The sequence below is a fragment of the Oryza sativa genome, chromosome 7, assembly GCF_034140825.1.
Source record: "Oryza sativa Japonica Group chromosome 7, ASM3414082v1".
Lineage (NCBI taxonomy): Eukaryota > Viridiplantae > Streptophyta > Magnoliopsida > Poales > Poaceae > Oryza > Oryza sativa.
The window spans coordinates 16,145,091-16,216,345 of NC_089041.1; the positions used below are offsets into that span (position 1 = coordinate 16,145,091).

A 71,255-nucleotide genomic window follows, 5' to 3' on the forward strand; every position below is an offset into this window, starting at 1 on the left:
TGATTGGCAAGATTAATTTTGTTCGACGGTTTATTTCTAATTTATCTGGAAGGTTAGAGCCTTTTACGCCGTTGTTAAGATTGAAGGCCGATCAGCAGTTTACCTGGGGGGCAGAGCAACAGAAGGCTTTGGATAACATTAAGAATTATCTTAGTTCTCCTCCAGTGTTGATTCCTCCACGAAAGGGGATACCTTTTCGGTTATATCTGTCGGCCGGTGAGAAGTCAATCGGCTCGGTTTTGATTCAAGAGCTCGAAGGGAAAGAAAGAGTTGTGTTTTATCTAAGCCATCGGCTTTTGGATGCAGAGACTAGGTATTCTCCTGTGGAAAAGTTATGCTTGTGTTTATATTTTTCATGCACAAGGTTAAGGCATTGTTTATTATCCAATAAATGCACCGTTATATGCAAGGCCGATGTTATCAAGTATATGTTGTCGGCTCCTATTTTGAAAGGACGGGTTGGAAAGTTGATATTTTCCTTAACTGAGTTTGATCTTCGGTACGAGTCACCGAAGGTGATTAAAGGCCAAGCTGTCGCCGATTTTATTGTTGATCATCGTGATGATTCAATCGGCTCGGTCGAGATTGTGCCGTGCACATGCTCTAAGTCTGTTTGCGTAGTTATGGTCAGCCACACAAAAGAAACATGAATCTCTTCTCAAATATATTTGGAGCGTGTCTTGTGAGCTGCAGGAAAGTCTACCGTCCCAGCCCGAAGTAGATGAATTCCCAACAACTCCTATTCCTAGCACCACAAATGAAATGAAATCAACAACATTTCTGCTACCTCATGCGGGGAGTGTGTCCATAACCTAACAAACAATATGAGCCTAGCCTTATATATATAGTGTGTCAGGCTGTCAGCTCATATTAGCTATGTTCCCAAACTTGGGCAACTTTGGGCTGAATCATTGTGCGCTTGCCTTTGTTCCCTTTAAATTAATGCAAAAATTAACTATTGCCTATCATATGACAGATATAAGGATGTCATTTTGCTGAAATATATTGCAGAATCAACAACTTCTCCAATTAATACTTGCAGCGAAAAGGCATGTAATATAGTGGTTGAAGTGACCTGAGTAGCAATCCAAGGTTCTGAGTTTAAATATCCATACAATCGAATTTCATATTGGGTTATTTGAGGAGCTAAGTTTTCGATTTAAAAGGCTGCATATATCCTATTAAATATAGAGGCCGGGTAAAAAAATACATTTCTCTTTGGATAATGCCATTTATAAATTTTCAGGAGCTAATGGTCCATTAAAAATTCATTACTCCATCAGTCTCAAATTATGGGGTGCCCTCTTTTCGAGGAAAATTAAATTCGGTAGCTTTTAACTAATAATCATACTAATTATATAAGTATATACTAAATATTATGCATGTTATATCACTAGATTCATATTTTGAAATACTTTCATGTGATGCTAATTTCATATTTGTTGGGATCATAAAATAAATACTAGGCAAAGTATATTATTGAAGACCGTGTAAAAAAATATAGCCTTATAATTTACGCGAGAGAGAGAGAGTAGGGCCTGTTTGGGGGAGCTTCTAGCAGCTGCAGCTTCTCTTAGAATCTCCAGTTGTCAGAAGCTCCCTAAACAGTCCAGCTTTTTACCTAGATTCTGAGAATCTGTAGTTGTAGAATCTGTAAAATGAACTAGGGCCTGTTTGGGGGAGTTTTAGATTCTGAGAAACAGCTGGTTGGTAGCCAGCCTCCAAGAATCTGGAAAAGCTGGGTTTTCCAGCTTCTGGCTTCTAGTTCATTTTCTGGATTTTACAACTGCAGCTTCTCAGAATCTGGACCAAAAGGCTGGACTGTTTGGGGGAGCTTCTGATTCTAGGAGAAGCTACAGCAGCTAGAAGCTCCCCCAAACAGGCCCCTAGAAGCCTCCAGATTCTTAGCGGCTAGCTTCTCAGCAGTTGCTTCTCAGAAGCTTAAACTCCCCAAACAGGCCCTGTATTTCCCGATTTACTACTCAAATAAAAAAAATCTATGAATGGACTTGTAGGTTTGGGATGGATTGGGCTTAGGCCCGCCCTACTAATTTCAAGTGGGCCCAACACGTCCAGATGAAGGGGCCCACCCACCCAAAGTTGACCGCGATGTTACGATGGGCCTCCTCTCGACGGCGGCGGACGCGGCGGTGGTGCTCTTCTCCCTCGCCGTCGCCGCCGCGGCGCCCCTGATCGACGCGCAGGCCGTCCTCCCGCGCCGCCTCTTCCCGGCGCCCCTCGTTGGGCTCCACCGGTGGTACGCCACGGAGTTCGGCGACTACCTGGCGGCCGAGCCGCCGGGCTTCTTCCGCGGCCTCGTCTGGCTGGAGCTCCTCCTCCACTGGCCGCTCTCCGTCGCCACCCTCTACGGGGTGCTCGCCCGCCGCCCGTGGGCCGGCGCCACCGCCCTCGCCGCCGGGGTCTCCGTCGTCACCGCCATGGTGAGTAGAGTCGTCGCGACCAATTCTCTCAGATTCAAGTCCATGTTCGTCAGTGCCTTTGGTTTAGGGGGTATACGTATTTATATTTGGTATTGCAAGAAGCTGAGGTCAAATACTCAAATTCATGCTTTTAGCATTTGCTAATTATCTGAGGATTTAGGCCAACATGGGGAATTTGAAGAGGAAGAAGGGTACAAATATGAACTGGGTGATTGGTGAATTCGTTTTGTTAACTCGGTTTATCTTCGTCATTGCGACGTTGGGGTTTACGTAATGGAAGTTCCATTGTCAGGACTCGCAAGGTTATGCTTGATTTGCTTGTCACTAGACTTAGCTCAATTTTTATCTATAATTACTTAACATACGAGTTCATTTTTTTTCTTTGGGAAATATCCTGATAAGTTCTAATGTTCTACACACTGATGGGATGGGCGTCTTTTTAACAGTTGATGGTTGCCTGTCATGATGTGCCCCAGCGATCTGATAGTAATGTTGACATTCATCGATGCTATTGATGTCGTCCAGTGCTCTTTTAATACGCACAAATAGATTGAAATAGTTTGAGCAGTAATTTGTCTCGAAGTTAAAGTAACATTTTTCCTATTCTAACTTAATAGGAACTTTCCAAATTTTTTGTTCGATTTTGTCTTCATTTAGAAGTAGAACTTCAATATGTGAAGAACTCTCCATAATCCTAGATATCTTTCAAAACTATAAGTTAGCTTGCTTCAGAAATCTAATAAAATAGCAATGGGAGAATTTGATTGACAAAAGGGTATAAGAAGAACAGTTACTACTTACTATAACATTACCTTTTCTAAGTTAGAATCATGCATTCGCACGTTGATTGATTTGTCTTTTTTTAACGATCTGTTTTGAATCTTACCTTGTCATTAATCTTGACTTTAATCGTTTCAGTCTGCAGTACTCGGTGAGTTTTTGGTCTCAGGGCGAGCAACACATAAGCTGCTTCAGATGTATGTCCCTTTTGCTGTTCTTGCAGTCATTGCAGCTCTGCGCGGACTGGTCGTGTGGTCTTCGCAGGGTACTGGTTTAGCACCTGCACCTTCTTCTCAGAAGAAGAGGCCCTAAGGATTAATTTTATTTCTTGATCTTGCGGTAAATTTGTTTTTTGGTTATAGTCAATCATGTATTTCTTGCTCGCGTGTATTATTTACAGCAACGTAAAGATCCTCGTGAATGTTTTTGAACAATCAGTGTCGTCTCCAAAAAGGCAATGTTCCTACTTATCTTAGTTCTTTGAGAATTTACACCTTTTCAGCAAGCGGATCCAGCATACCTGTTAGGTTGAGAACATTTCTGTGATTATAGGCTTATATATAAGACTCTTCCTTTTATTTTATCCACTTTTTAAGCTCTATCGTTTCACTTATTCTTATGTCTATAAGCTAAAATTTAAATTTTGCAACTTAATTTTGGAGTTGATTTTGGTGTTTTTCATCATAGTTTATTTTACACAATTTGTTTTGGTATCACTAAGAACACAAATAAAAAAAGTATTACCCATTAATTATTTTTTGATTGCTAATAAGTTATGCGGATAAGCGTAAACATAAGCAAAGCGATGAGGTTGTTTGTGAGAATCTACAACTCGTACCTCTTTGCGTAGTTTCATTTAATAAAAGAGCTTCAGGACTTTGAGTACAATATTTACTCTTACTATATTAATTTTTATGAGAAAAGGTTAATCTGGTTTACATAGTAATTCTCTCTTTTAATAAGAGCAATGAGGGATAAAAACGGTGCAGAAACGGATGGAAACCACGTTATCGTTTTCGTTTTCATATTTTTTTTGGAATTGGAATCGGAATCGGAAACCCCGGATACGAAAACGGAATTAAATATTATTGAAACCGAAAACGGAGTGAAAATGAACCAGCGCGGATACGATAACGAAAATTTATCGAAATACAAAAAACCTTCAAAGCGAGCTTCAAACTTCGATGGACAAAAACTTCAAATAGACGGCAGGGGACGAGACGACATGAGATCTAGATGTGTCGCTTCGCCGCCCGGCTCTAGAATCTTCGATGTCGAAGCCGCCCGGCTCTAGAATCTTCGATGTCTTTCTCAGTCCCTCACTCTCTACTCTCTAAGTCTCTAGGTTACGTGAGGTATTATAGACTATGGGAGGTATCATACTGAATAGGCTGGCCTGGGGAGGTATTATGGATTATTTGTATTTTATGCGCCTGTAACTTTGAAAATTCCGAAAAAGTTTTTGGAAAGTTTTCGACCGATTCTGAGTTCCAACGGAAACTGCTTTTATCATATTCGATTCCGTTTCTGATAAAATATTTCTGAATTCGTTTCTGTTTCCGAAAAATTCGGACCGGTTGATTTCGTTTTCAAAAACAAGCTTGGAAGCCGGAAATATTCCATACCGTTTTCATCCCCGGTGGTGCCATGATTACTAGCGGCTTATGTAGTTATTTCTGAGGTTAATCAGACTTGTTCTTGAAATTAGCTTTCCTTTTTCTGAGCAAAGATAGAATGCCTGTTTATCTTAGCAAACTGGGGTATACCATAATAGAATCTCTTTTTTATCTCATCTGATAAATTATCTAATTTCATACGGTGCCATTCTATTGCAAATCAGCTGTGAAATCCTACCTAGCATATGCATAATTGAGTCTGGTCGAAATTTATCTATTTCGTTTTTAACTAATTGACTGTGTAATCAGAGCAGTTTGCAATGGTTTGACAGCCCCACGGTCAATGGATACAGTTGGCATCTCAACTAATGAATTTAAATGCAATAGTTTGACAGCCCTACGGTCAATGATACAGTTGGCATCTCAACTAACGAATTTAAGAAACGTTGAATGAAACTATTAAAAAAAATCAAGAAACATAAGCTGTGCACATCTACCTATCAAACCATACAGGGAAGCACCATTCGTGTCGTTAGAGTTGTGAGTGTACGACTCCATTATTACGGTTTAAATCCTAATTAATGTTCAGAGACTATGGTTGTGCATACCATTAGTTGGTGTAGAAATTGCAAGTTATACTTTGTAAAAAAAAAACATCAAACCATATGCACAGCTTCCGAGTCTTAACTCCTTTGCCTCAACCTCAAAGCAATAGCAGATTTGATTCTAGTGCATTCTATTTTTTTTTCTTGGAGAGGTAGTGTAGTGCATTTGTTTATTGTTTTGTACATCAAAACATGTCCTTTTTGAAACAAGAGTTAAACTTTTAAAACTTGAACATTAGTATCTTCTGAAACATTTAAGATTAGACTAGATACGCGCTGCAAATCTCCTAATCCTGCTCCATATCCGCTAATCACGCTCCAAATCCCCAATCTCGCTTTCCAAAAACCACGCTTTCTTTCTCCTCTGAAATGTATCTCTATATATACACGAATCGAGTTGGTGTGCAACTGTACATACTCGAGCAGGCAGAGCAACCAGGCCATCAGATATCTCCACGGTATGCAAGATTATTCAGACATGTTATCTCAGTCTTGCTTTATCTTTCTCATTAGTATTTGGAATATAGTGTTATCCAGTTTTTGTGATATATATATATATATATATATATATATATATATATATATATATATATATATATATATATATATATATATATATATATATTGTGTCCAGATCATTGGCATATTGGATTGTGCGGCTGTCTCGGTTGGATGACTATGCTCTCTTTCTAAAATAAGAGTTGAAACTTATCGGATGCGTGTTTATATTCTTGATGAGGGAATGAACAGGGGTGATAACATTTAGGTCTTAATCAAACTATTCAGTAAAATATTTATTAAAATTATGGCAGTCATTGTTCTTGCTACTTCTGAAATTGTCTTCGCATAGAAATGGCCCCAACGAATCTAAACCGAAAGAGAACGTATGCACAGTTTGGGCGCCGTGCAAGACCTGTTGCGCATGCAAGACCTGTTGTGCATATGTAAGTTAGTTGATGAATTGGTTAGACTTAGTAAGGAATTTATATTGTTGTGTTATTGACTGCTTGTTTGTTTCAGAAGGTTCAAGTACTTCGACGATGTTGAGTTTGATGATTGCAGGGTAAACTGAACATTTAGTGTTATTGTCATGGTAGAATGGTAGATGCCTAGTTCCTTGCCGAGGTTGATGGTGACAGACAACCCTTCATATTGATGGATGCTACTGTAAGTTTCATTATTTCAATATGAAAAAATATAAACAAAATTAAATTAAATATGATTGGTACAATTGTAGGGCTTGAAATATGCAATATGATCGGTACAATTGTAGGGCTCGAAAATGGAAGCAATTATAAGTAAAGAATATGCTACAAGGTTTAAAAATATTTTGATCGAAGGATAGAAATATACCATACATGGTGTTTACTTCCAACCTAATTCATGGGAACTCAATTTTCTGGGAATTAAAAGGGATTATGATTGTTTTTTTCTCCAAACATACTATAGTTGAGTCATATAATCTACCGCTGCAGTTTTCTCTCTATCCCAAACAATGTAATGATATGCCAGTACATTGTAACAGTGTAATTTGGGATGAATTTTCACGAAATTCAATGACTTGCCAAATAAGACGTTTGTGGGTACGTTTTTAGGAATTGTAGCTTATATTGCTGAAAAAAATGTTGAATTGTGTTATTGGTAATATACCGGCTTACAATATTTTACACGATGACACCATCAATGTCAATAAAAAAAATTGTCAGCCAGCATATCAACATTTTCAGCATTATAAGCTCTATTCCTAAAAACTTACCACAAATATCTTATTGATGTTATGACAAGTCACTGAATTTTGTGACTTAAATATCGTGTACCACCCACACGATATTAAGATCAGCTGTGGCCTGTGGATGGTACTCAACCACCACATATATGTTCCTGTATGGACACCATCTGCACAAGTAAAATTCAGACCAAACGGTCGAGATTTATTATTGGACTTGTTTCCTCGTGGCTATGGGGTATTCTTTTGTTAGGAGCATAGATGGTTGCAATTAGTTCTTCAAAAGGAAATTGAACAGGAGAAAACACACCGACCCATAGAGTCTGGCGGGCAGCCGGGCAGAATTATCCTCCATCTCCATTCTCCACGGAGACCCGCTTAACTAGCATTGGGGGTCCAAATTTGATGTACATTTGCGTGTTTGAAGTCTAGCTGGGCTATGATTACTAGATGAATGACAATCTTTTGTTCCTATCATGTGAATTAGTGATTATATGCCGATATATTGATATGTGTTATATTACATTTATGATATGAGATGTACATGCATTTTTAAGCGGGTACGAGGAGTGATAAATAATTCCCCCAGAGGGCAGGGATGGGAATCATGTTTCCTCAGTTTGGGGATGGGGAATTTTCCAACCAATAGGGGTGGGCTGGGATGGGGATGTATCCCCCGGCTGGCAATTCTGCATGAAACTGTCTCATTGTTCCTTGTTGTGGAACTCATGAGTCATGAAGTCTAATGTAGTAGCATATACGTGTGAGATTCTATATAACAATATCATCGTATGTAGTGGGTGACATAGCTTGTAACATAAGAATATTGTACTCGTTGTTACGCTCATGAAACACCTAACAAAGTAACATATACATATGAGATATTATATAACTAACACTAAAAGGAGTTCTCGGGATTTATTTATGTTTAAGAAATAATTGAACCTTAAATGCATGTTTGTCTATCTGGTCATCTCCAATATAAATAGGGAGAAACTTAAATGACTTTAGAAGATATTTCGTTGCTTTTCCATTGTCCCAATTGATTATGAGTCAAGCTCTAAATCTTAGTACAAAAGCGATGAGAAACATGTTTGGAAATGAATTAGAAGTTATAACTTAAATAGTACAAATTAAGTCTTCATGCCAACTTTCTATGAGTCACTACAAGACAAAAAAATATTTTAATATACCATAACTACTCCTTCAACCAACTTCCAAACTTAAATTGTTGCAATTAACAGAAGCATTATTTGCGGTAATGATTAGATTGTTATCCTCAAATGTTTCTCCCTCGAGTTTTCCAATAGTCTTGTCTACAAACTTTAAAGTCTATTTTGTAGTAAAGACTTTCATATTATGCATTCATATCAAATTACACATGTTGTTGTTTGTATATATTAAAATTTTGAACCTTACCTAGCTACTCATAGGCGCAAACTCGTTCTTTGGCCAGAGGAGATTGGATTTTCACTCTATAAATGGAAATTTAAAAAGTTGATGATATCAAAAGTCAAGCATAAAGTAACATTATAGTACAAACTTAATAGCAATATTATTTCGTGCTACATGTTCAACAAAAATATTATTTCATGCTACTACCATAGAAAATTATGATAAAAAACTAGTGGACTTTGCTAATGATTATTTCACCTTTTTACAAGCCCGTTAAGAGGGGACTTGTGCCCCCATGTTAAGTAAAAGGGGCATGTACCCTTTTTTTCTAGCTAATTACATTTTTTTTAATATCAACTTAATTAACTAATAAATATATTCAGATTACCTCTCGTACCTTCAGTCTTTCAACATCAAATAACCACCAATGAATAAAGTAAAGTCCCGATAACTACATCATATCATTGATTTCCTCCCACTCATAGACCCAACAAAAATTAGTGTAGAACTGGTATCCTTAAAGCATAACTAACATAATGTTACATTGTTGAACTGCAATAAATATTAATTTCGTATTTAACAATAGGATGCTTAGAGAGTTCAGATCATTCTACTTTCAAGTTCAATCCAATTCATCCTGCAATGCTTGCTTTGCTAAGTAGTTCCAACAATATGTAAATTACTCATTCAGAAAATAACCCAAGATATCTATATTGAATTGTAATGCATAATTGCGACAACGTGTGATAACAAGATATTTGGATCTTGCATTTGTCCAAGGATATATTGACAACAGATCGGCATACCTCGCAACCGTGCTCTGAAGGGTATTAGTGTGATGGCTAGAAGAGCTCCTGGTTATTAGCATAGTTGTGCTAGGACTTCTTAGCTGATGCTATAGTTTGTGCTTTTGAGTGGTTGTTGCTTAGACTAAGAGTCGATGACTTTGTGGTTTGTCATGTCATGTACATATTATGTTGCTTTGATTATTGAATTTTCAATGACTATGATTCTGGACTTTAATGTATTGCTTCAATGTTTGTAGGAATTGGCTTAGATTTTCTGGAACTTTGATGTTTAACACGTAATGTTACTGATCAAGCTTTTTCAAATTCACTGGGACCTTGTAGATGACTAATCATTGCACCATTCTCCATTTATAGCATTCAAGTAGCTAATAATGTGGTTCTGTCATTTGTAGTTTTGTACAATGAAGATTGAAGCTTGTGGAGCAGCTGAAATTTAATTTATCAAACAATGCTTCTGTCCAAGCTTGTGACGACCAAGGTGCTATTATAGTTATCTGCACAGTGAGGACTGAATCGGATTTTATTAACCATTCTTGTGCTTGCATTGCTTCACCATAACTCACCTTCTTTTGCATGATCATAATGTTACTCATGTCTCTGTATGCCGTGAGTTAATTTTGTGTTTAACTAAGTCAAATATTGGTATTAGCATTAGAGCGGTATTATTTTATTTTTTACTATGATGTTCTATTCAATTATTTTGTTTGTTCTTGTTATTTAATAAGGAGCACTATAAAGATGTGATGTAATTATTGTGTATTAAGGTTTTCGATACAACAAACAAACACTCGATGCCTATTTAAAATCATTTTCCTTAGTGTTTTTGAATTCATAAATATATTTTTTTCTCTCGTTGTAGGACACCCAATTAGTAGAGGAAGAAAAAAAGGGTAATCTAGTCCAAAAAATAATTTCAGCGTATTAAAGTGGTAAGTAGTGACACGTTTCAAATACCTATCAAATTATAATGGCATGATGATTTTAAATACCTATCAAATTATAATGGCATGATGATTTCAAATGGGTGAATTATAAAAACCATCAAATTAAATTTATAATGGGATGATCCAATTAATCCTTTCCCTTATTAAATTTGCTCGAATTTTGGACATCTGTAAGTTAGTACCTCCTCCTTTGACGGACGCGTCGACCATTTCTCCTCGTCGAGATCTCTCTATCTCTCTCTCTGCTCTGCTCCACCGGGCGTCGCGGCAATGGGGGTGGTCTCGGCGGCGGCGGACGCGGCGGTGGTGCTCTTCTCGCTCACGGTGGCGGTGGCGGCGCCGCTGATCGACGCGCAGTCCGTGCTCCCGCGCCACCTCTTCCCGGCGCCGCTCGTCTCCCTCAAGCGGTGGTACGCCCGCGAGTTCGGCGACTACCTCGTGGCCCGCCCCCCGGGCTTCCTCCGGGGGCTCGTCTGGCTCGAGCTCGCCTTCCTCTGGCCGCTCGCCCTCGCCACCCTCTACGGCATCCTCGCCCGCCGCCGCTGGGCCGCCACCACCTCCCTCATCGCCGGCGTCTCCACCCTCACCTCCATGGTAACTCACGCCCCCCTTCGCTCCCTCCCCCGCTGTCTCTCTGCTTCAGCGTTCGAGTTCATGTTGGTTGGGAGTAAATGGGTTGCTTCTGCATCGGATCTGCAACGCGCAGAGGGTTGATTTTATTTTTCATTTTTATGGGAACACACAGACCTAATCTCAGATTGATAATTTTATTTTAGAACAAAGTAATTGTCGTCCTCATGGATTGCCTAAGCTCACTTGTTTAGAGGGTTCGATGAAATTGCTCTATATTGTTTGTTGATCTGGGTGGACCAATGAAATTTCTTAAGTCCAACTCAATGCCGCGCGAATTGCTTTTTGATCCCATTTTAGTTGGTACTATTGTTTGTGTTTGTAAATGCTCATAGTGCGCTCCAAACAAGAATGTAGATATTCTTCTGTTTTATTAATGCCCTGCTCTGAAGCATTGAGTCATTCAGAGTGGAAATGATTAAAAGCTCGACTGATTTGAGCCTTAATCTTTCCATCCAAGGATACAATTTCTTTGTTTGTTCTTTTGGGAGTTGGGCATGGTTCTAATATAGTAGTCATGACACCTTGTTATTGGGCATAGTTTTGACTTTTGACAAAGCAATATCCAAATCCCCATCATAAAATCTTAACTGCAGTCGGCACTTGCTGAATCCCTACAGTGATGAGCCATAATGTTGGAAGAAATAATTAAGAGAACTACAACGTTCATTTATTGCATTGTTACATATATTTTGATAACGCTGGAAAACAGACGATTTGTCATTGTTTTTATAATTTAAATGTTCCTTTTGCTTGTAAGGTAATATTTTGATTAGATTTAGCGCATCTCTAATGTAAGAAAACATATAAAAGGTGTTTGAGTTTTTCTTTTTAAAAAAATTCTGATGATAAAAGAACTTACCATGCCAATGTGGGGCACGCAATCTATCTAGAAGCATGCCATGGCATGGTAGCTTAAGCAGAACACAAAGTTCTCTCTTGTTTTTATCCCATCCCAAGATACCGGAGAGTCTGGCCTATAAAATAGAGAAGCATGTAGCCCAGCACTTATCACCATCCACCTAGCAGCTCTGCCCAGATCCACTTTGTGTTAAGCCAGTTTATTACCATCCCAACTATCCACTCAATATATTTCATGTACTATGGATGTATTATCTGAAACATAATTACTTTTTTCTGTTGCGTTAATTAATTGTTTTATTTACTGGCTTCCATGGTGTGTTCACTTTACATGTCAATTTCACTTTCTGCACTCATAGTTGAGGATTTACAGTCTGTTTGATTAAATACCCAACAGGCCAACACATTTTCTTTGGTCAGTTTTTCCCTTTCAAATATACATACAATTTGTGACTTCTTATTACAAATTTGTCTTAGTTTCAAGTTTACATAACTGGTCATAGATTCACAGTGCAGAAGGAAAGAAGATTAGGAACAGAACAGTTAATGCTTGCCCGAACATTTATGTACAATCAATTCACTTTACATTTTTTAGCCCACCGAGCTTCTATATCCTTGTTTATCGTTAAGGAGCAAACTGTAGAAACGCCAGAAGACATTTGTTACATGAACGTTCAATCGCCATGCATGCTAAGTAACCTCAGTCAATGTCATTCCAGAATTCAGTCTGAGTGCCCTGAATGCTCATTGATGCCTCTTCTTCAATGCAAACTGCAAATGGATACAAAAAACAGGACAATATTGGTTACATAGGTCATGCAGTAATCAAGCATATCCTATAAAAAATTATTAGAAAATCAATTCTGTTTTGGAAGAAACAAAAAGATATTTTAATGAATAGGCATTCTTCTAATTTTCAGCTTTCATTATCTAAAAAATTTCTCCACATGTAGAATGAATTATATAATTTATATTTGATTCTTTTTAACATGGTTCTTTGTTCTGTAAATTTTATTTTTTATTTTTTATTCTTTATTATGGGTTTTTTTTTCATTACTATTTATGTCCTATTTTGAATTGGGTGCATGTGAGTGCATCCTAGTGGGAAGCATCAGATATTTTTCTAGCTCGTAATGAATGATGTAATGTCATCTACTTGTACTAGATCATTGTTTTGACATGTTTCATAATGTTTGTTTATAATCATTTCAGTCAGCAATACTTGGAGAGATTGTGGGCTCGAAGAAAGCGACACTAAAATTGCTTCAGATGTATGTTCCTTTTGCCGTTTTCGCTGTCATCGCAATTTTGCGTGGACTTTGCTCGTCTGCTCCGCGTGGTACTGCTGGTTCATCACTCGGACCTTCTGCTCGGAAGAAGAGAGCCTAAGATGCTGTTCCTGTTTACCTTACGTCAACAAGTGCCTTGAGAACCACTCATTTTTTTCATCTGATCATCTCACCGAATGCTTACTTTTTATGAAGAAGGTATCGCTGATGATGTTGGTCGTCTCACAATTTTCCCCTCGGAGCTAAAGCTTGTAACATCTTGTGCAGATGGCTTCGAATTACTAGTTTGTTTTTTTTTTCTTTATAAAGGATTGCTGTACTGTGGGCGTGTCACCAATGTAAGACTACGCGATGTTATGTATTCCGTCCATAGATGTAAACTTCCCGGGAGAAGTTACTATTTGGGAATGAAAATTTAGGAGAGTGGTATTTGAGCACTAGTAGTATTTTGGTAGAGTGGCAAATACTAGTAAATTCTCCCTCATACGGCATGCATGTATCCATCTATTTTGTACCAAAGGTAGTAACTTTCCTTCATCTATTTTTTACCAACGGTGGTAACTGACTAACCGCACGGCCTGATAATTATTACTGAGAATAAAAGAATTGTTCTGTAGCAAACTAGCATTCCAAGCTTGGATATTTTTTTTAACCATAATCCATCCACAAATAATCTGTTCAGCAGAGAATCATGTTGGAGGAAGTAGAGGCGTGCTGCTTAGTTTGTGAAAGAAAACTTTGGATCCTTATATGCTTATCCAAATTCGTAGCCAGAGATAGCAAAGAATATTTTATTATTTTGGAATAGAGGAGTAGATATCATGTTAGTCTAGATCAAGGTTTTCTTTGAAACCTATCATCTCTCTTTTTTTGAAGTACTAGATAAAATGCCCGTGCATGGCAACGGGTGAAGTTTATTTTAATCTTATTATTGTTATATGGTTTAGTTAATGTGAAATTCACTGTGGGAGTTCGCTTAGATATATGTTTTTCTAGAAAATCATAAGCTGGAGTGAGGAGTCCGATCGTCTCAAGTTAGCATGCGAGTTTTTTGAAGTTTATTTTAATCTTATTATTGTTATATGGTTTAGTTAATATGAAATTCACTGTGGGAGTTCGCTTAGATATATATTTTTTAGAAAATCATAAGCTAGAGTTAGGAGTCCGATCGTCTCAAGTTAGCATGCGAGTTTTTTTAACAGATTTCTTATATGATTCCTTATGTATTACCAAAAGTGAACGATCTTAAAAACCGACTCAAATACGAATATTTATTTCTAAAAACAAACGAATTTAAAAACTGACTCATACACAGATGACGTACCAAAATACCAGCAAAAACATCTTCAATTTTTATAATAGTAGAGATATGACATGGTTGATTTTTTAATAGTTTGTTTGACTATCATAGAAAATCATCGTAGACATACTTAAAAGATTTTTTTATGACAGATCTAGTGATTTCTTTTATTTTACTTAACTAAGTAATTGAATAAATAGTATTGGTCAAATTTTTTGAAGAAAAAAGAATAAAATATCAACTGCGAACTGTAAAATTCTTCTTTCCAAATAAAATTAGGTTCTTTGTTCAAGGGGTGAAAATGGTCATGAAAATTCCTGACCAAGCGAGCGTCATTTTCGTATAAGGGATTGGCAATGTATAAATTTTGTTTTTCTATTTCTTTCTGTATCGTATTAATATCGACACTGAGTAGTTTAAATGATAATTATCGATCGATCGAGCGTCGTTTCCGAAGAGATGCTACCGATTCCGACCATTTTCACCCCTAGGGCTGCAACTATATAGCCACAAAAAAAACTTTTTTCTTGAATTTATTTTTGAAATTTGTTCTTTCTCCACTCTCTTTCTCTCTGTTCGTTTATTATTTATTGTAAACCAGACTCTCAATAAACTTGGACATTTAACTATTTGCTACTCATATGTAACATATGATTTCATGGTTTCTCATTTTCTATTACATGTGGGTTCATATAGTTAACTGTCAAATCTAATAGTGGCAATCAGGTAAATATCTCCAATAAACCAGCCGAGAGCCCTGAAAACTCATCTACTCGCATCGGCCCCGCGCCGCCACCGGAGCGACAGCTTCCGTCGTCGCTTCGCCTTCGATTATCCCCATCCCATGCAAAGGCTGTAGCAGCGCTCAAAGTTGCCCATCTCAAATTTTAGAAGTTTTACAATATGATATTTCGGAATTTTTGACCAAAATTTAGAAGTTTTCGTCCAGGGGTATTTTGGTCACTAGGACAAATTTGTAGACGGAGGCTAACTGGACGGAGATGGTATATTATAGAAGTTAAGCAAAATGCGATGGCATATTAGAACTTGACAAATCCAGTGACATGTTATAAAATAGGGACAAAATCAGTGGCACAATGGATTCTCTCTTTTACGGTTGTTCACTTAACTACTTATCTACTATGGTGCAACATTTTTTTTAAAAAAAAATCAAATCTTATACTATAAATCCATATCTTACACATCAAATTACATACGCTTATAATACAAATTTCAAATTATACAATGCACTATTCGCATTTTATAGGAGAAATATGGAAAAACAAATTTATTACTTAATTATGAGAAAAAAAATTAGTCCAAATTAACATATATTTAAAAAATAAAAAAAAATGAAAGAATTAGGAAAATAGCAATATAGTTATATACATACTGATCATCATATATCATGCAGTGAGAAAAGGAGACCATGATCGAATGCTTTATTATTGAGCAAAATTGATGGTATTATTTTTATCTTTTTTTAGCCAGATCTATCTAACCATAATTAAGCAATCCGTGTTAGTAGAATTTTGTATCGTCCTGTATCAATATATCATGAGATTATTAGTAATAGCTAAGTACACCGACCCAACCATACTGTGCAGAGACGATAAATGGGATTGGCATATCACGAGACTATTGGGTAATGGACAACTTATCATTAATTGTGCTGTAGAAAAAAGTAAATTACATTTTGTACTATGTATTCTTAAAAGTTTTCAAATTATATCATCCTTTAATAATTCTTCTCATTTACACAAAATCTAACTTTACATTTCAATTTAGACCACCGCATTCTATCCATCTCCAAGTCCGGTTACTCTGTAACCATATCGCATACTAACTCTCTCTCCTTTTTTTTCCCCTTCGACAGTTGGGAAATCGTCAGATCTAGCAAGGAGGAGACCGGATCTAGCGTCTATGCTCTTCATCGGGTCAGCTCCTACCTTCCCGGGTCCTTGCAAGCCCAACACCTCCGACCTCAACGGCGACCATAAAAATAGCGTGCATGAAAACAGGGGAGGAGAAAAGACATGTCGGTGACTAGAGGATGCGGCTGCACATGCAAAGGCGGAGAGGAGGATGTGAGGAAAGATGGTGGCTCATGGAGAAAGAGCGGTGGTGGCGGTGCGTGGAGCGGCAACTAGTGGTTACCGGAGGTCTGAGGAGTTTGCTGTCGACAAAATTCTCAACCGAGTTTGTTGCATTTTTTTCTCTAAGTATTGCTGATGTGTGGGCCGCAGTCATCGTAAAGAAATAGCTAGTTTAAAAATAATAAAAAAATTGAGATAAAGGTGGAGTACTCGAGTAGGGACGAAACGGTTCGAAAACGGATGAAAACCACTTTTATCATTTCCGTTTCCTTATTTCTTTTGAAATCAGAACCGGAAACAACGGATACGAAAACAGAATCGAATATTATCGAATACGAAAATGGAGCAAATATGGTAACGGGTATTTATCGGACTATAAAAACTTAAGCTGAACTTCTCAAATCAATGCAGATGAGCTTCTCAAATCAATGAAGAGATATAGTTCAATATCTTTTCTAAAACAATAAATCAATATTTCTATTTTTTATCAATTAATAATAATACAACTAGTTGTACACTTTATTTTCTTGGAAAAATAAATTATATTCATCCATAACTGCAGTTATAAGTACTATGGCACATAGTATAAATCTAATTATTTAGAGTTGAAAAGTCTAAAGCTAAACAGCTGCATATGAGAAATACTTCGTTTCCAATTTTGAGAAGAAAAAAACTGAATGTGTTTCCGAAAAGTTTCCTACTTCGTTTCCGACAGATAGTAGCATTATCATATTCATTTTTGTTTCTGAAAAAAAAATATGTATTCTTTTCTGTTTACTAACAGTTTCATCCATGTAACTCAGGACATTTAGGCGGTGTTCGTTCCTGTGGGTTCCCAACCTATCTCACCTTGTTACGTGGCCCAGGTCTTGGTCGTTGTAGAGGCGACGGATGCTCTATCTGGCCACTACCCACCAAGAAGTAGAGATAATCTCCATCACATTGGAACCCGATGGTGTCCCCCATCCGGTTCTCCAGTTCGCAGGAGAATGTGGTGTGGTTCGCCTCTGGCTCCGGCTCAGAGGCAGAGCACGGAAATCCAAGGGAACACACCGGCGGCAAATCGAACTCTGGTTTTTATTTTCTTCTGACTCCACGCAACAGGGACTGGTGGTGGTCGACGTCCTGGTCCTGTTGGAGGAAGGCATGCAGAAAATCGGGCGGCGACCGCCTAAGGATACTCACCGAGTATGGTAGAGGCAATCATGGTAACTACCAATTTTCCGCGTATACGCTTTTCAAACTACTAAAGATACACGTTTTGTAAAAAGTTTATATAGGAAAGTTGCTATAAAAAATCATATTAATCTATTTTTAAGCTTTTTATAGTTAATACTTAATTAATCATATGATAATATATCGCTCCGTTTTCCGTGTGAAGGGTTGGGGTTCCCGGCCCTGGAAAGAACACAGCCTAATTACTTCCTCCGTTTCACAATGTAAGTCATTCTATCATTTCCCACATTCATATTGATGTTAATGAATCTAGATAGATATATGTCTAGATTCATATATATGTCTAGATTTATTAACATTAGTATGAATGTGGGAAACACTAGAATGACTTACATTGTGAAACGGAGGGAGTATTTGCTAAACCCTCGTGTGTTAATACGTTGGTAGCGTAAAAGAAAGAAAATCTGCCGTCTCGTCTGCTCCGCTCATCTCGCTGCTGAACAGGGGAGGGGAGGGGAGGGGAGGGGCGCTGATCTCCATCTCATCTGGCGAGGGGAGAGGAGGTGATCCTGGTGAGCATCCACATCCTCTTTCTGATTCATCTCTCTCTCCCCCACCGGGACTACTTTAATTTTGCTTGCGTTCGTTCGTTCGTTAACCCTAGCTTCTCTTCCAGATCTGGAAGAAGCTCTTCTCTTAATTTCAGAGAGAGCCTTAACCTTAGTAACAGTTTGTTTGTTCCCCGAAAAGTTCCCAAGTTGGATCCGCCCATGAATAATCAATAAAGCGAGATGGACGAACCATCATCATCATCATCATCATCATATCCATCTTCCTCTGGTGGGAAAAAGAAGCGACCACGCTCTCCTGGTCACAGCGATGAGCGTCCAGTGCACACAACCCAAATATACACAAGCAGCCTTGGTTCGTTACTCTCCTCGTCCAAATTTAATCGAACAATTGAATTGTTTTATGTTCGGTGATGATTATTGCTTTATATTTCAGTTACCATAAAGATTTATTATCTGTTTGATGATGCAGAGGACACCCTTACGTTCAGTGATACCATGATTGCTCTTCAACTGATGCGCACACAATTCCCAAAGCTAGAGAAGGTTTGCACGCACTTTGAAGGTTAAATTTCATATTCAGTTCTTGTCAAAACTTGATTAATCTGTCCAGTTTAAACTATTTGGTTCAATATGTTTTGATTGCCTAGATAGTTGTTTTCTGTAATTCACCCGAATTGCATCCAGTATCCACATAACTGCTGTATGATTTGTCATTTTTCACCAAGTGAATATCATCTCTTGTTTCATATGTTCTGAACTTGATATCTAATTGAGGTACTGGTAAGCAACTAAACACAGTTTATTTATACCTCTCAATGCACATATATGAATGATAGATTTGAGAAACAACCAAGTTAAGTTGGCTCAAGTGAGTCACTTGAGAGTTGAGACTCTAGATCCCTCAGTTGTGCCAATATGCTGTAGGTCAGGTGTAAAAAAGCACCTTCCCAAGAGATATCAGGCGCAAAAGAAACAAAAGTTGTTATGAGCTATATACAAGATTTAATGGAACCAAAATGAAAGTTGGGTTGTTATACTCTTTGTTACTACAAATAACTAAGACAGTCAGAGATTACAGATTTTTGCATTTTCTTTCAATTTTTATTATTAATATCTCTCTCTAGCTTTGTATTGCTAGGATAATCAGTGTCCAATTGGGCTTTATATTGAGCTTTTATCTCTCTCTGGACTAACATTTTTTTCTTAAGAGTCATTGATTGCCATTTGTGTGTAAACATTACATCCTGTTTTATATTCACTTGCAGGTTGTGACAGAACCATTCATTTTGCAGTCACAGTTGTATAGTAGTGTGAAGGACAGGACACAAGTTGATAGAGACCTTGAGGTTTGTCTTGAATTAATGTTATCATACCTTTAGTGTAGCATTCTAGCATGCCTATTGTAGATGCAGTGGAATCTGTCTTGCCTTTCTATTGTTTTCTAGCAGTTCTTATTTGAAATTTTGAATGTCTTTCATCTTAAATTCAGCATAAATAATAGATGATCAGTCATCCTCATACTGCACAAGAGGTTCATTGAGAATTTAAACCTTTTTTTGGCTGTAGTCCTTGAAGAAAGACAAAGTATTGCGTGTATTCAAACTCAATACTGGGCAGGATGATCATGCAATCATGTTCATGGATGATTATCTGAAACAGGTATCTCTTAGTACTGGTTTGGCATTAAACATGTATCTAACATTCTGTTTTATGCTCACCACCTGCTGCTATTACTGTAAAGGCGGAGTAGTCCTCCTTCCGTCCCTCCTCCCAGTGCACGCACAGAGCACACGCTAGAGATAAAAAAAACAAAAAGGCCGGCACATTCCCAGTGTTATTGGCCTGTTGCAATGCACGGATTTGTTACTAGCGCACACTAACACCAATCTAGTTTGGTGAAACACCATGCATCGAAATCGACATCATGGTGTTACATGGCATCATCCCACCATTTGCTATGGTAAAACGGTACTCAGGAACGTGTTTTTTAGCCAACCAAGATATTGTGCCTGTGTGCCAAACTTTCACATTCAAGAGTGCACTTCTAGAGTAGGTTAATGTCATCCCATTTTGTCTCCCTTGTAGAAAATTTCAACTCCTGCATAAACACTAAGAATCTTTATATCTAAGACAAACTAACGATATTCTGGTGAGCAACTGCACACATAAACAGTGATGGCTGTTGCAATACAGTATAAGTAGAACTGATATCGAACAGTAGTTACACACAAAATTTCTGTACGCTTCTGAATCTTGAAAAATTTTACTTGGTGTTGTGGCCATGTCCTTGGGAATTTAGCTTAGATTTTTAGTTGCATCATTTGTTAAGAAAATTGCTTGTTAATATGTTATAGCTTTATTCACTCATAATAAAATTTCAGTTTTATCTGTTCAATTCTAACTATCCAGGAGGAAACAGATAATTTACCACATTAACTTCATACATAATTTATCACATTAACTTCATACATTTTTACTTAATTTTTTGGTTAATTTGTTTCTCTGTACACTAAACATATGCAGATGGCGTTGGCAGTCAAGAGGTCAAGGGGTAAGGACCAAGATGGTACTGAAGTTTTTGGGTGGTTTGAGAGATATGTTATTCATTTGAAGCTTGAAGTTAGCATTGATCAGCGCGATCTGGTAAATTTCTGCCATCACACAAGGAGAATTGCTAGTTACTTCATATAGACAAATTTTGTGTTAACCTTTTGTTTCTTTCTGGCCATCAACATTACTGTTTATAGTGTCAAACCTAAATCCAAGTTTTAATATATATAGAACTTCGCTATAATCTGCCACAGAATATTTGGATTTTTTTTTCTATTCTTGACCTGACATTTTGACTTAGCCTATTGTTTTGTCATGTGCTAGGATTATTTGGGATGAAACAGGGTGAAAGGAAATAAATTGGATTATAATAGAGGAAAGAACAGAGAATGGCCCTGGACCTAAACGGCGCGATGCTCTCCGTCGAACCGAGAAGGCAGGGCCGATGGGCACTAAGATAAATCTTAATCTAATGCCTCACTGACCTGAGATAGGATCCCTCCTTATATAGATGGAGGACTCCTTAACCTAATCCTAACAGACCCCGACTCTATCCAACTGAGATACGTACTTATTGTGAGGTTGGGATATCGTTCCCATTGGGCCTAGGACTCCCGGCCCAAAGCCCATGACATGTTTCTCAAGTAAAGGAACACGATTAACACTTTTCACATCAAAAGATATCTTACACTAAAAATCTGTTAAAGATATCTAACATCTTTGGTTTTGTGTTGCAGTTTTCTCTGTTATCACTTGGAGGTGATGTAACTGACAAACATATCACATTACTGATGAATGCTGGTCTCTTAGTAAGTATTGTCATTGATGATGTTATGTCAGAATAGAAACGACAATAAGGAAATGATATTGAAAACTCTATACATGAGAAGAATACATGTGATGTCTTCACTAGGATAATTATTTTCATGTTTGTTAGTCAAATATTAACTACACATAAATTTAAACATAATTAATTTTCTTGATCAAGCATGCTTACTGTTTATACTATCTATTTTCAGACTCGCCAATTAATTGATCCAAACATGTACTGGTTTTCTATACCAAGTATTGGTCCCGTCTTGAAAGGCCTAACCCAGGTTTGTGTTTTCTTTTTCTTTGTTCAATGGTGTTTGTTGATCTTAATGCTTGCTAGCGTAGCTTGTGGCATGCATTCATTCATGCATGTGTATCGGTGAGGTAGCACTTAATTACATCTTTCTAGATTAGCTTGGTGCAGACCAATTTATAGGACCATGTATCATATATGCTGATCATATTAATTGTTAAACCTTTTGCACTAAGCAAGGAAAAATACACACAAGTTGTTCCATATGTTTCTGTTTTCTGTCCTATGGAAAAATGGGGTTAGGCTTGAGCCATTTTCGACATCCTGGGTTTTGCATATCGAATATCAGGATCAGGCATTGACCTTTGTAATATATACCTACTAAGGCATCACGTTATTTGCAATTCCATTGGGCAATATTGACCTTTGTTACATCTACCAAGTAATATACAGGCGCATTTGCATTCAACGTAGCTTTGATACACATGATTATGATCCAAAGTTAATTCAAATACTTTATTCATAACTACACAAGTTGAAGTCGATGGATCCCTTCAGTATGCAGTCCAGCTCTTTTTTGTGTGTTTCTAGATGTCAATAAATAAATGTTCATAATTTTTATTTATTTCTAAATCTCTGTTTGCAAACACGGATATCTTTCCCAAACTGTGGTAACTGAACTCTTGAGAAATTCCTGTGTTCTATATAGGACCTCAACAGAATTGTCAAAGTTGCTTGTAGTAATAAAAATAATTAGAAATTTTGACTATTTGAGTTTCTCATGGAGAGCAGGGAAGGAAGGAAATTCTTTCATTATTGAACCGCAAGAAGTACAAGGAGATGCTACTCTCTTCACTGGAGAAGACAAGATTACGGTTTTCACCTCTTGATGTGCGCTTTCACATTCGCGACTTAATTGGATCTGGGCACATAAAAACAGTTCAAACACCCACTGGTTTACTTGTTCGCATATCAAAAGATTGATAAATTCGAGTTTTTATTATTTGTTTGGTTATCTGCTTCCGGCCCTTACCTTGTGATACCTGCTTTAGTTTTCTGCTTTTATTTGCCAACATGAAAAACTTCTGGTACATCTAATAGAATTCTTGGATGCCCCTGATTGTTAGACCAAAAGCCTGAAATTGTCAAATCTGTGACTTAGCTTAGTAATTTCACTAGCTCAGTGTTTTAAAGTTCCTCGTAGAATCATAGGACTGAACTTCTGGATGAATAGCCAAAAAAAAAATGTTCGATATTTTTAGGACTGAACTTCTGGATGACTAGCTCAATATGAAGTAGGGCTGTCAACGAGCCGAGCTCAAGCGAGCTGGCCTCTCTAGGCTCGAGTTCGGTACAGACTCGAGCCGAGCCTCCTTAGCCTTCGAGTTTAGAGTTGAGCTCGGGCTCAGCTCGTTCTGAGCTTCGAGCCTCTTGTCGAGCTTGTCAAAAGAAGTTTAAAAAATCAACAGCCGGCATGCATACTGCTCTGTTACAGCACACATGCTACATGCATACTAGTAGTAGGAATAGCTTTTATGGGGACTTGGGTTTGAGAAAAGTAGAGCAGGTACTACTCATTTATTGGCCCTGTTTGGATCCAAGGGTTAGAGTTTGAGGTTAGAGTTAGTTTCTAGCTCTCAACTAACCCTGAACTAACTCTAGCCCTAGAGGTGTTTGGATGAAAGGGCTAGATTGACAATAAATATACTTTTCCAATCATTTGGCTCCTTTCCAACCGGATTTGATGTGGCAGACTCATGTGTGGCCTCCTCCCTCTCACAAATGACACAAACAAATCATATTTCAAACCAAGCATCCGAAACACGATAAATTTTATTTGTCTGTACAAATGAGATATCACACTCAACATACACGATAGGTAGTTTAGTCCATACAAATTAAGCTAGACAAGAAAAAATTACACTCCATAAAATAAAGCTTGAGCATTGGGTTATAATTTTTATCCTCATCACAGGCATCAAATTCCCTATCCGCAATTCTGCTCTCTCGAATGAAATTATGAAGAGCCATACAAGCAACAATAATTCTAGTTTGCTTTGCTTCTGGAAAACTTGGCATGTTCAACAAGATCCTAAATTTCATCTTCAACACTCCAAAAGATCGCTCTATGACATTCCTAACTTTGGCATGTGCATGGTTGAAGGTTTCTTTCATACCTTGTGGCGGCGGTCCATCGTTCCATTGCGCGACATGGTACCTTGTACGTGTGTATGGTGAAAGGTAGCCCGGCCGGTTTGGGTACCCCGCATCAACCACATAATACTTCCCAACATATTGTGAAAGTGAGGCACACAATGAGACTTAGATGAACAAGTGCAATTAAAGATTGTTGCAAGATAGTTCAAGTAGCAAACCTTTGAAAACTCTCATGTCATGTGCCGAACCAGGCCATCCCAACAATACAAAGGTAAATCTCATGTCGAAATCACAAACAACAAGCACATTCTGACTGGTTTCATTATGCCTGTTCAAGTACGGAACCCTCTTACTCTTAGGCACCACAACATTCACATGTGTCCCATCTATAGCTCCTATGCAGTCGTTGAAGTGTGGCCAAAATGCTGGATTTTCCAAGTTTGGGTGCACCTCTGAAAAAGTTGGGTCCTTGGGTACAATTATGTCATGAGCTAACCTAAGGAGGCATGTCAAAACTCTATTAAATGTCCTGCTTATTGTCTCCAAAGACCTCCTTAAACGGTTCTCAGCCTGTCTAACTGACTGTGGTGAACCAACAATCCATAAAAACATAGCAAGAGCCTCTATAGATGTCATTTTTGTAGTGGACTTCAACCCATATGACTGGACCAAAGTATTATGTAGCCTGTTAAATAAAGGTCTCTCTACCCTAAACATGTTGTAGCATTGGGTATCTCGGGCTAGTGTATCCATGACCCAATCCATACCAAAATCTCCATTGACCCTCTTAGGTAGTTTCACAAAATAGTTATCAGAGTACATACCCAAGATAGGAACCAATTGCACGATCGAATTCTCTGCATGCACCAGATTGTTGCGGCACATCGATATAATCTCATCCTCACTTGTGCTGCCTCCATCATCTTTTGCTTCCTCAACCATAGGGCCATGATCTTCTTCCTGCTTCAACACATGTAAAAAATTGTCAACACTCGAAAATAATATACAGATAATAGGTTCAACACACACCGATAATAGTTTCAATACACAGATAATAGTCTCAACACACAGATAAATAGTTCAACAACTGACACACAGATGATAGGTTCAACACACAAATAAATAGTTCAACAGACATATGAAAGCAAGACATCAACTACTCCAAATTGTTGTCCCTGCACCATTTCTTGAAGTAACCCAACCTAAGCTCAGGAGTTAATTGGCCACAGAAGAACTCTCTTTGATACTCTGTTTCGAACATCTTGGACATAGCATAGACAGATTCAATGGTTTGCTCTACGCCACACTCAAATGCCAGCTCCTGACACCTCTTGACTGAAAATGCAGCCTTGTCACTTGCACGTTTCTGCATTTGCTTAGTGTTGACTATGACAGCTTCTTTGAAGGTACTGGCTATGTCTTTCACAATCTTCACCATTGGGCTCTTGCTCTTCTTCATTGGACTGGACAAAGTGCTTGTAGTGCTACTTAATGGCCTCTTGCCCTTTTGGCTCTTGCTCCTCTGGCTGCTTGTACTACTAGGTGTTGGTTGAAACTCCTCGTCCTCTTCCTCTTCCTCTTGCCCCTGGTCCTGACCATAATCATCTCCAGGCACAAGGGTTGTGCTTCCATCCACAGTGTACCCTCTGAATAGTTGATCAAGCAACTCCTCGTTTTCTGGAGGACCCCATTGCAGCCTCTTTAGTTATGGTTTCTTCTGCAGCGATAAATAAAATGGATGAGCACATATGTACTATACTAGTGCACAGATAACTGAATTACATGCTCATATAACCTAAATTACAGAGTACTGTACTATCATAAAGGAAGAGTATAGTTTATACAGCGCACTGTACTATCACACAAATAACTATCACAATTCGTGTTGTGTTTACTAAGCAAATGTTTTTATAATAAGGTTCCTCGTCAAATTTTTGCCTACTTAATAGCAGAAAGTTAGTAACTACAACAGTAAGTCAGTCCTATGAGAGATCAGTTCATTGGACAATTTTTCGCCCACTGGAGCTAGCAACACTGAAATTGGGCAAGCACTGTACACAATTTGAAACAATTTGTAACTAGGAAACTGAAAAATAGAATACACAGATTGGCTGCTTATACCTCTGTATGTGTTTTCCAGAACAAAGACTCAGCATCAATGGTTCCATCTGGTAACCTCCCCAACCCTGTGTGCGCTTGCAAGTATCGCCAGAAAGAGTGGGTGGTTTTCAGTACGAGTATTTGGTTCTTCACCTGGCAACGGGTATACACCAACCCCCTTCTATACCCCCTTCTATCAAGTAAGCCGTCGACGATGGCTTGGTATCCTTCACCACTCATTTGTGCACCATTATACGTTCCTACTCTACGCTGCTCAATGCACAATTCTAACAAGCAAGCATTATTAACTTCATTCCATTAGGCTCGACTAGCTTGGCTCACCGGGGGTCCGCCGGAGCTCGCAAACTCCTCCACGTCATCCTCCAATTCTTCATCTTCATTGTTGAAGGGAGCGTCGGAGCTGGATGCTTGCCCACGGACGGCACTCCTCGGTGCCCGGGGACGCGGTAGGCGCTGGCCGCTGCCACCGGCACGTACCGCCGTGTTGCTGTGCTGGCTCCGGCGGCCAAGTGCCGTGGCGGCCGAACTCGAGTGCTGCCAAACGCCTCTCCCCGAAGACAACCCGCCTGGGAAAGCTCCACCATTTCCTCCTCCGCGACCAGCTCCTGCCGAGGAGGAGTTGCCAAAGTTCAGTTGCCGAGTCAGATTTGGAGTCGCCCTTCCGTCTCCGACTCCGGCACGCGGTGGGCGATAGGGAGGGAGGCTGGAGCCCCTACCGCGGCCAGTGAGGAGCTCGTCGTCGTCGCCCTGGAGGAAGGCTCCGTACATCCCAAGCCCCGGGAACCCCTCCGCCGCCGGCGCTTGCGAGTTGAGGTCGAAGCCGGCGCCGACAGAGGAAGCAGTGGTAGGGCCGCTCGCCGACGGCTGCGAAGCCCACGCGCTGAGGTTGTCGAAGCCATCTCTGTCCATGCGTGGTCGGCAGCACAGATTGGTGGAGGCGGCGACGCGGATGGTCGGAGGCAGCGCGGCTCGGGGTGTGGCGGTGGCGCTGAGATTGGCCGGCAGCGCGGAATAGTGGAGGCGGCGGCGCGGTTGGACGGAGGCGGCGCGGCTCGGGGCTGGCGGCGGCACTGAGGTTGGCCGGCGGCGCAATTGGACGGAGGCCGCGGTGCGGGTAATGGGGGAGGCCGCGCCACGCGGATCGGGGACGGAGGCGCGGATTAGTGGTGGTGGCGGTGTGGATCAGGGAGGCGGCGGCGTCCAGCGAGAGGATCCCGTGCGAGATGGGGATCCGGTGCGGGCAGCGAGAGAGAGAAAAGTGGCTTCTATGGTAGGCCCCACTCAAACTAGCTCCAATAAGCACCTCTTGGAGGGGCTAGTTTTTTTGGTGGGTTAGATGCAACTAGCCCCAATCTAACCCCTCATGTTTGGATCCTTTAGGGCTATTTGAGCCCCAACTAGCTCAAACTAACTCTAACCCTTGGATCCAAACAGGGCCATTAGCTGTTGACATTTGCTTCACTAGCTTTAGCCTTCCACCGCGAACGACCGCATACTAGTACTAGTTCCAAAAGCAAGTAAAGCTAAGTACTGGCAGATTTGAAATGGGCAAGGAAAGATAAAGGCACATGTGGGCAGCTTCCTAAGAATTGATAGGGTCGACGAATAGCTCGAGCTCGTTCGACAGAGCTCGCGAGCTTAGAAACAAGCTCGAGTTCGGGCTCGAGTCTATACGAGCTGAGCTCAAATCGAGTCTGGAACGAGCCAAGTTCGAGTAGCTCGCGAGCCTCGAGCTTTTTTGGCAGCCCTAATATGAAGCATAAATTGGAAGGGCACACGCGCAGCACAAAATATCATATGTTTTGCTATAATGGCTTTGTCGCCATTGGACAGCGTCATTTCGTAGTTAGGGATTTTAGAACGCAAAATCTAAACTGAGAAGCCTCTTGGTTTAGTCTTACAGTTAGACACCACTGAAGCCATTACTCTACTGAAAATATAATACTAGTCCATCAAGCAAATAGGAACCACATATGCTTCAAATAAAATTCAATTAAACTACTCATCCGATCTACGATCCGGTTACATCGTTGTGATCGTAACAATTAAATCTTTATAACAAGATCTCACATGATTATATTATATTTTGATGAAAAACTATAAATTACTTTTAAATATATTTAAATTACTTTTAGATTTCATTAAATTACTTCTTAGACATATAAAAGTAAATTCAATAAAGTCTAAAAGTAATTTACATATATTATAAAAGTAACTTAAAATAAAAAGAAAGTAACTTTGTCACGACATTAGAAGTAAATTCGTTGTAGGGATAAAAATATGACTCTATCTAGAAATTAAATTTAATCAACACATGTAAGTTTAACAATTTTTAAAAGTAACTTCAATGTTAATTGGAAGTAACTTTTGCATGGTTCAGAAGTAACTTTCTATAAATCTGTTTTAAGCATTGATAGTTTTTTTTTCCTTTCACTTTTGTTTTTGTTTTTCATGTAGTATGAGAAAAGAAGATAAAATCTTTGATGGATTGTAAATAACATTGATGGAGTAACTAATGAGAATTAATCATGTATAAGATGTAAAAGTTACTTCCCGATAACTTCCTAACATTGATGGAGTAATAGATTACTTTTAAATTAATAAAATGTTTGAATATATTTAATATGGATCTCGTTTTGTCATATATTTTCAGTGGGGTACAATGATGCAAATAGATCTTAAAAACAAGGTAAAATTTGCTACAGGACAACCAAAAAATGTGTAATTATCTAGGAGACACTGCAAAAACGTGTTTCTGCTGTAGGACACCGCAAAAAATTGGTAATTAGCTGCTGGATACCCGTGGAATTATTTTATTATATCCGGAAGAATTGGAGAGAGAAATAGTTGTGTAAATACGGTTCTACCCTTTGATTTTTTTTTTCTTTTTCTTTTTTCTTCCTTATCCTTCTCTCCCTCTCTCATTCTTTCTCTTCCTCTCTGCTCTCAACCGCCGCAGGCGCCACTTCGCCCAACGTTGTGGCGCTCACCCGCCGTCGCCGCTCCGCTCGCTGCGCTCGCCCGCCGCCTCTCCTCCTGCGGTACAGCGCCGCCAACCACCGCACCCGCAGCCACCGGAATGCACCGAACAGCCGCCTCCGCCCGCCGGCGCCGCCGCCGAGCCTCGCACGGTCACACGGCGGCGCGACGACGCAGCAGAAACTTGCGGAGGGAGGGAGCGGCGACGGGATGGGCACTGAGGGAGGGAGCGCGCGTGGTAACGGCAGCGCGAAGGTAGCAGCGGCGACTGCACTCGAGGGAGTGGCGTTGGCAGCGGCGGCTGCTGCTGCCCTCGGAGGAAACGGCGCGGCTCTGCTTCTGCTGCCCTAGGAGACCACCATCGACGTAGCTTGCTCGTCCAGCATCCAAGCCTGACATCCACCCCCACCTCTCTTTTGACTGCTGCTACCAGGAAAGACTTGCTTGTGTGTGTTGTCAGTTGTCACAAGGTGTTCGACAAACTTGATGTTGGATATGAATATCGGTTGGATTTGGCTATATCTGTGCTTTTGATTCATTGTATGTAAATATATGTGCTTTTGCTTCATGTTCATGTTCTTCCTCTCGCTAGCTGGTACCAGCGGCGCCCCAACCTCCTCCGCCACCCTGGCTGGCCGCCATGGCACCCGGAACAGCTTGACTCTCCGTGCGCCGGCGTGGTCGGCCATGTGCTTCACATCCACCATCGTCTCTTCTCCTCTCTTGCTCTTTGCTTGGCGATGAGAATGTAAGATGTGTTTAAGCCCGTGATTAGTGAAGACTAACTAATTTGAGCCAAGGGCAACCTGGTCTTTAATGATTGTTTCTCTCTCATATTCCTCTAAAAATAATAAAATAATCCTGCCGGGATATCCCCTAGCTAATTACATGTTTTTCTGACGTCCTGTAGCAAATTTTGCCAAAACAAGAATATGTGATTTAAAAGATATAAGTTATTGAAGAGGTTAAAAAAAGACACACACTATTGTATTTTTTATGTTGAATGGGGATTTATACTGGATGGAGTGATCACTTGACAAACCGGTAGCTCTCTAGTCACGTCCATAAATTTAAATGATTGATCAGAATCCAAACAGTCATTTTAATACTCTTGGGTTATATGCATGCATATACTCAGTGGTATTCATTATGTGCAGAATGAATTAATTTCTCTTTGGTTTTGGTGCCACAAGTAATAAGTCAAACATTTTGAATAGAGGGAGTTACAAGTACCAGACGAATTGAATTGAATAATCTTCATCTTTGACCAAAAAAAAAAAGAAACAAAATGTCTTACTATAACTTTATTAGGCAAGCCGATTAATTCCGTAGAAATAAATTATTCCTCGTTTTAATTCAGATTAGTATCACTTGTACAGTTCTACTCGCTTGAAGTCGACACTTCTGTTTCTCTTTTGTCACACGCACACCCACATTAGAGCGTCGCCTCGCCGGCTCGCGGTGTCATGTTCGTTCGAATTTTGCATCGTTTTTCAGCTGGTTGGATGCAGAGGCTGGAGAAGCTCGGGGAAGGGCTGGTCGCCTGGCCGGACGACGTGCACATGGCCGTGGCGGCGACAAGGGACAAAGGGATGCACCCCAAAGGGTCGTGGGAACGGTGGCGCTTCATCGGCGGCAACGGCCTGCCGAGGATCAGGAGCGGAGCTAGAATGATATGGAGAGGGTGTCACCTGTTTAATTTACTCTGTTTTATATGTGGGTATCTAAATTTATATTGAAAGGGTATATATATTATGAAAATAGATCAAATATAGCTATAAATTTTCTTGACCGGGTTTTTGACCACCGTCCTCAATACTTAGCTCCACCCCTGCCGGGGATCTTCCCATCCACTGACGGCGGCATCCATGCTCCTCTGCGACTGAGACACGCTATGGCATCATGGCACGGCATGAGAACAACAAAAAGTCTCGTGCTCTCGCTCCCAGGGTCACAAGACCACAGGTTGATTATCTAATTCTAACTAATTTTAATTTATGTTGTATTAATTAGCATATCGGTCCATAAATAGATAATCAGTAGGATGTCTATTTTTTAAGAAAAATATTTTTAGCTAATAATCATATTAACTATATCTATGTTAAATATTATACATGTTATATCACTATATTCATATTTTAAAGTATTTTCACGTGATGCTAATTTTATATTCGTTGGGAACATAACATGAATTACATTAATGATCAAAGTATGTCAGATCGTGTAAAAAAAGGAGTAAATTGCATCGCCGGTACACAAACTTATCAGGTGAGTGCAATCTAATGCACGAACTTGTAAAATGCTCGTTTTGATGCATAAACTTATCTGGTGTGTGCGGAGGAAGGCAAAAAGGACACTACATTGCTAATCTTATTGATTTAGGGCATATATCTGAGAAGGTTGCTATTAGACATACATCTCTTCAATAAAAAATAGAATAGGATACAGTGATAGTAGAAAAAGATTAGAAAACGAGCAATGGTATGAAGGTTAGAAATATATGAAATTCATCATTTCCATGGTGAAAAATAAAGTAGAGAGCAAATTTATAAATATTGAATGTCCTATGCATACTCATCACACATATGCACGTCACATCCTAATCAACATAATTAACATTGTCAAGTTATTTTGGTCCTCATTCGCATGAACCAGACAAATTCGTGTACTGAAACGAGCATATTTCAAGTTTATGTACTAAATTGCACCCACCTAACAAGTTTGTGTACCACCAATGCAATTTGCTCTAAAAAAAATATAAGCTATACAATTTGGGAATTGTAACGGAGGAAGTATATAATAGGATCCCTAGCAAGTTTTGTTCTAGGTTCGCCCATATCGCTCTTGTGAGATTTGTCGTGTGGCAGATCTGTGATTACTTCTGCGGAATCAATGGTTTTCGATGCATGAAGCTGCGGCTGAAGGCAGACGAGGACGAGAAGTCGGAGATTTTGGTTGACAACCTCCCCGGCTGTCCTGACTCCTGACGACATTGGCCTTGCACCAGATGGACATTTTGGATTGCCAGCAGGTTACTCTTCTATGCTAGCACAAAATGAAACTAAGATGACTTGTTACTTGCCTTTCTAATAGGCCAAAATGGGACTGGATGAAGAAGAGCTCGCTGTTGCCGCCTTGCCGGACCTGACCGCCGGCTATACCACTGGGAAGAGGATCCTCGCCTCATTTCCCTCGCTCGTCGACAGGAGCAAGGCAGGGCCGACGGCACAGGCGATGGTAGCTGTCCGGCGATATCATCAAGGTGCTCGACAACTACGAAAGGAAGGCGTCGGCTTGGTCGCTTCAGTGTCCAAGTTCAATGGAGATCTCTACAGGCTGATGAGTGAATGAAGGCAAGGCAATGGATGCAGAAGGGACCATAGGTAATAATGGGGCAAAATAGTACAAGTGTAGAACAGAATGAATCATCAAAACTACACAAAGCATACGGTAGCTTTTTCAACACCCTCAACAATACTTACGAACAGAAATGAAACTAGTGGGCAGTGGCATTAGAAGATCGGTAGCAGCTCTCACAAAAATGAGCATATTGGCCTCTGAAGAGTAAATTCAGATCAAAAGATAATTAGACTGCATTTCCATTATCTGTGTTACCTACCCTGCCTGTCCAAGTAATTCAGGAATCTCGACATACAAATCCAGCTTGTTTCTGGAATCTTGTAACAGGAATGCATTGCCAAGGCTAGAAAGACATCAAGAATAAATTTCTGGGATTCAGGTTTCAACAAGGTACGGAATAGCATAGCAGTCCAGGCATCTGGGGCCAAACTGATAGCTTGACGGAATGATTGAACACCATGTACCACCCTTCTTATCATTTTACTTCTCTGCATTCCAAAAGAAACATTTAGTATATATACTCGCTTAGGCACTACGAAGTATTAGCATGTGCGATGATCCACACGTTTACAGTACAGATGTAGCTTAGAGAATCATATCTTTTCTCATAAAAATGAATGAACATTCTTAGGGGTGAAAATAATAAATCGATCCAAAAATCGAAAGCTATAATGCTTATGCAGCAGTGAACAAGTATGTGATGAGGGCAACTTTCTGATACAAGCAAATGAGGTTAAGCACAACACGGTGAAACAACACATCCCAAGGCAATTGACAAATACATGCAGTAGTTCACCACAAATAGTGCAAGGTTACAAACAGCAGTCAACCAAAAAAAGATTGTGAAATAGAGCAATGAGGGTTGTTTATGACTCTAAACATGTAGCAGAAAAGAAATATAAGCTGCGTATGTCCAAAAATATGTGAAGTGGTTAAGCACCAGTGGTAAATTGGTTAAATTAGTCTATCTACATGCAAAACTGAAATGAATACATTTTCAATCTAAGAAATAAGATGTCCTAACCTCTGGATGTAGCTCCCCTGTAGTCCCCTCTTCATCGAATATACCTGGAAATGTTGCTTCTTGTAGGAATGCATCTGAAGCTTTTACAATGTCCTGAACAAGAAAAACACGAACCCTCCAGCCTTTCCTTGATAAAATGAAATGAAAAAGGTCTTCTGTAGCTGCAACCACAGAATGCATGTCGAATGATCTCCACCCAGGTTTGTTGGCAGCATTTTCACCAGATCTATCTTCAGACTTATTTGAAGATTCTGACTGTTCGGATATAGCTGCAATCTGAACATTTCAAGGATTTTTAGTGACCATTACAGCAAGACATGACGGATATTTGCCAAATAATTGCATGATATTGATGCAAAAACAAAATTATCATGATAAGTTCTATCTCTTAGTGCCATGTTCGCAGTTACAATACTGGTCCCACATGAATGATGGTCAGCACTAGAAAATTATGCTTATGTAATACGTTCATGCATATATAAGTGTTTGATAGTTATTCCAAGTGCACAAGTAACAAGAGGGGTATGACAGATTCTTAATCACTCCAATGAAATCAAGGAAATAAATTAATTGTTGTAAATCATAAGCATTTCAGTGTGTCCATAACTTTGGACCTTGCATGTTATCGTTAGGCCTACTAATGGGTTGGGTGGGAATCGGTATAATGGTTTGGTTTTCATTTTGGATTGTATTTGGTTGGGTAGAAATGATCTGACGAAGCTGTAGGGCTGGGGCGGTTTGGACTTCGCTGAAAGTGGATTGGATCGATCTGGATTTTGGCTGTATACTTTTGGGTCCAAAATGGGTTCAACCCATGGATTTTCACTGGATCGTCCCCAAATCCTCTATGCTGGCCAGATGGACACACTGATCTTCCTCATGAGCACATTGATGCCCGAGACATGCCCGCCGCTGCCGATCTGGGCTTGGACACCATGTGCATCAACTTTGAGCACCTTGCGACCATGAGGTAGTTCGAGGACCTTGAGGCTACGAGCTTAGGGAGCAAGGCGGTGGTGCATCCGTCAGAGATCTTCGTCAGCAACAAGTACAAGCAGCAGCAGTCCGCCGCCGCACTCACTTCCTCCATGGTTGCAGCCAGGTGATCATCTCCTGGGCACACATGCATACATCTCACTCCTGCATTGGTTTTCATTTCACTAATCGATCTGCAAAGACTAAATTTTAATCTGTCCATCACCATTGACTCAAGACTCCACAAGTTAAAGTTGCTGCCAGCATAGATGATACCGAATTTCCGTCCGCCAGTGGTGTGTTCTAGAAGCCGGCCGCGCCGGAGCATGGAGGGGGACAACGATCTTCTCGTTGCCTCATCAGCGTCCGCAGCGATGCCCCCCTTTTGGATTTCTTTTGGTTTGGGAATGGTCTCCGAATGGGTTCCACCCATTTTTTTACCTTTGGATTGGATCGGTTTGGATTGCTTTTATACTTTGGGGAGGGTTGGTTTGGAACTTTGGATTCTGTGAATGAGGAATCGATTTGGAGTGGATCGGGAAGTATGCATACAGATGAATGGAGCAGGGTGGATTTGATCTGGATTTCGGACCTTTAGCACCCCTAGTGATAGTATTCCAAGTGTACAGGACTATAGGGGTGACACAAGTTCTTAATCATCCTAATGGAACTAACTAAAGGAAAGAAAATTAATTGTTGTTCATCATAAACATGACAGATATGTAATCTTTATATATTTTTATGAAGAATGTATTGCAAAATTCTTTCTACAAGACAAAATGAAACAGCAAGCAAAACAGAAATAATTAAGGATCGCCTTACCAGCCGCTCCAGTCGATTCCATCTGATGGATCCATCATCGCATATCAAGAGCTGCCTCAATATTTTCCTCATATCAGGGCTGGGGTCTTCAAGTAGCCTCCCAATGACAAATGGGTATGCACTTTCAATAACTTTGAAGTCAGGATCCAATGCTTTTGCAGTCCCTTCTAAAGAACCCAGTGCTCTTATCACCAGTGCGTAATCCGGAGGAAGAGAGAAATTAAACTCATACATGACATCATACAGATGGCTCATCACCCCCTATATAAGGCAAAAAAAAATTGATTAACAAGGACACCAACTCACCCACATTAAACTAAAGTAAAGGTGGCAGATGAAGCTGCAAGCATATACAATTGAAAAAAGAAATGACCCATAATGAGAATTTAGTACGAGACAAGTGATAAAGACCCAAGTAGTAGTATGATTTAAGAAAAAATGCATTGCATTTTCAGAGGTGAATCAGATGGAAATCCAGTAAAGGCTAGTCCACTACATATACCCAAAAAAAATATTAACAAACCTGAAAATCATTTGATTGCCTCCTTCCATCACCAAAGGAAACACGTAATGCATCAGCAACCCCATGTAGGTCTGTTCCCTCAGGGACAAACCCAAGTGAATGGAAGTCATTTGCCAAGCCCAAGGAGTCACGGTTAACATAGTGCACAAGCTGGAACAAGTGAATTCAAGAAATCAACACAAATGAAGTCAACATAAAATGTAAAATATTCACAGATCAAGTGCGCTATTTTTTAAAAGGCAGAAGCCCCTTTCTGCTTGTATAGTAATGCGCATGACTACTCGAACACATGTTCAGACTAGTATTCATACATCCAAAAAAAATGTTTTGAATGCAGAAGTACAATTATATTGTTTCTTAAGAGTATTACCGCCATTTTTAACTTATACTGACATCGATAGATACAGTATATATCTTGCTAGTCCATATTTCGCAGAAGTTAAAATCCATATAAAGTAAACTGGGAGAAGTACAAAATCTAATATCTTCAGCAAACTATATATTGGTGAAGCTTCAAATAAGTGTTAGACCAATTTCTGAATTACTAATAGTTCAACTCTACTCTGAAATTGCTATGATAAATTTGATGCACTTAGTGGATCTTATAACTTACAAATAAAGCCTAAAGCTCTGCAAAACTCAAATTACCTTGTAGGTTTGAATGTTTTGAATTTTACTAACCATAGACTGAAAAGTCGATAATCTATGCAAAATGCTTCAATCTAACGATGTGCATACACAGGATTTGGTTTACTCTGAGGAACAGGCCGGTAAACTTTGACTATAAGGAGTTCTGACCAGGAGATAAATTAGAAGAGTAGTTTTAAACATAATTTAAATTTCAAATTTGGTACATGTAGGAAGCAATTATGTATATATATACTTGTTTCTGTACATGCTATTCAATTTATTTGTGATTTAACCGTGACCCAAGGTAGCCTGAGGTGGTGTTTGAATCTCCTGAAGATGAAGATGAAGATAAAGATTAAGTGTTTCACACAAAACGAGGTGGTAATAACGTGCGATTAATTGAGTTTTAATTATTACAAACATGAAAAATTGATTAATCTGATATTTTAGAGCAATTTTCATATAGAAAGTTTTCGCACGAAACGCACCATTTAGCAGTTTGAAAAGCGTGCCACGAGTATCCAAAACTTTATCCTCTACCTTTAGAAGATACGAACAGGGCCAGGTTCAGAAGATGGGCCAGGTTGTATATGGTTTGCATTATGAAAATCATTTCTTAATATTTATTTTGTACCATGATATAACCTATTTCCACTCTACAATATGATGGTAACCAAATCGTTCGAAGTTTGTTACCAGTCATTTCGAATTTTCAATTCAAAATTTGAAGATGCAAAACTGTGCAGAAATGCACCAGACTGCACTGCAACCGGTCAAAAACAGTTCTTAGCAACCGACAAAAACCAAATCAGGAAGAAAAACCAACAGAACCATATGGTTACACATGAGAAAAGGGAGCAATGATTACCATTTGTATAAGCCCTACACGATAGTGCCTTGGAATATCCCCCATCATACCAAAATCAAAATACGCGAGTGATCCACCTTCAGTTGCAACCAGATTACCTGGATGGGGGTCTGCATGGAAAAAGCCTTCTTCAAGAAGCTGCCTCAATGAACAATAGAGACCCTGTAAAATTTGTTTTGAAATATTAGCATGCCTAAATAAGAACACGACTATACATGCAAGACTACCAAACACCTTCCATGAAAAACAGAAGAGGTACGAAAATGTGCTAAAATGGTGAAAAACACCTGGACAATACACTGAAAAACACGCAGAAACAAGCCCAACAAAACAGTTGCACGGTACAAACAAATGCAAGCACAATTTGCAAGTCTATGTACAATGTATATGGTCAGACAAGCTCATGTTATGAAAATATGTGGAGAGAGGAAAGTAGTGATTTAATATAAATCTGAATTCTTCATAGTATTGTGTTAGTCACAATATACAGTAAGTATAACATTTCTGCGATACCTCATCGATCATCCTTTTCCTGTTCAGATTGGCTTTGCCAATGCGCTCAGCATCAGTGAGCTTGATCCCATCAATCCATTCTAGAGTTAATATAGATTTACGTGTAAAATTCCAGTAGACCTTTGGGACTTTGATACTTGTCCCATCTCCGGAGCTATTCCCACCTAAATCTGCCAGGAAAAAAAACACAATGATGGCCCTACAGTGTGCTTTGTATAATAAATAGCAGAGAGCCAGAGATCAATCTGAGCTGAAAGAGCACTAGGAAATGTGAATGTAAAAGGTTTGGATATGATGGTCGAGATAAATGGGAAACAGGAGAGCAAGCTTGTCAGATAGATTTAGAGGAACCCACACTAGCAGGTAGCAAAAATCAAAAATTGAATAAAAATTAAGAACTCACCATGAGAATAAAGTCTCGCAAATCTTTCAGCATTCCTTCCCTCTAAAACATAATCAATCTCATCAAACATGTGCCTGACCTGTTGAACAGAAGGTTCAAAAGCTATAAGCAAACTATATTGCAATATATATTAACGGCCAAAATATGGGAAACGTGGTCTAGAATGGAAAAACATAGTATATGGCAGTTGCAACTAAATTGTCTGAAACAAATTATATTACAGTTGTCTTAATGAGACCATCTATTATTAGTCCTACAATACAAAACTTAAATTTTGGATTGAGATATTGACATGGTTTCTATGACATTATTTTGACCACAAAAATACATTTTCATGCATCAACAAAACCTAGAAAAATACAGTATTAGGAAAGTATTTCACTTTCATTAGAACACACATTAGAACAACACATATTAAATTAACATGGAACCATAGAAAATGTAAGCAGGACATAAGGTTATAATCTAATAGTATCGGATTAGCATGAATAGATCATTATATCCAATTGAAACAGAAGTTAAATGCTCACAATCTCATTGACTGCTACCAGTAAATCTTTGCGAGCCTTTGCAAACCGTTTCAACTGTCCTCCGATCATATGGAACAAAAGTGCATCTAGAGTCAGCAAGGGAGTCATTCCAGGCCTCTGAACTTTGACTGCGACAAGCTCTCCAGAGTGTAGATGAGCTGCATGACTTGAAATATCAAAGAATGCATTTCAACTTGGAGAACTCAGGTCTGAAATAGATGCTTAAGGTCTTAAGGAAGATAGCCACCAACTCATTAGATAAAATGTCTTGTCAGGCATGGCTAACCTTTATATACTTGCCCCAGCGATGCTGCAGCAACTGGCTCTGGGCTGATATCAGCAAATAGATCAGAAATTCGAGAACCCAGTTGAGACTCAATAGTCCTGATTGCGATACGAGTAGGAAATGGTGGTATCTGGTCCTGATGAGATAGTTGTGATTTGTCAACATACACCTCTAAAAAGAAATAAATAAAGCAAAAGGAATGTACGGCTTAAGGGTGCTTATAAGCCATACGGCTGCCATTGATTGACCTAGCCTAATGCTGATTATAAGCCGCAAAAAAAATATTTGTGGGTAAAACTTTTATGTGTGTCCTTAGTGATTTAAAAGCCAGTGCTGGAAAATAAACTTCAAAGAAAAACATCAAAATCAAGTTTTAAAATTCAAATTTTGACAGCGGCTTAAAGCTTCAACATGATTGCCTTCAATTCCATTGAGTAGAGCATTACTAACTGCGGAAATCCCATATAAACAGACTTTGAGTACTGTCTATTTTGGAACCTAGACTTAGTTTAGCACTTTTTATGCCTCAATTTTGGGACCTAGCTCTGCCCTGATCCCTCAATACTTACAGAAAGTTGGTGCAAACAATTAGATGAAGTATGTTGAAGGTAAATGCTACTTGTTTCCCATCAGTTAAGCAAAATTATAAAATGCACAACAAAGCACTACCTGTAGCTTAGAGAGCTCTTGACAATATGCATTCGGCAATATATCAGGGCGTGTGCTCAATGCTTGTCCAAGCTGCATCATGCAAAGAGACAAGGAAAATGAACAGATTGGTAACTTTCAACAGTGAATAAGGAAAACATATCAAATCTAAGACAAAATAAACCATTGAGAATGAATTCTTCCAGTTAAAAACCAAATATAGACATAGTAACTTGTCATGATGAAATGCATTGAATCTATGCGAGTATTGAAAAGGCCAATGTGACTAGGGTACAATGGTAATTGCTTTTGATGGTCATGAATTTTATGTTTAATGATTTCTCCTCATTAACAAGGAAATATCCACCATAAAAAGGTAAACAGTGAAAATAAGCATAAGAATATCTGTTACAGTAAAGATACATTGTAATGTTGGTCATTTATTAAAATGCATTGCTCTGACCTACCTTGATGTAAAAAGGCCCCAACCGGATCAAGGTCTCCTGGAACTGAAATGAGTAAAATGAAAACCAGATACATGAAACTCAAAGTATAACAAGTACTCGTAGAGAGTTAGGGTGTGTTCGGCTGCACGTTGCAGCCGGCCAGCCGCTGCAACACAGCCACACAGCTGTTTGTAGTGACACAAATTACTGTGCAAAATGGCTGTATCACAGCTGAAATAGGGCAGCCGAACACACCCTTAGAGTAGGAAGAAAGGCAGAAAAGAAATACCTTCTCAGCCCGTTTGTGCACATCACTGAGCAATAAATGCCAAATAGTGAGCTTCATAACATGAAAAGAGATAATTGCTGCCCTGTACATTGCAAGGAATGGACCAAAGCCACGATCTGCAAATAGTGTACGTGAGCTTGAACCCAAGATCCTTCCAAACTGGCTTTCTAACGACTCCTTTCTGATCTTTGCATATTCTGAGGACGGTCTCTCCCCATGAACACTTGAGAATGCACTAGAAAAGCTACAAAACAGAAAATAAACCTCCTAAGAACAATATATCTACTCACTTATTCAACTTGATGTTCCTGAAAAAAAAAGAACTTTGAAATGGCATGAGCATTTGGATTATCAAATGGAGAACATTCAGCTGAGCTTAGACAAGCTGAGGGAGTAAAACTTTGCTTCAGAGTGATGATTGAGCGTGGCAGTGTATAGTCATTATTGGATATATTGGTATGAAAAGAATTATTGGAGATCTGAGCAATACCTTATATGTTGATGCACTTATAAGTGACCAGATGATTAAATAACTTACAATGGTCCAACATGCGAATAGAACTGTATCAAGGTATGTCAATGGAGGCAAAACAAAAGTATGCTAGATAAGTTAAAAGTTGGAAGGAATAAGCCACAAATCGTTCTAGCATAAGGATAATTAAAATAGACAAATCCAGCACCACTAAGGTACAAAACGTTTGCCTCACAGCTACCTCATACAATGGGTGGTAATTAAGGTTGAGATGAGTAGGCAAACATACTTTACCCAAATGAAGAAATTTCAGTTCAGACTTAAGATAGAGCCAGGGAGAACACATATTGATTCATAGTGATATTGAGCACAACGGTGTAGCCATTTGTTGAAGATCTTTGTAAAACAGTGCATATTGCACTTATACGTGATTGGATGGTTACATAACTTACGACTGGTTGAATTAGCGAGTTGAACTGTATCAAGTTGTACTCATGGAGGCAAAACACAAGTATGACAATGCAAACATAAGAGAGCTTAGAAAGTAGAAGGAATCAGCCAGAAAGCTGATATGGTTAAAAGTTTGCTACATTTAAAATAGCTAAATTCAGCACCATTACGGTGCAAAATGTTTGCTTCGCCTATTATGATTTATGCAGTGTTATCTAATACAGTACATGGTATGTAAGATTAAAATGGATTGACAACGATGACTCCAAACTATCACACAACCAAGAAACAGATGCGTGCATGGCTAGTACATGATTGCACAGGCAGAGAAAACTTGATAGTTGTAACTTGTGAGAAGCAAAAATAGTTCTCTGCTATTATCCCAATAATCGTTACAAAATGGCTCCGCAAATCAGTGCTGTCATTGTGCATTTTTGCTAGTGTATCTCCCACTTCTCTCCTCCCCGTTAGTGCAAATTGTTAAGAATACAATTACTTCGATGTAGTATAAGAACCTAAAATGGACCTGCTCTCGGTAGATAACGGGTTTGCGACCTAGGGAGAACGACGCGATGGTGGCGGCTCAGAGATCAAGCGCCTGTGGGATTCGATTACCTCCTGGCCGGGGGCGAGGCGGGAAGCGGTGGTGGCGACGAGGCGGCGGCAGCGGCAGCGGCCTGGAGCGAGCGGGCCAGGACGAGTCCGTCGCGGTGGTGGTGGTGGTGGTGGTGGCGGCAGAGGTGACCAGCGCGGCGGGCGACGAGGAGGAGGAGGCGGCGCGAGGTGGGGCCCGCCATGGCCGGGATCTCATCGGCTCCGCCGCCCCGGGGAGACGGGAGGTGGGGTTTTAGGGAGGAGAGATGCCGATGCTTTGCTTGGGGAGGGAGAAGAGAGAGAGAGAGAGAGAGAGAAAAAAAATGGAAAAGGTGGGAGGAAGCGGTGACACGTGGGGGAGCGAGGCGAGGTGGCGAGCATGCCGCTCGCGCCGCGGCCCGCCATGGCCGGCCCATGGGCCATGGCTAGCTGCTCAGTTGCTCGGCTCGGTTGGCCCAAGCCCAGCACAAAAACTGCTGTGGTAGAAATTCCTTTTTATTTTTTTATTTTTTTTTGGTTAGCAATAGGCGATGAGCGATCGGTTGCCAATTGCCATGCGATCGACCAAATCAGACTCCTGTAAAACGCTACTACCTTCGTCCCAAAATAAATACAGTTTTGTATTATTTATCCCCAACGTTTGATCGTTCGTCTTATTTAAAAAAAAATTATGATTACTATTTTTATTGTTATTAGATGATAAAACATAAAAAGTACTTTATGTATGACTATTTTTTTTAAATTTTTTCATAAATTTTTTAAATAAGACGGACAGTAAAATATTGGACACGGATTTTTACGGCTGCACTTATTTTGAGACAAATGTAGTATTGAACAGCGCGCATTTATCCTGCTTTTGCCATCGCGGTTAGGTTTCCAACCTCGTCATCTGTTAGACTCCAAAAAGAAACACATTAAATGGGGTGGTGTTGTCGCTGTAATTAAGTAACTTCCTTATCGCTATCGTCGTGGGAGGGATCCATATTTAAGGTGGTTACAGGAGAAGAAAAGGAAAGCTTTGCTAGGGGTTTTTTTATAAAAGTATTGGGCGGAAGCAGATTGTTTCTTGTAAAATTGCTCCGTTGGATGTTAGCCTTTGTATGTGAGATCAAAAACATGTGTTGAATGTACCTGGTACGTTGAAAAAATAATAATTTTCTAGTGAAACTAATGTGAATACATCAGCATTACTATCCATTGAATTAAAAATGGTTAAAAGGTACTCCATCCGTTCCATTTAAGTGCAGCCATGATTTTTTTACACAACTTTGACCATCTATCTTATTTGAAAAAAATTTAAAAAAAAATTAAAAGCATAAGTTATGTATAAAGTACTATTCATACTTTATCATCTCATAATAATAAAAATACTAATTATAAAAAATTTTAAATAAGACGAATTATCAAAGTTGGGCGCGGAAACTTGTCGCACTTAAAATGGGATGGAGGGAGTATTGGTTATTTGGATTTTAAGGTGTTGAGATATTTGATGAAGTTACAACCTAATACTATAAACCTTAGGGCCATTTTACCCAAATATAATATAGTTTGTTACTTATAATATTTATTAGTTTAATTATTTTGGATGCCTGTGAAGTTGAACAAAGTGTGTTAAATATTTGTTTGGAGATATGGGCATATCTTAATCTATATCCTATGTTACATATTTTTCTTTGTACTGGGCATTAGTAGATCTATTTGAACCAACACTATAATAGACTATTAAAACGAAAAATAGTTTCCCGTCAGCATTGCAGGCCAACATCACCTTAATTGGTTGTTGCATCTTCTCCTTTTGTGTGTGCCACGCATCCTCAATCACGGGTGAGGATGCAACAAGTATGTGAGCTAGCTTTAATTTGCGACTAACTGATTCGTGAGCACATAATCATGGGCATACTAGCGGATGAGGTAGTCGTGAGAGGAGACGACTAATGATGGTGCATTTGGTGTGTAGAGGCAGAGCAACTGCTAACCATTGGTGCGGCCACTGGCAATGGGACTTCGTGACATGCTGACATGATGGTGGTACTTGAGAGCCATATGTGAAGCATAGAGCATTGGCGAAATGAAATGCCATGTCACTGGGATCTGGAGAATAGCACAGTTGCTGCTTGTTGCAATCAAGCAATCCGGCAAACCTAGGACAACCACTTATTTTAACAACAAAACTAGTATTTATTTTTCTAAACTGAACTTTTCAACTAATTACTACCTCCTTTTACGAAACTTGTCATCTGACGCCACCATTTATATTTAAACTTTAACCACACTTCAATAATAAACTTATTGATTATGCTATATGGGTATAATCATGCAATATTCATTCATCATAATATGGTTGGATATATATAAATTATGAGAAATTTCATTGTACAATCAAATTTGATAAATTTTCATAGGGGAATTAGACAAAACACCTTTATCTCCCTTTTTCCTCTACTAGAAACAAAAATATGTAATTTTTATCAACTTCAACCAAATTTCAAGAAAATTCCACTAAGGGGTCAAGTGTCTTCTAAATTTTCGTAAAATTTGATCATAGTTCATTTGAATAGTTAAATTTCAGTTTTTAACTTGGGGATAATTGGTTCTACAACGCCAAACATTCCCACTTTAGTTTTATAGGGAAAAAAAGTCCATTTTAGCTTTAGTAGTATCGAAAGTTCCCTCTAATACTCATTTTAGCATTCTATTCAAACTACCATTACTTCCCACAGCGTGACCATGTCTTCCTCCTTAACGTACCACAGCAAATGAGCTCCATTGAAGAGTTGTAGAAAGGGCAGGAGGGTGAGCTCATGGGCAGCACAAATAGATGAGATTGAGGGTGCTAGTAGATGAGCTACAGGACGACGTGTCCAAGTGAGTTCGATCAGGTGCAATCGATGAGCTCGTGTATGATGGTGCGCCTGTGTAAGCTTAGGGGTGCCAACAGGTATTGAAGCAGATGAGCTTTCGGTCCCGTTCGTTTCCACTAAAAAATGGGATGAAAATTTGGATACTCGTGGCACGCTTTTTAAACTGCTAAACGGTGTGTTTCGTGCGAAAACTTTTAATATAAAAGTTACTCTAAAATATCATATTAATCTATTTTTCAAGTTTGTAATAATTAAAATTCAATTAATCATACGTTAAAATCACCTCGTTTTTCTTAAAACACTTAATTGTCATTTTGAATTTGCATGTGCACATTTTTATACATAAAATCAAGATTGGTTAGCTAGCCAGCAAGATATGTATTGGAACAACATTTTTCGTCAAGTTTCATAGGCGAAGTTATGGTATTGTGACGGTGCATAGGCAACCGCCAGATAGGCTCAAGGGCGGCGCTTGATGAACTTGATGACAGGAGCATCCTATTGTTGTAAGTCATTCACTTTCATCATATACAACGATCTTTATTAGCGGGCTCTCTTTGTTGCCATCTAAGTAAATTTGGTAACATGAAAGAGAGAGATAGGAGAAAGAGAAACATTGTTGCTACGCTGAAAGTGCATCTAGGCCCCTAATGATTTTGATGATTGATTACAATACAATTAGAGAGGACTAACATTTTTATTCAAGCAAATGTGAAGTTTGTTAAGTCCTCAACGTGTTGTAATACAATGCATATCCCGTGAATGCGACATCGCGATGCAATGCGGCAATGATCAAATAGTATATTGTATCTTTTTCCTCGCATTGTGTCGTAGGAAAGCTGTACTATTAAGGAGGATGATGCATAGACATATAAGGAGTGACGCGTGTGCTCAAAATCAATTTTTCTTCGAAGCATTTCTCTTTTGGAGCGTTCTGAAAATTTTTGGAAGTTCCGAAAAGAATTTTCGGAAGTTCCGAAAATACACATAACCGTTTTTGAGCGTTCTGGAAATTTTCGGAAGTTCCGAAAATACACAGAACCGTTTGAGAGCTCTCTGGAAATTTTTGGAAGTTCCGAAAATACACAGAAGCGTTCTGGAAATTTTCGGAAGTTCCGAAAATGTTTTTCGGAAGTTCCAAAAATTGCGTTGACTTCGATTTTTTTCTCAGATCTGGAATTTTCGGAAGTTCCGAAAATTGTTTCGGAAGTTCCGAAAATTACTTTTATTGCACTCCAATGGGCAGATTTGTGCTGTGGGTATAAATACCCACCTCCCCTCACTTGTGAGGGCTGCTGGTTCTATTCCAATTATTTGTGCCCTTTGCTTGCTCTCTTTCTCTAGTTCATTTGAGCCTTGCTTCCTCGATTCATCTCTCCACTCGTGTTTGATTCAGATTTGGTGTGTGTGTGTGAGAGTGTGGATTCGAGTTTGTGTGGATGCTACTTGTGGTCTTTGTGAAGATTTGTGAGCACTTGCATCATCTCCGGGAGTTCTTTACATCATCTTTTACTCTTGGAGGTTGAGGACTCCTAGACGGCTAGGTGTCACTCCCGAGCCACCGATCTACCTGTGGTTGGCCGGGAGAAGTTTGTGAAGGCCGGATCTCGCCTCCGCAAGGGAAGATATACCTCTTAGTGGAAGGAGGAGTACTTAGTACAACCTCTTGAGGAAAGGGTTAGCAAAGACCCGGCTCTTAGTGAGCTCCTCAACGGAGAGTAGAATCCCCTCAAGGATTTGAACTCCGGGAACAACTTTGGGAGCTACATCTTGGTGATATTTCTTTATCCCTCTCCTCTAGCTTTGCTTGCTTGTGCCACTATTGGTCTAGTTGCTGATTGTGCCTTGTATTCCCTGTAATAGACTTCTAGATCTAGATTTTTCTTTTGTGTGCATTGCTCTGTGCATTTTCGGAAGTTCCGAAAATCCTTTCGGAAGTTCCGAAAATTCCCAGCCTAGTTCTGAAAATTACTGCTTCCGCATTTCTTAAGTTGTAAATTAGCCTATTTACCCCCCTCTAGGCCTAATTGACCCTTTCATACGCATGACACCAACTCAACTCAAGATCGACTCTTAACATTGAATGAAGGAAATTTTGTTCCATGGAGGTAGAGAAGAGGAAAGAAAAGTAATTTTTTTTTGTGCAGGCTATGTTGTCTCAAAAGCCAATCTATAACTAATGTGTTTTAATTAGGAGCCTATACTAGGTTGTACCATTGTATATACCTTCAATGTGGGTTGCCCCTGAGTTGAGAACTTCTGGTACTATAAAATCAAAAAGGGAACTTTTAATGCTTTTCGAACTGGTTTTTCCTTAAATTAAGGGTCAAATAATTTTAAGTTGAACTCGTTTTCACTTTGAGGATCATGATTTTTATGGCAACACTTATTCACAAGCGAGAGGGCATTTTGAGACTCGTGGGTAAAAAAAAATATATGAAAATTTACTCTTCAAGGCTGTCCGGTTAGGCGCGCAGACGCGCTATCCAGTATCCACGTAGGATAGGAACAGTACGCGCTTGAAGTTTTACGAAAAAACCCTTTAGTTTGAGTTTAATTCGATCTAAGTCCCTCCCAAACAGTCTTTGAACTGATATTTTACGTTTAAGCCCTTACATAAACCAGATATTCGTCACGAAGAAGAGAAAAAAGTGAATAAGGGCTGTGCTTAAAATTGTCAAAACTGAAGGTTTTTTTTTCGCAAAGTGGCTCTCACAGATCCAAAACCCTAGCCGTTGTCTCTTGCTCTCTCCCTCTCTTGCCGCCGCCGCCTTTGCTTTCCTCTCGTGCCGCCACCTCTGTCTGGTGCCGTCAGTATCGTTTCGCGCCGCCGTCTCCGCCTCCGCGTCCGCCTTCGTCTTCCCCTCGCGCCACCGCCGCCCGCATCCCCTCTTCCATGTCATCTCGCCCTTTACCTCTCTCGCCGCCGCTGTCGTATCCGCTTTCTTCTCACGCCGTCACCTCTGCCTCGCATCGCCGCCTTCGCCTCCGCCTTTGTCTTCCTCTCGTGCCGCCGTCGCCCGCATCTCTTCCTCACTCTTGTAAGTATAATGGTGATAGAAATATTATGAGCAGCGAAGACTTGGACATAAAAGAAATTCTCTCATAATTTATTGGTGGTAGCATCAAGAATGGACCATGGTATGATTCTCGAGGGGTATCACCTATCACGAAAGAATTGTCACTTCGCTAGTGTTTGAAAAGAATGAACATGTGATAGTTGGTTTTCGGTGGAGTGTGCAATAAAAGGTTATGTCACTAAAGGATGTGCTCCAAGTATAAACATAAAAACATCGAGACATGATGCCACGAGAATCACTACACAGTAAGGAAAGCACGGGGTGGTGATAGAGTCATTAGTGAGTGCATGACTTTACCCATTAGGGTTCAAATCTTGCTACCCATAAATATTACGCGTACGTAAGTAAATATCAATAGGATTTAGTGTGATCATAAATATACAGCCAGTTTTTATCTCTCTGAGCGTGTGTGAAGAGACGCACTCGTGGAAGTGTGAGCGTGGTGTTGCATGCGCAGTGGTGTGTATCATGTTTCACGTATAATGGTGTGTCCGCCGTGTAACGGAAATAATGTAATAAGAAAAGAAAGAATCACAGCACAATAAAAGTCTCGAGCTGTAACCACACTATGTTGACAAGGGATTGGACAAAAACTCCTGTGACCGAACACCACCCGGGCTGGGGACGAAAAAATAATGTGATTAGATGGGAGCGAACAAAATCAACGAGCCGTTGGTGCTTTTGCTCCGCTAATAATGCAAAATTGCAATTTGCAACCCCACCATGCCATTTGCATTGCCCCTCGCCTGTCGCTGCCTGCGCCTTGTCCAGCCGTGGCGCCGAGTTGCCGAGGAAACCGATCGCCTGGCCGTGCCACCGTGCCGGGTCCCCATCGCCAACTCGCGCCCAATCCCGGCTTGACACGTCACCCCTGTAGGCGATAGTGCCCGCCACGTCCTCTTCCTCTCCTCCTCCCCCCGGGATCTCGAACCTTCTTTCCCCCGCGCGCACCCTCCAACCCCACTGACCCCCCGGCCCCACCCTCCACTGTCCCCACCTCGTCAGTCACCGCGAGGCCACGTGCCACCACCGGGTGAGTGTGACTTCTGACAGGTGAGGCCACCTGCCGCTGGGCCCACTGGTCAGTGGGTGACGGCGCCAGCTACTAGTGGAGGAGCCTCTGGATCCAAGCATTTTTTTTTATTTCCGGAGCCCCTCTTTAGTCTTTACTTGCGTGAAGAAAATTTCTCCTGCTCCTCCTCTTCTTTTTTATTTTTTATTTTTATTTTTCGTCCTCCTTTCGGTTCGTGCTCGTGTTCGTGCGTTGATGCGCTTGCGCGAGAGCGTATAAATCCTCGCGGATTTTCGGATTTGGAGGGATTCTTCTCCGCTTCCCCCGCCCTCAAATCGCACCCCGGATTTACTCCCCCAATTCCTCGCTCTGCTCTGCTGCTGGATTAGTGTTTCTTGGCGGGATTTGGTGAGCGATTGATTCGATTCGATTGGATTCGATTCGATTTGATCCGCCGGAGGGGAGGGGGGGAGCTCGCCGCGGAGTTCGTCGCCATTTCGATCCGTACGGCGGCGTCGGGGTCGGCGTCGTCCTTGGATGATTCCGATCGATCCAGGGGCAAGGCCGCCAAGATTTCGTCGGGCGGAGGCGGGGATCGCGGCGGGAGGGGTGGATCCATGGCGACGGGGGAGAAGGCGCCGCGGGCTTTCTCGATGGAGGAGCTCCCCGGCCACCTCATCGGGGAGGTCCTGACCTCCGGCCGCCTCGCCGCCGGGGACCTCGCGCGGCTCGAGGCCACGTGCCGCGCGCTCCGCCCGCTCGCCGAGCACGCCGCCTCCAGGCTCTGCGCCGCGCGGGCGGCGTTCGCGGCCATGGGCCCCGCCGCGCGCGGGGAGCTCCTGGAGCGGTGCGGCGGCAGCTGGAAGAAGGTGCTCAGGTTCCTGCAGTCCGTCGAGCAGTCCTCCGGCACCGTCCACACCTCCTCCGGCAACGTGAGGATTTCTTTGCTTCGCATCTGAATTCTGAGATACTAGTAAATGCAACCTTAGTTTGACTTTGTGTGGTGTAGGATAGCCTGGTAGAGATGATTGTGCTTGCCTCACACCTTTGCCCGTTTTAGGGATCCATGTTTGATCATGCATGCATGACTTTGTGAATTCGGAAACTTCGTGATAGGAATCGGATATCCACATTTGGATTACACTAGGGACAATGAAACATCTTAACACCAAGTTAAGGCATGCGTTTGTAGTCTATTGTGAGCTTTTTCTTTTTTTTTTTGCTTGTTATAGAATTAAGAGAGGTTGACCAGCTCATTCCTGATGAACAAAATTACTAACAATTCTATGATTTATTGATTTGTAAGTTGGCATGCTTCTGAATGAGGAGGATATGTGGACATTGGAAATGATTTATAATAAACATATGGTACCTTGTGTTTTTTCATTTTCTTTTAGATACGACACACTTGGCTGAATGGGAATATGTTGCTGATGCCTCAGTTGCTTTGAATCCATCATATCTTAGTTGTTTTTCTTACACTGATTGAATTTCAAGTCAGACATTTTAAAAATATATGGCGCATAATTATTTGGCGTGCCTACTGCATCAGATTGTTCTGGAGGGTGCCTAATTTACTTTTATTCTAGATTTTTTTTCTTTTATTAACATCCTAGCTCATCTGCTCTACCAGTTTGAGAGTATGCTCTATGTTGGACATGTTACTTATTGCCATTCTGCTATGCTTGCCAATATGAAGACCAAATGATCAACAAAAGTTGCATTGTTGCACTTGGGAATAGTTTCCCTCATGAACAATTCTATCTTTAGTATGAAACTGGAAAGTTAGATTTTCTTTTTAATGTTAGAAGACATTTCCAACCTGGTTTCTTATATATGTGAACATGCTGTATGTTTCCAGATGCAAGTAGCGACAGGAAGATATCACACACTTTTGGTCCATGACTCTTCTGTCTATTCTTGTGGATCCAGTTTGTGTGGGGTGCTAGGTCATGGCCCAGATACAACCCAGTGTGCGGCATTCAGCAGGGTTCCCTTCCCATCACTTTCTCGTGTTGTCAACATCTCTGCCTCTCACAACCATGCAGCTTTTGTCACAGAGTTAGGGGAGGTAATTGATGCTCATCTTAAACACTGTATATTGTCAATTGTAATATTTCTAATACTTTGAACGCTGTGAATTTTGTTCAAATAGGTCTTCACTTGTGGAGATAATTCATCATTATGCTGTGGTCACGGTGAGGTGGGGCGAACTATATTTCGACCAACCGAAATAAAGGCCCTAAAAGGAATTTCTTGCAAACAGGTGGACCCAATCATCTTTATTATCCTTTTATGTTCCATATCTCCTACAATGGAATAAATGCCTCTTTCAATTATTATATTTCATTTTGTAAAAACAGAACAATGCTCTAGTTATTTGATGCAACAGGAACGATGTTTTAGTTTTGTGGTCAAATTTATTTATTTGTTGATATAAAATGGAGGGAAGACCCTACTTTTTGTAACTAAATTTGTTAATAGACAATAAGGCTGTTATAGCCTTATAGGTAGTTGTTTCATATGTCTGGTCTAGTCAAGTCTGCAAAACTCTTCCTCTTTTTCTTAATTCTATCTATTCCCCTTTTTGCAGGTTGCCACTGGTTTAAGTTTTACTGTCATTCTTACAACGGATGGGCAAGTATATACATGTGGAAGTAACACACATGGCCAGCTTGGTCATGGTGACACAATAGACAGGGCTACTCCAAAGATCGTTGAATTATTTGAAGGCCTTGCTCCGGTAGTGCAGGTTGCTGCTGGTGCCAGCTATACATTTGCTGTAACGGATGATGGAACAGTTTATTCCTTTGGCTCTTGTACCAACTTCTGCCTTGGACATGGAGATCAGCATGATGAACTTCGTCCACGTGCAATCCAGTCATTCAAGAGGAGGAATATTCATGTGGTTCGCGTGTCTGCTGGTGATGAGCATGCTGTAGCTCTTGATGCACTGGGTTATGTAAGTATACACTGTTCAAGGAACTATCTGTTGTATGTTTTGATTGTTATGTATCTTCAGACAGAAGTTAAGGTTTGAAAATTTTAGGTTTATACATGGGGCAGAGGTTACTGTGGAGCATTAGGCCATGGTGATGAGAATGACAAAACTAGCCCAGAATTGATCAGCAGTTTGAAGAGTCAAGTTGCTGTGCAGGTGTGTTCCATATGTTTGCACCATTTTCCTTCTTACTTCATTAAGCATCGAAGAATAAACCTGGTTTAAACTATCATCAATCATGTAGATTAGGCTGAGGTAATATACTTTATGTAGCAAGAAATAGGGCATTGCTATGGTTTTCGTATTTAAAACAAAAGTTATGCATTGCTACATGCTAATATGATATAGGAGTTTCTTGTTCTAATAACAATCATATCTTGAAACAGAACTAGTAGTAGTTTCATGTATAAAGGCTTAAGTATGTTCCTTTAATTTTGACAGGTCTGTGCAAGGAAAAGAAAGACATTTGTTCTTACTGATGAGGGCTCAGTTTTTGCATTCGGATGGATGGGCTTTGGGAGTTTAGGGTTTCCTGACCGAGGATCATCCGACAAAGTAATGAGGCCTCGAGTCCTCGATAGTCTGCGTGATCACTATGTTTCACAAATTAGCACTGGCCTGTACCACACTGTTGCAGTGACAAACAGAGGCATTGTATTTGGGTTTGGGGACAACGAGCGCGCACAACTTGGGCAGGAGTACATTCGTGGGTGCTTAAAACCTACAGAAATAATGTTCCAGAAGAGTATGGAAGAAATAGTAATTGCGGCACCCAGCGGGTAAATTCAACTCCAAGATGCAATTTTAGTCCCAATAATATGCATATTGTTTCCATCCCAGGTTTCTTCTCTGCAAGTGTATTTTTATACTAGCTTTCAGTGATTTGTGAGTATATGGTAAACGGGAGAAGATCAAAGTTGGAGGACAGTGTTGTAGCTAAAGGAGCATATAGTGAGGTAATTTGGTGGTGTATTAAATAATTTAACTCGGCCATTTTCTCATGTATAAAAATTATTGGTGTGATTAGAGTGACAAACTATTTCTTTCCCTTGGCTCAGTTAGTTCAATCAAGTGTTGAACTGTTGGCTCTAGCACATTATCCTTCCTAGTTCATGATGGCTTAACTTTCCAAGTTTCTCTTCTTCTTGAATGCTAGCGAAATACCCATGCTTTGCTATCGGTAAAATGCCTATGTTTATTTAAATATATGTTATTTACTTGATTCAAACAAACACATGACTATCGCATGATATAAAAAATATCAGGGATTAATCTGTAGAACGTGCAAAAGTGATTGGTGGTGGGCTATTATGTTGCATAGATTCTCAAGCACTATTTTCTTTGATAACAGTGAGTTTACCCTTCTATATCCTTAAGAAGAGAATTTACTTATGTGTCAAGATGGAACAAAATTTTCCCGGTCAACCAGGATATGCACATAAAAAAAACAGCAGTGTGATTATTGTCTGTGGTCTTTGATGCGTTGGTGTCATTGATTGGTGGTATGCACGTGACATATGTACAAGAGGCGATTGCGGATAATGAACCACCACATGACATGACATGGGTGACATGCTTTCTGTGTTTGTTTCTTTTAGACGGCAACGCTTTCCAGGTACAGTTATTAAAAAACGATGTTGTGGTTGGCACCAGCCACTTGGTAACCACAAGCAATACCACCCTCAGTTTCTTCATCACCTGTACAGCGAACGAACGGTAGGTAAGCCCAACGTTTGTAGAATGAAATGCTTCGAAGGTTTTTCTTTCTTTAATTTGATGATGAAGCTTTGCATTTGAGATGTGGGTGTATCTGAAGCAGCTGTGATCCCAAGCAAAAATGACAGCGGCAGCCGGCAGCGATTGTGAACTTTTTTTAATTATAATTTCCACAAAATTACATATGCTTTGGTCAAATTATTACAAAATTATAGATTTAATGTGATATATCACAAAACTACAGATTGAACACTAAATTTATCACAAAACTACATGTTTAATAATAAAATTATCACAAAACTATATATTTTTGAGTTCAAATCATTAACAATAATCAATAATGTTATGTTAGAGTTAAAGGTGTCCAAGTTTTATGGTAACTTTGTAACTAAATTTATAGTTTTATGATATTTAAATTCTATAATATGGTGATAACTGTGTTACTAAATGCGTAGTTTTGTGATATTCCATTCTATAGTTCTATAATAATTTTAGTGTTAAATCTATAGTTTTGTGATACATCATGTTAAATATATAGTTTGTTTGATAATTTATTCAAAATACATGTAGTTTTATGAAATTTTCTCTTTTTTTTTGCTTTTTCTGAAACAAAAATAATAAACCTTGTTCGTTTTTGCTTAAAAAAAAGAGAAACAAATTCTAACACATGACTGCAATACGGACGTACGGTCAATGTCCAGTCGGCCCCTTTTAACTGGGATGGAGGTCCATCCGTGTCCTTCCTTTAGATGGACCGAAATCTCAGCCCACCACTTTATGGGCCCAAATTTGGCCTATAATTGTACTCCCTCCATTTCATATTAGGGACTATTTTCACTTTTTCCTAAAAGTTTGACCGACTTTATAGAAAAATATAATAATATTTTCAGCACAAAACAAAAATATTATGAAAAATAAAAGAAATATAGATTTTGTCAAATTTTCTATAAACTTAACCAAACCAAAAAAATAAGTTTGAAAAAAAAAATCAAAGCCGACATATGGGCCCATCCAATTGAGGCCCAAAATGCGCCTATCCGGCCCAGCCTCTCTTCACTCTCCTCTCATCCTCTCTCGGCGGAGAGGGGGAAGCGAAAACCTCGCCGTCGCCGCCACCGATCGCCGCCTCGCGCCGTACGACCGGCCGCCTCCCTCCCTCCCTCTCCCCGTCTGCGCTTGGCCGCGCCCCTCGCATTGCCTCTTCGTCGTCTCTCCTGGTAAGGGCCTCACCCACCGATCCTCCATTGATTATTCCTTCTAGGTAACCACCCCTTTCTCCTCTTCGTGACTTCGTGTGGTGATGATGAACTGATGATGATGATGATGGTGCACCTTTTCTACGCTAGTTCATTCTAGATGTGTGATTCTTGGCTGGGATTGGTTAGAGAATTTTCGTATGCGATCTGCTGATGATGATTCAGACGCCATGGGGGCTGGGCTGTGAAGGGTTTGTTTTAGTTTTCTTGTCGTTGTGGCCATAATCAAGAACCTGTCCGTTCTTCGATGGATCTTGCAAGAAAGAAATGCTACCGGGTGAAATTTGTGATGCAGAGTTGTTCATGTAGGGTTAGACTTCCCCTTTTTGTTTAACTCCGTTCCTGATTCTCATGCATTTGCCATCTGCATGCCATTCAGGTTACCGTCGAAATTGCTCAGTGATGTGACAACTGATTTAGAAAATTCCTTATGTACACATGAGTTTTTTGCTTAATCCCTCACGTGCCCTTGAATTTTGCCTCATCCTCTGTATGTCCCTGAGTTTTTATTTTGATCCCTTCTATACCCATGTTGTGAGTTGACTGTGAATTGACCGTTAGAATTGTCCCAAAATGACTATATTGCCCTTCGCTTGTACTTCATGCTTTCTAATTTAAAAACATAAGTCTTGTTAATAAAAAAAGCTTAACCTAAAAATAAAAAAAGGGACATGATTATTAACATTGGATTTCGAAAACAAAATTAATTTTTCAAACATTTTTTTAAAGATAATGAAATCCAAAAAATGTTTTATTCGGAATTCGAAAAACCAAAACTGTTTTTTATTTAAATTTCAGCGAAAATTTTCAATAAATTTCATCAAATCTGATTTGAAACCTATTTAAAAATCTATGTTTTAGATTAAGTAATTATGGCATGTTTGGTTTTATAAATGAATCAACTTTTACCTTGAGAGCCATGTTTTTTTAATCAACTACTCTGTACTAAGCAATAAGTAAGACACAAGGGTAATGTAGACATTTTTGGAAAAATCTAACAGTCAATTGACAGTCAACTCACGGAATGGGTATATCAGGGATAAAAATGAAAACTCAAGGGTGCGTAGGGGATAAGACAAAATTTAGGGGCACAGAAGAAATTGGGCGAAAATTCATGGGTACATAAGGGATTTTCTCATATGTATTTGATGTGATACCCCAAACATGTGCTGTGCCACTTGATCCTTGGTCTGATGGGTTCATCTCAACAGCAGAAACTGTGCTATGCTTACCGATCCAGTGGTTCCATACTTGCAGCTGTGCACAAGTTTGATCTCTGCAGCTGATAGTTGATAATGATTCCTTACCAGATGGTTTATACACACTTTAACTGACAATTAGAGTTGCTTTCAGAGAAGGACCCACGAGTCGGCGTGTTAAGTTCGGTTAAAAAAATTTTCCAGTCTTGTTTCTCTGAATGCTGGCTAGTCATCAGTACTTTACTCTGTCCTCAATCAACTTCACTGTACTATATTTTGTGATTTCTATTATTTATTTTTCCTCCGAGGCTGGCGATGGAATGCATACCCATCTAAGTTTGCTGCTTTCTGGTAACGACAGGGCATTTTCAAAGTAATGGGTAGCTCAAAGAAGGCCAAGGTGAAGTCTAGACGTGCCGCGAAGTCAGACAGATTGAGCAGTCTACCTCTAGAGATAAAAGCCGATATCCTCTCTCGTCTGAATGTTCAAGATGCTGTCAGAACTAACATCCTGTCAAGCGTTTGGAGGAGCACATGGACTACTATTCCAGAGATGTTGCTGTGTGATTGCACCTACACTTCCTGTCAAGGTTCAGTAACAAGTGCACCACCCAAGTTTATTACATTGGTCGATATGGCGTTATCACTCCACAGGGGACCTCTGCATGGGATTACAATTTTAGGGAGCAAAAATTACCACGACGTATTTGGTAGGTGGATGCACAAGCTGTCAATGAAGTCACCAAATTCAGTTACAATCAAATTGACCTCTGCGTCAAGGTATAGGATACCATCATGCTTCTTCTCCATCAGTGATTTGGAGCATCTGGACATAAAGAACTGCATCATCAGTTTGCCCCAAATGTTCAAAGGTTTTGAGTGGTTAACTACTTTGGACCTGGAAAATTTCTCCTCCACAGACAGTGACATTGATAATCTGATTTCCTGCTGCCCTGAGTTGTCTGTGCTGGTTTTGAAATCCTTTGAAGGCATCAGCTGTCTGAACATTCGAGCTCCTGAACTTGAAATTCTAGAGGTTGATGGGAAGTATGAAGACTTCCATTTGGATGCCCCTAATCTGGAGACTGCAAATGTCACTCTGCACAAAGCTCAAGAATACCAATCTGTTCCAGTTGTGCATGGTGGGAAAAGTTACCTCAAGCAGGCATTGGGAAGCCTAAGTGACATCGAAAAACTTGTCATCAACGGCTATTTCTTGACGGTGATTCATTGTTATTTTCAGCATTATGATGATGTTGTCCTGATTATGCTGTGTTGGTATTTCTCATCATTCATTTTTCTGGTTGCAGTATCTATCAAAAGGGTGCATAATGACGAAGATCCCTGCTGTGTTTGATCACCTCGAGATGATGTTATTAGAGATATGCTTCTGGGACCAAAGGGAAATCCTGACCGGCCGTGTCATTGTTTCAGAATGCTCCTATCCTCAAAAAGCTTGAGCTATGGGTATGCCTTTTATATATTCGTCAATCTCTATCCTTATCTCCTTGAATGACTGAAATTTTGGTACTATTTACATTTGATACGTTGATTAAAAATTGATTGTGCAGAGTTTCCCATGGGATAATGATTTTGGGCCAATGAGCTTGTGGGATCAAGATCAGACGAGCATTGCAGATCTAACCCTTCAAATGGACCACCTCGTAACTGTAAGCGTGAATGACTTCCTGGGTTTGGACTACGAAGTTGATTTTGTAGGAAAGCTACTGAGCTGGGCACCGGTTTTAGAGGAAGTGAAGATAAATGTGGATTGCACTAGGGCTTTTTCATTGGGCAGTAAAGTTCTTAAGAAGCTATTGGCTCTGCCGAGGGTGTCTGACAAGGCCAAGATCATTGTTACCTGATGCAGAGGAGGTTGATGTCTTTTGCTGTGGACATTGATATGCATGGGCAGGTTTGTCAATGCAGTGTTGCACGACAGCCATGTAAAATACATTCATGAAGTGATTTTGCTATCGACAATTTCTGTATTTAGCGACTGGAATTACCTTTCAGTTATGTGGCTGGACACACTAATGCCTATGCTTTCATAGTTTCGTATGTATGTAAAGTTGCACTATGGGAGTGCCTACCGGCAGTCTGTTATACAGGTACTGGGGAAGAATGCATCACACTTTTATATTTCAAACTTTATGGTAAGATACCATCCGAAATCTGATAAAATCTAATTTCTATAGTGTATTCATGTCTGTTGAAATTATTTATGCCAGTGTTCTACTAGTACATCTGATGCAAGTATTGTGGTAGTACATCCATGGAGCACATTTGATGTGCCGATCTTGGGTGCTCTATGCATGGTTCATCAATCAACCGATCCTGGGTACTCTATGGTTCATTAGTCGAGACTCAAGAATGATTAGCCGATGTCCTAGCTAGTGCTAGCTGAACCAATCTTTGAGCAGGAGTTGTGGTTTTATGGATGCCGATGCCACCATGCCAGAGAACAGAGATCAAATCACCGCGCAAGTGAATAAAGGGCTAAACTGGCAGCATGGACCCTTTTGTGTGTTACAAAATATCTCTGGTTTTATAGAATTCTCAAGCGATGCAGATTTCTGCAGTAAAAAACCCTATGGCCTAGGAACCATGTTAACTGCAATAGCACAGGTATAACTAGGGTTTTGGTCTGGAGTTTGAATGCCATTCTCTGTGTCAGCTTCAGCTTTATATTTCTAGCCAATAAATAAATCCGGGCACATTTTTGTAAAAGAAAAATTGTAGCAAATCTTGCTATAAATACACTCCACTGGTTGATGTCTCTTTCATGTTCCTTTCTAAAAGGAACCCATGTATCCAGCTAAAAACCAACCATTCGTAAACCCTTTAGGTTTGGGAGGCTTGGGGAATTGAACTTACATTTTTTGCTCGTTGGCTGCTAAGTTTGGTGCTATTTCTTTTTGCTGATTTGCTTTGTCCATAATAGGGTGTCACTTGTGTCGATGAGAAGAGCACCGTAATACCAGATAGGCAGATACAATGCATACAAGTCTCATGGTTTGTAGGAGCGCTGCCATATTGTGGCTAAGGTACTTGTTGTAAAGGGGTTAGATATGTTTGTTCTTCATATGATGTCTCTTAAAAATGATAGCATCTCTTTTTCCAAATCTAGAACATCACTTTAGCAATCTTCTTTCCCTTTCTTTCAGCTTTTAATGGCACTACAAAACGTACAGTAAGAGTCCAAAAATTATAATTTGTGAGAGCTAAATTTGGTACCTACCAAGTCTTAGTATCTCTCATATTATAATTAGGACAAAATTTGCTATAGAACACTTACAATTTATGATCTTTATTGCTGAACACCTTAAAAAAAATATGACATGGCTATAGGACATGTTCCTAGTAATCTACTGGGGGATACCATAACAATTAGAGTAAATTGCACCCACGGTACACCAACTTGGCAAGTGGGTGCGATGTAGTGCAAGAACTTGAGAATTGAACGTCTGAGTGCAACAACTTGACAAGTGGGTGCGTTCTAATACAAGAACTTGACAATTTAGTATTTTGGTGGATCAATTTGGCTAAACATATGCTAGGTGAGGTTTTCCCGATGTCAATATGCCAATACATAGCCTTATAATATTGAATTTAATCTTTGAGAATTATATTGCACATACAATTTACATTCAGTAACGTTTAAGAATTTTTTGTTTTCTTCAACTCCTCAAATATCAACCGAAATATAATAATTTCTACATCCAGTTTGATTGACTTTCAGTTATTAGTTATTAGGATAAAAATATAAATATGTTTATACAAATCCACACTAGTATATTGTCGAAATAAGTACTTAAAAATTTGAATTTATATAAAAAATGCTCCAAATAATTAAGTTGTCACACAACTTCTTAATTTATTGTATTAAAATCGTATCTACCTTACAAATTGTTGCATTTATACGATTACTTATAAAGTTCTTATACTAAATTGCGCCTTCTTGCCAAGTTGTTGCACTTAACGCTCATTTTTTAAATTATTACACCAAATTGCACCTACCTGACAAGTTATTGTACCGTGGGTGCAATTTACTCATAACAATTATTTTATCATTTTCGAGCCAAATCGAGAGGACAAACATTTGGAAGACAACTTTTCCCTTAGGCCAACATCTTGTAATGGCCATCGCTATGGACATTGTTGCTGCAGCCTACAATTTCTAGGTGTTGGAGAGGGGATCGATTGGGGAGGGAAAGTAGGGGCCTAGCTGTGTTACAACCTGCTAGTCCGAGGGGCAAAATCATCTTTTACGCGTGCCGTCTCTCTTCATTTGACTCGAAAATAAAAAAAAATAATTGTTGCCGTGTTCCCCCTCAACAAATTACTATATATTTTTGGGTGTCCTACCCACCGTGTCATATTTTTGAGGTATCCAACAACAAAGACATACTACAAATTTTGAGTATCCTATAGAAAATTTATAATTAGTGTAAAGTTAAATGATAGGATGTTTAATTTCCGCATCAAATATTAAACATCGTATCCATTAACTTTACACTAATTATATAGTTATATAGATAGATTGACACACACCAATCAAATCTTTACCCAAGGATGCTTAATTTCTTGGCTCTATGGTGAACTTTTGCTGATCTGGCTAATGGACAATACTAGTCACCTTTTACAAGATAATTGAGCTATCGCCACCAATTTATTATAAAAAATAATTAGTGACAATATATTATACTATCGCAATGATATTTTTCCTATGGCAAATAACTATATTTTGGTGCAACGATTTACAATCATTGTTTTATTCAATATTTTTGTTGCAACAGGAAATGAGCTATCGCCACAAAAACATTATTATTGCAAAAAACATACTCTATCGCCACAATTTTAATTTATGTGGCAATTTACATAGTACATGGTACTTTTCACTATTTTCTGTTGCCACGATCAACAAATTCGTTGAAATAAAAAAATTATCATCTCATAATTTGACTTATTCTTTTCATATGGACACGGATTAGGATAAATTTTGTATGAAATTTAGAGCTCTACAACTTGACTTTTTCATTTGAAATATTTTAAATACTCAAATTCATGATTCAAATCTCAGATAGACAGGCTCAAATGGAATGATATGTATTTTTAAACAAAAGTGATGCGTAGGTGAGTTGGTAATAGATAGCGCGCGTGAGGGAGAGATATTGGGTTCAAATCCTAGCCATGACAAGATATCAAAAGAAAATATTTAGAATGATAAATTAATATTGAAATATTTAGTTTGGTATGTAGAACTAATGCCATACATGGAGTGGTGGTAATAGTTATCTATTGCAACGATGTGAAGTGTTGCAATATATTCTTTTGCCACATCCATTTTATGGCAATATCAAAATTTGTTACAACTAAATAAAAATTATTGCAATAACCTATTACCACGGCTAGCAACGATTTTAAGATTGTAACAACATGTATCTATTGCCACAATTTTAGCATTGATGCTACGATTTTTTTCGTGGTAGTTATATCGTCATTAATAAGGCCGGTCACCATTCATCCTCCAAGTTCAGACCTTTGCGGTATATATTGCCATGTGATTATTCAGATGTGCATGATATAGATAGGGACAAGAATAGTGAATTCTGGCACTCACCCATGGTCTGTGAAGTAAACAGAAAAACGTACGTACAGAAACTGTAAGCTACATCGCCTCCAAAACCACTATATATAAATCCAGGGCAATGTTGAAATGTAAATACTACTACTGAAATTACGAATTCTCTACCTCTCAATGAATCGTTTTCATAACCTCCACATGCAATAACCAATATTAAGATCAGCGGATTACTGTTGCAGTGTTGTTACGCTATATGCATGTGAGGTATCAGGAATGGGACGCTCCAACTCATCGAGTTAAGCATTTTCTTTTTATTGGCGTATACATGCATAGAGAGAACGAGAATATTTATCACCGATGCTGGAGCAACTTGTCAGCTTGATCCAAGTTTAACTCGCGGTGGGTATACGTGCATTACGCAGATAACAATCCACAACTCACAAGACCATTGCAACAATGACAAGCAACTCTACCTGCTATTTGGTATTCCATTGCATATTCTGGCGTTAACCCAAGGCTTAGTTGGGCTACTATGGATGGATTCACATAGGGAGATCCATCCAGGGGGATGGGGTTGATCCCTATACTCTCACCCAATCCCCCCACAAGTCTCCCTGCTAATTAAGCAAGTTATTTTTGGCTAAGCAAATCACTGGCTTAGATTTGTACTTACAATTTATCAAAGTAATACCATTAAAAAATTTAATGTAAAGAATAAAAAATCACAAAACGAATGAAATATTGTTTTTAAAATCAGAAACCATGAAAATGACGATAGAAATTCAACAAACACTCCCAAAATATGGCCCAAAATCTGAAAAAAAATCCAAAATATTCACAAGCAATTAGTATCTTGTTGTTCATGGAAGCTATAGATTCAAGATTACAACAAAGTACTCCGAAGGTCAAATCATCATATGTAACACATACATCTCACACGAATCATATAATCCTATATAGTTCATCCTCACTTAGTGTAGCTAATAGCAATTTCTTGCTTTGAGGTGCAGCCGTATCATTCGAATTGTTTTAACCGTTAGATTAGACTCTCTATTCACTATCGGTCATTAGACGGACTGCTGCCACCGATTTCTTCAACCTAACAAATTGTTACCTGTCTTTATCAGTTCCTCTACAGGTGCCGCTGCTTGATGTGTTTAGTAATGGCAAAATAATCAAGGAGTCAAGAAGTAAAACACTACTCCACTAATGCTGCACACTAATAGGTATGCACATAATACCGCACTACAATTTTCCTCAAAAGGAGCTCAGAAGTCACCGTCCAGCCCATAAAAACAAATTGATCACACCACATGTTCAGTTGCAGTCTCTTTTGTTCTAGGAGATATGCCAATATACGATTGATTTGAAGGAATCATTTTTTCCATCCGCCAATTTGTTTCTACCAGTTAGAGCTTCCCCTATGTCCAGTGCAAGGCATGCAAAAGGTATCTTCCAATATTATCCGAGTCTCTCTAATATGCACAACATTGTGTTAGTTCTCCCTGTTCTTTTTTTCTATTTCAGGTTGCCATGCAGATATTAGATTGTTGTTTTGTTTCCATCGCTACTATGCAGCTAAGTTTGTTCAATCACCTCGATACTGATCACTGTCATTGTGAGACCTTATGAAATATTTGACCATCTGTTAACAATGAAATTTGGTAAGCCTCGAAGTCATTATCGGTCTAGAGTCAGTATCGGCTTTAGAGTCCTGGAATCGGCCGATGGGAATTATCAAGTTGCCGATAGTCGGATTTCTGCTATATTCAGTTAAGGAAATTAATCAATTAAAGGAAGATTATCCAGAAGAGACCAAGTTCAAGGAGGATGCAACATGACAATTTATCTATTAATTAGAAAGAGTTTGTTAGTTTCTAGTGTCCGATAAGGACTTTATGTTTTTCTTTTATCTTTAGGAAAGTTTCTTTCTTATCTAAAAAGGACTAGTATCTACCCATGGGTATAAATATGTACACCAGGAGATCATTCTAATTTATCTCAACGATCAATACAAATTCGACGCATTGCCACCCTTTTTTACTTTTCTACTTTTTTGACGAGTTTATATTTGTCATGCATGGCTATTTTCATCGGCGGGGCTAGGGCTTCGACTCTCTGATCTTGTCAATATAAGCACCTATCTATCATATATCTTAGTTAATCTAGTTTGGTAGTTCAATTTACTTGTATCGGCTAATATTCGTTTTAGGGTTTCTGCCGGTATCGGCTGAATTGCTTTACCAGATTAGATTAGCTAAGGTATCTACCACCCTGAAAATCAATCAAGGGCTTGATTGTCTAGATATTATGTTTCTTTTTATACTTTGCGTTGCATCACCCCTAGTCGTGCTTAGAACCATAACCGCTAGCCTACTTTTTGATTGCCAACAAGGGTTTCATTGAGGTTTCAGCCGATGAGTTATCTGGACGTTGCATCGGCTTATAAGGATTACATACAAGTTGGATTTAGCCGATCACAACAAAGGTTTCACTGTTTATTTAATCGTTTGGATTTAATGACATCGGACTTCCAGCCGATGTATGTTTTAACCTTCGGATTAGTGCTTATTCTATCATATTGTTAGCCAATTGATTTCTACTGGATTATATTATTGTTGTATTGCATTATCATCAGCCGATTGTATTTATATCGTTATCTACATTGGACATATAACCGATGGCTCAAAATCCTATCGCTATTGGTTGGTATCGGCATCAGTTGGAATTACTCCATCGGTTTGTCAGCCGATCGGCTCATTGATTTGTTATTTGTATATCTTGTCAGTTGCAGGATCAAACTGACTAGCACGCCCGCATCTCATCAACCTTTGGGCTTGCATTGGAACTAACCAGATCTCCTAGGCCGTTGTGTTCGTCGACTTAGTTCGTGTTAACACAGTTCCGGTATTATCGGCCGAGTGTGGATTTTTCGTCACACCATCCAACAATCCATGTAAGTTAAAAGGTATTTTAATTTTACACCGTAGCTATTTTAATTAATTTGGTGGTCTTTCTACAATTTAATTATTCACTGGACTACCTTGCAAAGTATAGCTTTTTTTTTTCCATTTGAAGTATATGATTTGAGTTCTTTTATGTGGTGATTGATTGTAATGCATAACGAGTATCGGTCGAGATTTCAATGTATTTGGCATATAAAATATGTTCATCAAGGAGTAATCACCAACAACATAAACCAAGATTTCTTTTTGATTCATGGTGATTGTTTATAGTTTACATCAATTGTAGAAGCTAAATTTTATTCCTTTATAAAGAAATGGCTTTACATGAATTGGATTCATATGTACGTTTTTATTAAGTTGCCCTTTTGTTCTGATTGTACAGTCCTGTAAACTTATATTGTGATTCCTTTGTTCTACCACAATGATTCAAATATCCCACGCCAATGCGCGGGGTATCATCTACTAAAAAACAAGAATGCTACATGTAATCACAATATTTATGCAAATACCACATCCAAAATCACATAATAATAATTTCTTAGAAAATCACACTATTGTTGAACTTATTGGTAGGTTGCAGCCTCTAGCCCACTAACCACCAAATTTGATACTAAATACTTTGGTAAGAGGCTTTATTGTCACTTGCAAAGAAATGACTTCCAAATTAATGCTACCTTTATCTTCTCAATAATTGCCTCAATCTCCTCCGTGAGTGACTGTTTCAAAATGATTGAGGCCTTCTCAACTAGCTCCTTCACTTCCATCAGCCCCAAATCTTTGAATGTTATGATCTCCTTGAAATTTCCAAGAGACAATGCCAGTGTCCTACTGCTACATATGATACAAGTCTAGTGGTTCAGTACTTCTCCCTGGGGCACATTTGAATGTACAGTTCAAGGGTATTCATTGTATCATTAATAAGTCAAAAGACCGAAGAATGATTAAAACATGCTTCATCACATATACATTTAATCTGAATGAACCACAAGGACAAGAATTGTGGCTACTAGTACTGTTGAGTTCGATGTTCAATCTTTGGGCAGCATTCTTTTGATGTTGATGCCATTGCCACAGAACAGAGATCAAATCACCATGCCAGCGACCAAGGCTCATCTGCATGGATCTTTTATGTGTTACAAATGTCTTTGGTTTTATAGAGAGTTCACAGCCTTAGGCAAGGGATGCTGATTTCTGCAGTAAATTAAAATCCATGGGTTTGTCCTCGAAAACCTATATATCGAACTGAAAACGGAGCAACCATTCATAAAACCCTTTTTGGGTTTGGGAGGCTTGGGGAAGTGAGGTGCTACTATCTTGCATTTCTTGCTTAGCTGCTGCGAAGATTTCAGCTGCATCATTTGCTCAGCTGGTGTGAAGATTCCTGCTCACTCGCTTTGTCCACAATAGGGCATCACTATCGGCAATGACAAGAGTAGTGGAAAAAATAGAAGCAGTACATGAAAGCTTCTACAGTGACCGTATCGAACGCCATAGATGATCATGAATCAGCAGTAGATGATATCAGATGATCTATCTCCTGGCTTTTAGTTGTATGAACGCTGGATTTGAGGTGAATTACTTGTTTGTGTTGCTGATCGAGTTTTGAGCGTGCGCCTAACTAGTTTGTCAATAATCTGAAATCGAGTATTTCATCAATAATCTGGATCATATAAACATACAGATCATGAAGTGATTTTTGCTATCGACAATTATGAATTACCAACAACTGGAATTACCTTTCGGTTATGTGGTAGATACTAATATGTTGTTTCCATATGTAAGTATAGTTGCATTATGGGAGTGACTACCGGTGCTTTGTTATTCAGTACTAGGGGAACGCACCACACTTTTCAATTTTTTTTTGCGGGGAACACACTTTTCAAAATTTATGGTAAGATACCATCCGAAATCTAATTGAATATAATTTCTATAGCATATCCATGTCTCGGGTGAAATTATTTAATGCCATGATGCAAGTTTTGTGGTCAGTACATCCGTGGATGTGCAGTTCTTGGGTACTCTATGCATGGTTCGTCAGTCAGTACTCAAGAGAGTGATTAGAAAATGCTTGATCACACGCCTATGCTATATATACTCTGAATGGACCTCGAGGACAACATTGTGTGGCTAGTTTTGTTCACCCCGTCCCGTCTAATGAAGATGAAGATTATGGGATGCCACACAAAACGAGAAAGTTATTAACGTATGATTATTTGAGATTTAATTATTTCAAACATGAAAAGTGAATTTATTTGATATTTTCAAGGAACTTTTATATAGAAAGTTTTCACACGAAATATACTATTTAACACTTTGAAAAGTGTGCTAACAAAAACCTAGGTAAAATCTGTATCTTAATATGTCCTCCTACTGCTAGCTGAACCAATCTTTGAGCAGGATTTGTTGTTTTATTGATGTTAATGCCACTATGCCAGAGAAATAATAATAAAAAAAATCAAATCACCATGCAAGTGAACAAATGGCTGAATCTGCAGCATGGACCTTGAGGGTAATAGCAAAGGTATAAGTAGGGTTTTGGAGTTTGAATTTGAATGTGCTTCTCGGTGTCAGCTTGTGCTTCATATTACTAGGCAATAAATAAATCCTAGCACATCTTTGCAAAAGGAAAACTATAGCAAACCCCCACCCCCCTCTTTTTTTCTTTTTTGCGGGGTATAGCAAACCCCATTATAAATACGCTCCACTGGTTCATGTCTCTTGCAGGTTCCTATCCTAAAAGAATTCCATGTATGCAACCAAAAACCAATCATTCATTAACCCCTTTAGGTTTGGGAGGCTTGAGGAATTGAACTGCTACTGTATTGCATCTTTTGGCTTAGCGGCTGCTAAGTTTGGTGCATTTTTGGCTGACTTGCTTCATCCACAATAGGGTGTCGCTTTTTAGCTTTGGCCAAGGATCAAATTCACGTGAGCAGCACACTCACGGAGCAACAAACACACACAATAGCTCTCTGGGGATGAACACACAGAAGTGCACAAGCACACACACAAGTTTTTTCTTGGCAACAAATGCCTTTTCTTTTCTTCACTCACTTACAAACTGATGATTACACGGCTTATGTAGCCTCGCGTACATGCACATATAGCTACTTCCTCCGTTTCACAATATAAGTCATTCTAGCATTTTCCACATTTATATTTAGATTCATTAATATCAATATGAATATGAGAAATGCTAGAATGACTTACATTATGAAACGGAGGGAGTAGCTAACAGCCCGACCGGGTCGCCCGCACGACCATGAGCCACTCACTCACACGATCTATGCGTCTCACGCGCAAGAATCGCTCCTCCGAGCTGACTAAACCACGCCACAAACATGCTCCACTAATCTTGCATGCAGCTAACTAATTCGCCACTAATCCTCTTATTCCCTAGACTTGTTCAGTTGCTAGTTATGCTGCAACACATGCATCTTCCAATCACTAGCACTAACTAACTCTACATGCAAAGCTTGGACTAACCATTGTTTACATGACACACATATGCATCTATCTAGTGGATCAACATAAACATATCACGTGCCTATCTACATGCAACTCATGCAAGACTAAAAACAATATGCAAGTTTGGATTAGTGCTAACATCGCTTTTGTCAACGACAAGAATGCTGCAAAACCAGATTCAGCTAGCATAGTAAAGCCGACATAGACAACATCCAACTCTTGAATAACAGATATCCTGGCTTGTAGGAGCGCTGCCAGATTAGGGCTGAGTTACTTGTTGTTAGAGTTAGATGTGTTTCTCTTAAAAATGATAGCATACTTTTTTTTCCAGATTTAGAATAACACTTTAGCAATCTTCTCTCTCTTTCTTTCAGCTTTTTACCATTCTTCAAAATGTACTAAGAGTCACCAAACATTATAATTTGTGAGACACCAAAATTTGGTACCTTCGATATTAAGGCCCTGTTTAGAAGATTAGCACCGGGCTAATTTTGAGAGCTAATGTTTAGTCTTGAATTGGTAGGCTAAACATTAGCCTAGAATGATATATTTGGATCCATGAGTTAATTGAGGGCTAAAAGGTGAAGAGAGAGGAGAGAGATGGGGGGAGATAGGGCTGCTTTTCGATGGTCCCCATAAAAAATTAGCCCCATTATCATCCCTTAGAGGGGCTAATGTTTCGAGGGGAGCTAATCACTACTACGAAAATCATCTTTCGTGACGGCCATTTTTGGTTTTTCCTGGCGGAAATTGCAGCCGCCACAAAGCAAAGGCCAGAGAAAATATCAATCTTCGCTAGCGGTTATCGGCCGCCAGCGATAATCGATTTTCACTGGTAGCTGTGTTATACTGGCCGCCAGCGATAATCGGTTTGAGAAAAAAAAACCATATGCAGCTGGCCTCCAGCCGCCAGCAAAAACTCCATGCTGCTACCTGCATTCCCAAATCCACATCCCCAAATCTCAAATCCATAACAATTCAAATCCACATCAGATCCAACATCAAGAGAACACTACATCAATTTCTCACTTCATTCTCAACAAACAAACATCAATACATGCATATATGAAACATCAGTACAAACAAAATGGAGCAATACATGTCGTCGCCCGCCTACCATCGCCGTCGCGGCGGTCGCTGCCGCCTCCACCCTCCGGCTAGATCTGGGAGAGGGAGAGGGAGGGGAGGGGAGGAGGAGGAGGCCCTCCGGTTGCCTGTCGTCGTGGTCGTCGTGGTCATCGTCACCAATTGCCATGGTCGTCATCGTCGTGGTGGTCGCCGTCCCTCCCGCCGCCACACATCTGTCGTCGTGGGAAGGAGGAGGGGAGAGAGGTGGGGCCGTGGGGGAGGGGAGGAGGAGGAGGCCCTCCGCCCCTCCCGCCGCCGTACATCCGCCGCCCGCGGCCGGCCTGTCGTCGTGGTCGCCATGGTCGTCGTCGTCGTCGTGGCTCGGCGGCGCCGCCTCCCCGCGGATATGGCCTCTCGTGGCCCGGCGGTGACGCCTCCTCGCGGATCCGGCCTCCCGCAGCCCGGCGACGCCGCCTCCCCGCGGATCCGGCCTCCTCGCCCGAGCCCGAGCGTCGCCGCCCGCCAGGTCTGCCTGCCGTCGCTGCGGTGAGGTGGGAGGGGAGGGGAGAGAGGTGAGGTGGGAGGGAAGGGGAGAGGCTCGGCTAGATCTGGGAGAGGTGAGGGGAAGATGAGAGATAAATGCAGTGGGTGGGTGGGTGAAGGCTAGCGCGCGTTTTAAATACTGCGAAAATTTTTTAGCGAAGTTTGCTTTTCGCTGGTGAATCTTTTTCATTTTGCTAGCGGATCTGTTTAGTAGCCGCCAGCAAAAATACTGATTTTCGCTGGTAGACATCGAAAAATATAGTATTTTATATGGTGGATCTCTTAATGTGCCCGTGATCCCCCCCGATTTTCTACGCTAGCGGTTTTTTCTTGTAGCCGCCATGAAAAATATTTTCCAAATGTCATGAAAAATCGTTTTTCTAGTAGTGAATTTACTTTAGCCCCAAATTAGCCCACCTGTTTAGATCCTTGGGGCTAATTCATAGCTAAAAGGTGGAGACTAATAATTAGCCCATGGAACCAAACAGGGCCAAGTCTTGGATGTGTTTGTTTGCTTGTGTTGGGAACTAATTTCCTCCACACGGAAATCAAGATACCTTATTAGTGTATGATTAGTTAAGTATTAGCTTAAAAAACTTAAAAAAAATAAATTAATATAATTTTTTACAACAACTTTTCTATAGAAACTTTTTTTTTTGCAAAAAATACACCGTTTAATAGTTTGAAAAGCGTGCGCCCGGAAAATGAGGGAGTGAAGTTGGGAAAGTTGTCCAAAGGACACAGCCTAAGGTTAAAGTTTTCTATATGATACTTAAAGTTAAAGTTTGTGGATTTTTATAAAAAAACTGGAAAGGGCTTCCTAGTATTTTGTGGGTGAGTTAATCCGGTCTAATTGGGACTCGTTCATGCGTGCTGGTGTTGGTGCCACTGCTGGATCTTGTTTGTACCTAGATGAGAGACGATGACTCGCATCATGGTGGCACGATTCCTGGTCAATTCTAATCATCATTAAAAATCTGCATACTTTGGTTACAAGTGATCAATTACTGGTCAAAATAATCTAAGTTGTACCATAGCAGATGTGCGTGGAAGGCGTTACACATTTTGAATCTTGCTAGTTAGGTTAACACATTCATACAAACCCGACGATGGTAAAAAAAATTTCTATCTACATGAACTACTTTCTTTTTCTTTTTAACAAAAATAACCCTACGGAATAACAACGAAAGACCACTCAGAAAATCTACTTAGTACTACTAAGTTCGTCACAGTTCAACAATATGCCACTGACTTTGTCGATATCCATAATATACTATTGTCTTTCCCTTAAACTCTACGATCTACCATCACCGTTCACAATCTGTCGGCTACTTTTGATGTAAAGTTGTAATAGATGAATGCCATAATAATATAAAAATCACATAAGAAACCAACTGCAACTTGAAGGAAGCCCTTAGGAGGACAGGCAGCATTCATTACTGCTGCTGTCCTAGAGATACTCCCTTGGTTTTATTGAGCACACTTCTCAAACTTGCTAAAATAATATATTTTTCATTGGAAGGGTCCTTTCTACAAGTCTTTTCCTCCGTTT

The 71,255-nt window shown here is 39.7% G+C and overlaps 7 protein-coding genes across 8 annotated transcripts; 5 read left to right on the forward strand and 2 right to left on the reverse strand.

The window, feature by feature from the left end:
• The first annotated feature begins 2,106 nt into the window (after positions 1-2,106).
• On the forward strand, positions 2,107-3,696 carry LOC9266315 (uncharacterized). The gene is made up of 2 exons (XM_015790160.3): positions 2,107-2,441; positions 3,360-3,696. Exons 1-2 carry the CDS (start codon positions 2,118-2,120, stop codon positions 3,531-3,533), a joined length of 498 nt encoding a protein of 165 aa, XP_015645646.1. The 5' UTR covers positions 2,107-2,117; the 3' UTR covers positions 3,534-3,696.
• Positions 3,697-10,517: 6,821 nt separating this feature from the next.
• Positions 10,518-13,536, forward strand: LOC4343156 (uncharacterized). Its single transcript, XM_015789885.3, has 2 exons — positions 10,518-10,910; positions 13,020-13,536. The coding sequence occupies exons 1-2, from the start codon at positions 10,587-10,589 to the stop codon at positions 13,194-13,196; spliced, it is 501 nt and encodes a 166-aa protein (XP_015645371.1). The 5' UTR covers positions 10,518-10,586; the 3' UTR covers positions 13,197-13,536.
• Positions 13,537-18,134: 4,598 nt separating this feature from the next.
• LOC4343157 (uncharacterized) lies at positions 18,135-22,990 on the forward strand. The gene is made up of 9 exons (XM_015789459.3): positions 18,135-18,240; positions 18,345-18,592; positions 18,710-18,783; positions 19,506-19,586; positions 19,807-19,899; positions 20,764-20,883; positions 21,528-21,599; positions 21,810-21,887; positions 22,649-22,990. The coding sequence occupies exons 2-9, from the start codon at positions 18,460-18,462 to the stop codon at positions 22,838-22,840; spliced, it is 843 nt and encodes a 280-aa protein (XP_015644945.1). The 5' UTR covers positions 18,135-18,240; positions 18,345-18,459; the 3' UTR covers positions 22,841-22,990.
• Positions 22,991-24,196: 1,206 nt separating this feature from the next.
• On the reverse strand, positions 24,197-24,955 carry LOC107281615 (protein ALP1-like). Its single transcript, XM_015790488.3, has one exon. The coding sequence runs from the start codon at positions 24,953-24,955 to the stop codon at positions 24,197-24,199; it is 759 nt and encodes a 252-aa protein (XP_015645974.1).
• A 7,649-nt stretch (positions 24,956-32,604) lies between these two features.
• On the reverse strand, positions 32,605-42,229 carry LOC9271235 (uncharacterized). 2 transcript variants are annotated; one of them, XM_066312596.1, is made up of 13 exons: positions 41,968-42,229; positions 40,431-40,674; positions 40,163-40,204; positions 39,717-39,788; positions 39,048-39,183; positions 38,762-38,919; positions 38,232-38,310; positions 37,829-37,992; positions 37,316-37,477; positions 35,818-35,967; positions 35,295-35,555; positions 33,498-33,773; positions 32,605-32,961 (listed from the first exon to the last, which is right to left on the reverse strand). In XM_066312596.1, the coding sequence occupies exons 1-13, from the start codon at positions 42,147-42,149 to the stop codon at positions 32,725-32,727; spliced, it is 2,163 nt and encodes a 720-aa protein (XP_066168693.1). In that variant the 5' UTR covers positions 42,150-42,229; the 3' UTR covers positions 32,605-32,724. The 2 variants fall into 2 exon arrangements, with proteins under 2 accessions (XP_066168693.1, XP_015647887.1); XM_015792401.3 differs by having other exon boundaries at positions 37,829-37,998.
• Positions 42,230-49,079: 6,850 nt separating this feature from the next.
• Positions 49,080-52,936, forward strand: LOC4343161 (ultraviolet-B receptor UVR8). Its single transcript, XM_015792121.3, has 6 exons — positions 49,080-49,831; positions 50,761-50,970; positions 51,055-51,165; positions 51,493-51,861; positions 51,949-52,056; positions 52,342-52,936. The coding sequence occupies exons 1-6, from the start codon at positions 49,517-49,519 to the stop codon at positions 52,681-52,683; spliced, it is 1,455 nt and encodes a 484-aa protein (XP_015647607.1). The 5' UTR covers positions 49,080-49,516; the 3' UTR covers positions 52,684-52,936.
• A 1,735-nt stretch (positions 52,937-54,671) lies between these two features.
• LOC107276595 (F-box/FBD/LRR-repeat protein At1g13570-like) lies at positions 54,672-58,273 on the forward strand. Its single transcript, XM_066312268.1, is given in 5 exon segments — positions 54,672-54,833; positions 56,433-57,293; positions 57,382-57,483; positions 57,485-57,538; positions 57,643-58,273. Coding segments are annotated over 4 exon segments (1,296 nt in total). The 5' UTR covers positions 54,672-54,833; positions 56,433-56,447; the 3' UTR covers positions 57,937-58,273.
• The last annotated feature ends 12,982 nt before the right edge of the window (positions 58,274-71,255 follow it).

Excerpts from the sequence above, each read along its gene's own strand:
- LOC9266315 (XM_015790160.3), top strand. The coding sequence starts at position 2,118 with ATGGGCCTCCTCTCGACGGCGGCGGACGCGGCGGTGGTGCTCTTCTCC. Across the intron at positions 2,442-3,359 it reads TCTCCGTCGTCACCGCCATG|TCTGCAGTACTCGGTGAGTT; the intron begins GTGAGTAGAGTC and ends TAATCGTTTCAG.
- LOC4343156 (XM_015789885.3), top strand. The coding sequence starts at position 10,587 with ATGGGGGTGGTCTCGGCGGCGGCGGACGCGGCGGTGGTGCTCTTCTCG. Across the intron at positions 10,911-13,019 it reads TCTCCACCCTCACCTCCATG|TCAGCAATACTTGGAGAGAT; the intron begins GTAACTCACGCC and ends TAATCATTTCAG.
- LOC4343157 (XM_015789459.3), top strand. The coding sequence starts at position 18,460 with ATGGACGAACCATCATCATCATCATCATCATCATATCCATCTTCCTCT. Across the intron at positions 18,593-18,709 it reads AATATACACAAGCAGCCTTG|AGGACACCCTTACGTTCAGT; the intron begins GTTCGTTACTCT and ends TTGATGATGCAG. Across the intron at positions 21,600-21,809 it reads TGATGAATGCTGGTCTCTTA|ACTCGCCAATTAATTGATCC; the intron begins GTAAGTATTGTC and ends ATCTATTTTCAG.
- LOC107281615 (XM_015790488.3), bottom strand. The coding sequence starts at position 24,955 with ATGGTTGAGGAAGCAAAAGATGATGGAGGCAGCACAAGTGAGGATGAG.
- LOC9271235 (XM_015792401.3), bottom strand. The coding sequence starts at position 42,149 with ATGGCGGGCCCCACCTCGCGCCGCCTCCTCCTCCTCGTCGCCCGCCGC. Across the intron at positions 39,184-39,716 it reads AAGAGCTCTCTAAGCTACAG|GACCAGATACCACCATTTCC; the intron begins GTAGTGCTTTGT and ends CTATCTCATCAG. Across the intron at positions 38,311-38,761 it reads TGGTAGCAGTCAATGAGATT|GTCAGGCACATGTTTGATGA; the intron begins GTGAGCATTTAA and ends TCTGTTCAACAG.
- LOC4343161 (XM_015792121.3), top strand. The coding sequence starts at position 49,517 with ATGGCGACGGGGGAGAAGGCGCCGCGGGCTTTCTCGATGGAGGAGCTC. Across the intron at positions 51,862-51,948 it reads CTCTTGATGCACTGGGTTAT|GTTTATACATGGGGCAGAGG; the intron begins GTAAGTATACAC and ends TGAAAATTTTAG. Across the intron at positions 52,057-52,341 it reads AGAGTCAAGTTGCTGTGCAG|GTCTGTGCAAGGAAAAGAAA; the intron begins GTGTGTTCCATA and ends TAATTTTGACAG.